Raw genomic sequence first — 72,089 nt, 5'->3', positions numbered from 1 at the left:
TATTTGATTGATGGTTTCCTTCAAATCTCTCCGTTTCCCTGCTAACACATTAATACATTTGCAAGAAGACATGAAAAGCCTCCGACTGCTTCTCCCATCACACCTTCTGATGCCTGGACCCACTCAGGCATGCCCTACGGATATTTTACTTTTGTTAGAGTCTCTTTGGGGAAGGTTCAGAACCTAGGAAGGATTCTGGGGAAGACCACTCAATATTATGGCAGAGAATTCTATAAATCCAGGTGATAATATTTGTCATCTGACCTGATGGAGTGCATAACATTAGGGATGATGGGAAAGCATTGAAGAAAAGTAGTATCTTTAATTTCCCACTAATTTCTTGTTTAGAATATTGGTAATGCTGAGACACATGTTCTTGGAAAGCATGCATGTCTTTTTTAAATTAAATAAAAGTGGGTTGGTGAATTAGAAGAGAAAAAGAAGACTTCTTGTTTGTTTTATGTAGCAGGGAGACATGGTAGAGAGGTACTCATATAATTCAAAAGCTCTTCATATTATTATTTATTGCTTTTTGTTTATTGCTAGCTGATATGTAACAATTGGCTATACTTGTAGACTTCCCTGTGGTATTTCAATACATGTATATATCATGTAATATTTAATTCTGGATAAACATATTTATCCCCTCAAACATTAATTATTTTCTTATGGTGAAAAACACTAAAAGCCATCTTTTTTCTGGAATTGTTTTTGACATATACAGTATATTGCCACCAACCATCACCACCTTATAATGCACTCTATTTTTCTACTACACCAGGACTTATTTTTATACCATTTTAAAGTTTACATTTATCAAGTGAGTGTGCATGTGTGCATATGTGTGTTTGTGTGTGTATGTATGTTTATGATGCATGTCTTATGGCTCATGTGTGAAGTTCAGAGGACAAACTACATGTGTTGGTCTCTCCTTGTATGGCATGAATCCTGGGGATTGAACCATCTCACTGGCCACAGAGACTTATTTCTTCTAACTGTATTTTATTTGATAACATAGAATGTGAAAGCACAGAACAAGGAAAGGATGAGAGAGCTTCGTCTTCTGATGTTTATTAGGAATTGGTTGTAGTTATTAATATTAATGTGAGTCTACAATCACTAGACTTGTGAAACAGCTGGGGTTTGAATTTCAGCTTCAGCCCAGTGTTTCTATGCCACAGCTGCAAACAGCAGGGGTGTGAGAGTTGATGTCTGAGAAGGAAGTGATGTTTTCACAAATGTGCTCTCTCATCTCTGTGATCAGCAACAGTCCTAGAATAGCCAGTATTGTATTCATGTCGTCCTGCCCCACAGATGTCAAGATAGGATAATGAATTCCTTAAAGACTATTCTAGGTTAACAGTGAACCTGTGTCCTCTGTCATGGGTTAGTGTCTTCTTTTGCTACTGGGACAGGCCTGCTCACTCCACATGACATCACTGACATTTTTAGTTGGATAATGTTCTGATAATTAGGTGATTTTCTTTGTATTATAGGACCTTTTAACCACATTCCTGGCTTCCTTCCTAATTTTGGCAGCCCAAAATGTGTCTAGACTTTTCCAAACAACTTCTGCATGGGAGAACGATAGAATCATCTTCAGATGTGAGCTTGAAGTGAGCTCAAAAGGTATTTATTAATTAGCCATTTATTGGTGTAACAAGTATTTGTTCCATAGCTACTCCATATATGCACATCTCAAATTAGAACTACATTACAAAATACTCCAGGATTGTTTTACAATTTTATTGGCTGAATTTCAAAAACGTGGTTAATTAAAACAACCATTAAAATAAATGCACATTTAGGATTAGAAATGGGATCTCAAAGGTCCTGGAGTTATAAAGGGTTGGAGAAAACATACTCCAAGTCTAGTGCCTGATCAAGGATTCTCAGATCCCTCAGCCCAATGTGTCAGTGGAGGTTCAGACAGAAGGTAGCTCTCCTGACACCTGCTCCTGGGCTGCATAGATATTAGGAATGAGCTACTGCTTCTCCTGGCACACTGAGTGCTGGTAGGCTCTGTGTCCATAGCAGAATGATTATGAACTTTGGTAATGAGCTAAGCCAGCTGAGACTAAGTGGGTGAACTCTTTGAAAGTATGTATAGATTCATTACCAGGCTGTTTTCAATCGACCAAGCCCTGGGATATGACACTTAAAGTCAGCAGGCCCAGGAAGAGCACTGCATCTCTTTAAACTGCTGCCTATGGTGGAAAAATAAAATATGAGAATGAAATTGTCTTTGGGGACTAATTACCAAGTCGAGATGCAGACAGAATTTCAGCTAGTAGCAGATCTCTGTATTATTTTCTTTTATGCTGCATGTGGTTCCTGTTCTATATTTTAGTGTTTCTATCTACTAATGACATTCTCTCTCCTGTTATTTCTAATATGTCTCCAGTGATATATTTTCAAGAAAGAATTCAATTACCTGGACAGACAGATGTGCTAAATGGCAATTTGGGGGTTATTATTTTTTCTCAAGTTGATTGCAAAGCTGACTCATGATTCTAGCACTGCTACTGTGAGCAGGGAGGGGAGACACCCTCTGTCAACCAGCTGTTAAAAATGAAAACTCATAATGAGAGAGAAGCCATGAAACGTCAAGAACTCTCTTTGTTCTTACCGATTGCCTCATTTAATTGGCACTGTTTTATTGAATTTTTAGTAGAATGAAATGAGATTTTAATGTAATCTCCTTGAGTTTAAACCTAATTCAATATTAATTTATTACGTATCTTTCTTCATTAATTTGTTTTGTATGAAGTTATGCAATGAAAAGTTTTCCATATTTTCAGTTATTTGTAGTCTTTTGAATTTTTTCCTGAAGAGTTTTGTTTCTTGTCATGGGAAAAGCAAAGAGCTAAGCCACTCAAGTATATATTTCTAGATGATGTAAGCTTGTGTTTTTCGAATTTCGTGAGCTTGAAGATTAAGTCTCAATTATTTTAGCCCTTTGGAATGATAGAGCAGTATCCATAGCGTCAAGATGCTGAGATGTTCCTTTCAACTGAAATAAGTGAATGGCTAGTGTCATCTAACAGCGCCATCTGAAATGGGCTTCCTTGCAAGTCCTATGCTTCACTTGCCTCGTCTACTATAGCTTTTTAAAGAATGTGATGTTTCTTACTGAAAAAATGCCAAGAAGACATTTGTCTCTTTACTGTAGTCTGACTGTTTTATTGTAAAATATATAGAGAATTAGTGTTAGACTTCTCAGATAACAGCATATGTGCACTGTTGCATTTTATGACAATGTAATAAGTACACTTGTACTGTTATGTGGAAAACCAGAAAGACATCTTGAGTTTCTCAGACAAAGAGCATAGGAAATGCCTATAATGAGATTTAGGAAGAGTCTTCTGGTGGAGCATATTTTAATAGTATGCACAGTACTTTTTGTGTCCACAACTTACAACACCTCTTATAACTAATTCATGCTCTTAACCAATATATGCTCATGTTTGAACTTCTGTAAGAACAGTAAAAATAACTTATAGTTTTGTATACAGATAAAATTACTGGTGATACTTTGTTGTGCAAACCTGGACCTCTGCATTCAGTAGATTCTTTGGCTTTAATTCAAGCAATTGTGAGTCAAAATACTTTTGAAAACTGTATGTGTACTGAGAATCTACAAATTTTTACTATCATTGTTTCTAAACAGCACAGTGTAACAGCAATGAACACAGCACCTGAAATATTTGGATGCTGAAAATATGGGTAAGATTTGAAACATATGAACAGGCTGTGCTTAGCTTAGTGATGCCATCATTTTATAGAAAAGGTTTGAATATCCATAGGTTTTGATACTCATGGGTGTCTTGGATCATCTCTCCTATGGATATTGAGAAATGACTGTACTCATGTAGACATTTTTGTTGTGTGTTTCATATAATATGGGAGAAAATCTATTTGTAAGATTTCGTGATGAATTATTTTACTCAGAAATATGTAACTTACTAGGAGACAGATCATTAGAAACATTCTTTTAATAAATGACTGCATGCATCTATTATTATGATATAATATGATATATTATGATAAATACACAAAATATATTTAACCAGTCTCCTATGTTACTTGCTTTAGTTTACATATTTTTACTCATTTGAATCATACCATGGGCATTTTGAATGTCACACAGTGGTAAATGTAAGTTTTACTCTGAGTTAGGTATGGTTAGGCAAAGAGATCTCAGCATGACTGCAAGTAGAAATTTAGTTGGATACTAGTTTTAGGAAGGACAGGCCATGCCAGATCCTATCAGCTAATCTCTCTATGCCTCTGCATTGCTACCCTGTTGAGGCTTACACAGCTTAGGGGGGTCAGTGGAAGCTGAGATCCAGAACGTGGGTAAGCCTGTTCTCCAGCTTTCAGTGCTGGTGATTTCCTGCAGTTAAGCTTGCAGGTGGCCTTAATCCACTGGCCCAAGCTAAAGTGTTTCTCTGGGAGCTGTAGATATGCACAGTGCCACAGAGCCATCAGCTCCACTTTGGGCTCCTACCTTCATGGAACAATGTAAGCAGCTGGAGACAGAGAAGAGAAATGGAAGAATCTAGCATTGTTTATTCTTTTGATAACTACTGGCTTACAGGAAGGAAGAGTTGGCTTGGGATGAAAACTATGTAGTTATTTTGAAAGTCTTCATAGCATTGAAGCCAAAGGAAACGACAGATGTTTACATAGACTCGATAAATGCTTGTCATTGACGGACTACACAAAGTGAATATTTTCACACAGATCCAAGTGTGGGTTTGCCGCTTTGGTAGTTGACGTGAGACAGCTGCAGGGTCCTGGTATTATATTTTCTGTACCTGGCAATCTTCAAACAGTGGTTGGAGCATTCTAAACTGCTTTTTTTCTGAACTGTTTGTACTTCACTAGGAACTGTGAGTTGGATTCATCTCCCAGTGAGTAAAACAATGGCTGATTTGAGGTGCAAATACAATAATAAAAAAGACATTTTGGGGGGAAGAGAACTAAATCTTACAAATCTGAGAAAAGTTAGAAAAAATGAATTATATAGATCTTGGTTGAACATAGATAAGGCAAACATCTTGTTGACTTCATTATTTTCATGGTAGTGAGGAATGGTATAAGAAATGCTATGATGTAGGACAATCCCACAGCAGACATCTTGTAGTGGAGTGATCGGTCCTTCTTTCTTTAAACAGAGCTGGGATCCATTAGCTATCAACTTTTGGACTTGAATAGTGGCCTTCTAGAGTGTTCGTGATACTGTAACTAGAAACCGTTCAAGGAGAAACTGATGAATGAATTTGGTGTTGCCATGGCATTTAAGTATGCAATCTGCTTTATTATTTCAAGACATAGTAGTTTGCAAGTATTGATCTACAGTGGATTAACAAACAAAAAACCTAAACCAACTTGTATTAACCAGGGATCTCTAAAGAAACAGAACTTATAGAATGAATAGATATTTATTAATATGGGTTAAATGGGGTCTGTTAGACTGGCTTACAGGATGTGGTCTGGGTACTCCAAAAATAATTGTCTTGTGTTGGAAAGGCTGAGAATCCCCTCGGTGTTCAATCTGCAGAACTGAATGTCCCAATACAGCTCTGGAATCCTGGAGGATTCCTGGAGACCTGCTGGCCTTCACTCTACTTTGGAATCCTGAAGAAGCTGGATTTAATACTGGCCTCAGAAGCAGAACAGACAAACTTTTCAGAGAAATGAGGGCAAGCAGGCAAGAAGCAGTTTCCCTCATCTATGTTCTTTCATCCGGGTTGCCACAGAAGTTACTATCCAAATTTAGTGGGTCTTCCTGCTTCAAATAATGTGATTAAGATAATCCTTCCCACGAGTGTCCAGCATCAGATCCCAGTTAATTCCAATGTAGTTAAGTCTACAAGATCAGTCTTCACACCAATACAATCAACCAAATCAAGTAAACGAAGCAAACAGTTCTCTCCTAAATGCAGATTTTCCCTCCAAGATAATTTAAGAAGTACTACATTATGTTCCTTAAATCTTAGTCCTCCAGGATCTTTCCAACTTGTACCATAAGGCTTCTATGAGAATAATTTTTAAACTTCACTCTGTGTGTGTGCGTGTGTGAGAGAGAGACAGAGACAGAGAGAGAGAGAGAGAGAGAGAGAGAGAGAGAGAGAGAGAGAGAGAGAGAGAGAGAGATGTAGTGTGTGTGTGTGTGGGGGTCAGAGGATTGAGGGAGTCTATGCTCTCCTATCTGGATATTGAACTCAGGTCTCCAGGTTTGTCAGTAAGGATGTTTACTCATGAACAATCTTGCCCACTCCTCTATGGTTCTTCACGAAGAGGTTAAGGAGCAGAGGAAGTAGAGAGGACAGATGGAGTGAACAGACACAGAGGGGCCTTGAAAGTCCTCCCTCCAGTAGCATGCAAAGCTACCCAGGTCTTTATGCCTCCCCTGAACCACTGTGATTCCCTCTCAGGTAGTGTGAGATCTTTCTGTATATCATCTGAGGACACTGAAACCAAGACTCCAAGACTAGACTATAACACACTGTTATATTCAGTTTCCCACTATGGATCTCAAATCTACCAGACATTGATAAGCATCCTAAAGCAGACATGAACATACGTGCCAGAAGGAATACAAAAGAGAATTTTGGTTCTCTGATCTATGTGCCAGAGTCTGAGACTTGACCTTTAGTGCATAGCTGCGGATAAAAAAAGCATGTTATCTGCAAAGATAAAATTATTGTTTCTGTCATTTATTTTAGTTAGATGAAGCAAAGTTTGTTATATGTTTAGCTTCTACAGAACAGCTACACACACACACACACACACACACACACACACATACACAAGCTGGAAAATACACAGATGAGGGTCAGAGTACAGAAGCTTCATAACCTGGATAAACGTGAAATGTTTGCCTTCTGCTGGGCAAGTTGTGATAACCATAAATAAAGAAGCCACAGTGAATGAGGCTAATTAATTAGGCTATTTAATGGCCAGTTGCCATGCTTAGCAATCTATTATTATAATTTGAAATATTTGGAATACATATTAGAAGAAATGATCCTATTTTCTGTCCATTTTACTTAAGTGATCTCCTTTTCTACTGATAAAGCATACATATCCATAACTCCTTGTTTCCTATTTTTACAGATGAATGTGTTATTGGAATGTTTCAGAACGTATTCATGGAATTTAAGAGTATTATCAACATACACTAAAGTTTGGGTTCTACAGAGGGTTATTACTTTAAATATTCATTTTTGGTATTTTTATTTATTTGCACATTTTATAAGAAAGTTTATAAAAGTAATAAAAAAACAAATCATGAAATACACTTGAACAGTCTTACGTCATATGGCACAGACTTCCAGATCTAATTTTGTTAAAGAAAACTTTTTATTTTATCTTCAGACCAGAATTTTCCTCTCTGAAGGATATCATCATTTAACTATGACTGAAAATAGAACTTTGTTCCTTTTTATCATGTTTACCAATTATATGGTTACTGGTAGCAAATAAAGTACACACAGAACCATTTTTTATCTTGTTTCCCCACTTTGCCGTCTGTGTAATTTTCACCAAGTCCTGTTGCTTCTTTTCTATGCTCAAATGTATTTCCACTTACTTATTCCCTCAACTACGTGTGCTGGAAATGGGGCAATAAATGGATTTCTGTCCCCTTTTCTCTTTCTAATCTCTTTCTGTGCATTTCAAATGAGTTTGTTGGAAATTCTTCCCCTGTGCTATTTTCCATCACAGCACATTAATTCCCACTAGGATTAAATTAACCTCAATGTATGACTTAGGAGCCACTATCTCTGGTTGGTTTTCTAGGGATAGTCGCTGCTTTACCACTTTTGGGATTTCTGGGATGTGTCTCATTATTGTTATTGTATTTCTATGCAGTTGTGAAGTGGTCCTGGAAAAGTATCCTACAGAGCAGTGCAGTCCCTGCCTTCAGTCTCACCAAACAGCTGATGTCAGGTTGAGAATCTGGTGGTGGGGATGAAGTTTAGGAATGATGTGGGTAGCCCACATCTAGAAGGGAAGATGAGGAACAGCCAACAGATTGGCTAAAGTAATACAGGATGTCAATGATCTAGGAAAAGATGAATGAAATAAAGGTCATCTCTCAAGCAACTGTGTGCTGGAGAAACACCAATAAAAAAGAGGCAATTGTCTGAGAATGGGGGCAGGGTTTGAAGGGGATTTAAAGACGAGACCTCAAGATTTTCTGAGATCATTGAACAAATATCAGCAATGTTTTTGTATGATAACCAAGGCCAGGGTAATTGTCAAGGAGAGAAAAACTCAAGTAGTTTAGGTAATTGCTGGGAATTTTCAGTTAGAATTCTGTGATGTTATTAGCAGCTAAAATGAGTGTGTCTTTGCCAGAAAGTAGGCAGATAATAGTTTAGCCTTATTAATGTTGGAAAAGATAATCAATACACCATAATCTATTTAATATAAATTTAATATTTTAATTATAACTATTATATTAATGAAACTATCAGTGTTTGCTTGCCTCTTATTTTACTTTAGTTTAAGTAAGTAGAGTCAAATGTAGTTGATATAGTAGCATAAATAATACATGCATATTTACATATGTGCACATAGTTACATCTACCCCATATTTAATGAGACATTTGTGAGAATCATCTGTACTGTAACATGCAGTTGAAGTTTAGTCATCCATGCCAATCACTGTATATTAAATCCTAAACTAATCATGAAGTCTATTGTTAATGGACTAATGGAGGTTGTATAGTTTTGTTTTTTAAGACTCTTACAGAGTGTTGTTACAAAACTTTTAATACAGCCTTTAGAAGCCAGTGACTTATGACTGTAGGAACTCAGGTTAGAGAATTTGCTGTTATATATTTTTTACATTCTAGCAGCAGTGGGCACTAGCAGACAGCAGCAAGTATTACATTACCTTCTAGTATCAAAAGTCTCAGGTGCTAGAGTGCTCATCCCCACAACAACAAAGATTACAAATTCAAGGCTTATACTGTAAGGACATCCTGTCCTTGGTAGGGTAGTGTTTCAGCTCTTGGCCCTAAGAGAGACTGGGAACTCTTCCTGTGACCAGTGGCCAGATATCTAGTGTATAAATGGACCACGTTTTCTTTACCCGTTCATCTGTTGGTAGACATTTAGTTTATTTCCATTTTTGGCTATTATGAATAGAGCATCAATAAACATGGTTGAGTAAGTGTCCTTGTGGTAGGATGAGGTGTCCTTTGGTTATATGCCCAAGAGTAGTATAGCTGGGTCTTGAGGTTGATCGATTCCTGGCTTCATGAGGAACTGCTGCACTGATTTCCATAGTGGTTGTATGAGTTTGTATTCCCACCATCAGTGAAAGAATAACCCCTTACTCCATATACTCACTAATTGTCTGTTTTATTGATTTTAGTCATTCTGAATAATGTAAGTTTAAATTTCAAAGTAGTTTTGATTTGCATTTCCCTGATGACTAAGGATGTTGAACCTTTTTGTAAATGTTTCCCAGGTATTTGAGTTTTCTCTATTGAGAATTTTCTGTTTATATCTCTACCCCATATGCAAATGGTTTATGTATTTCCTTTCTCTCTTTCCCCAGCTGTAAAGCAGCCCGTAATTAACATTGTAAGCAAGAGGAGAACTGTATGACGTCCAAGTGCTCCTGCATGTATTATTTGTGAAAAGTGCACTGATGCATTGCTTGGCTTTGTGTGGAGTCTTTCTCCCTGCTGCTGGCAGACTTTGTTTAGTTAGCTTCTCCATCCACCAGCCCTGGGTAAACAGCACTGCCAACTGGCCTGTCTTTCCTCCCATCAGTTCTATTCTGAGACAATTTTTTTCAAGGTCTTTCTTTTGTGGCCACTGCGAAGGTCTTTCTGGGGGAATCACAGAAAGTCTTGGTGACTATCCCTATTGTATTCTGCATCTTTGTAGACCACTTACTTGAGCATGCTTCTCTTTGAATGCACTCATTTATGGATTGCATTGGGCAGAAACATGTTTAAATGTTTCATTTGCTGTGTGTTCCTTCAACCAGATGAGTTTTTTATCTTTCTATTCACAATATAAAAATGAGCTTTAAGTAGCAGAATAATTGATTTAGTGGTCTTTTAGGCACTGGCCATTATTATGCTACCAGTTTGTAACCTGTATTAACTAATAAAACCAAAGGAATTTACATTGCTAGAATGAGTAGTGGTGAAAGAAATCAGCATGTTGATTTTATGCTTTATGTGAAGTGCTTATGCCATGTGTACAATATCCTACAAACAAGTTGCAAGTGTTCTCATTTTTATATGAAAAAACAATACTGAAGGAGGTTCACTGTGCATCTGTTACTGACCAATTTGTCTAAGACCAGTAAAAGACTGACTTCATACGAAACAAATTTCATAATTTTTTTACTTATAGATATGTAGCAAGGAACAACAAAATCCTGGAATTTATTGTGTGCCTGTCTCCCATGGCTCTAGAATGACCTCAGGTTATATACATCTAGGAGCTTAGTTTTCATTCTCCTGAACAGTTAGCTGAGCTGTTAGGAACCAGCAGAACTTGTGAAATTATAGTAAAATATGTTTGGTATTACAGGTGGTCTGGTCCATTGGATGGACCATCCTCATTTTGTATCTGTCCAAAGATGTTCATTCGTTAGCTAGAAGGTGGCTGCAGTCCTATCATTTGTGTCTGCCCATTAATTGGCAAACTTATTCTGTACTGTCAGTCAGTGTGCATGATTCTCGATTATTGGACCCATGTCAACCGTGGAAGAAGCCAAAGCATTTCCTCTGTATGGTTTATATGATCTTTCAGGTACCCTACCATTCATTAATGGGACTGCTGGTCCCTTGGGGGTCCCAACTAAGCTTCATCTTGATGGTACTATTTCCGTTTGATAACTGAGCTCTGCTGAACTTGCCAGTTTTATTGATGGGATTTGTAAGAGCCCAAATGAGAAGAGCCAGTTCATACTGCAGAGTCACATGTGGGTATCTGGCCTTAAGCTGCTTGGCTTTCACAGTGCTAAGCAGGGAACAGCCATTCAAAAGGAGGATATAACTTCTAGCTGCTCAAGACAACTAAAGTCCTGAACTGGAGAGTCTACTGTGATCAAGTAAGAGTTTTCTAATCCCAAGATTCAACCAGCCAGCTGGGAATTGTAGAGGCCTATAATGCCAGTGGGCAAGCAAGCTGTGAAGTTTTACATGCAGAGCCTGGGATATGACTTGCTGCTGTCCCAATGGGCACTGTCCAAAGTTGACAAGAAAGAATCACCAGGGTTCTCTGCACTCTGGAGACCTACTCAGTGACAAGATAGGGTGGCAGCTTGTTTCAGGGAAAAGTAAGGAGAGAAACCTGCTTTCATTCAAATTTTACACAGACAGCCATGCTACACTGGGATTTCTGTATCAGTACACTTTTGTAATAGTGTTAAAGATACTTTCTTACAATGATTGCTTTATAAACATTCTTCATGTGGAGGTGAATTACTGGTATTGTAGCTTACACCCTTATAGGTGAGCAGAAACACCAGAGTTAGTGTGGACTTGAAGGGTATGCAGTGAGTCTAGAGAATTTACGTTTGAGTGGCATGCTGAAGCCTTTATTATGGAGTCACCAGAATGTGTGAATTTGATTCACAGCTGATCTTGGGGTCTGTGTACCACTGCATGTGCACAACTGTACATTTATCCCCTTGGGGAAAAGCCCATAGGGTATCAAAGGAGCTTGTGTTCTAGAAGACGTTTATGTACGGGCTCGTTTTAGGTCAACTTGACACAGGCTAGAGTCATCACAGAGGAGGGAGCCTCAATTGAGAAAATGTTTCCATAAGATACAGATGTAGACATTTTCTTAATTAGTTATTGATAAGGGAGGGCACAGCCCATTGTGGGTGGGGCCACCCTTGGGTAGGTGGTCCTGGCTTTTCTAAGAAAGCAGACTGAGCAACCCATGAGGAGCAAGCCAGTAAGCAGCACCCTTCCATGTCCTCTGCATCAGCTCCTGCCTCCATGATCCTGCCCTGCTTGAGTTCCTGTCCTCACTGCTTCTAACGAGGAACTGTTGTATGGAACTGTGAGTGAAATACCCCCTTGCTTCCCCCAGTTGCATGGTGTTTTATCACAGCAATAGTAACCCTAATCCAAGGCAATTTACAATGACTGGTGTAGAAATTGCAGTTGTGTAATATACTTTTTAAAAAGAGCTAATCTATTCACTATTTTAAGAGGAAATCATTTAAAAGTTACCCATTTTGTATAAAAATGAAAATAAGATGTAAACTGAGTAGCCCCTCAAGCCTCTTAAGGATTCTTTCTCTTTTTAATTTCTTTTGTACAATTCTTATATGACATCGTACTATTGCCAGTTTTGGTAGCTTTGGAGATAGCTATGTTTATGTTTATATACTCTGTACCTGAGGTTACTGTTATTATTAATTGGCATTTGCATATATATGCATATATAATGAATTCTGCACTTTCTTATCCCCCCACACCAATTACATTCCCCCCCACTTCTCAATAAGCCCCCCCCAGGCATCTGGTTTTGAACCACTGAGTTTAATTATAATTGCTTGCATCCTTGTGCTCAGACTCTGGACCCCAAAACCGCCAAGAGACCAGATCCAACGCGAAAGCAAGGAGTCCTTTTAATTATGAGTTAACTCAGAACTTCTGTCTGTCCGATGCAGTGGGTGGGGTAGGATGGACCCTGAGCCACAGGGGGGCAGGCCATGCATGGGGTGGGTAGAACAAGGAGGTATCTGGGGCCCGCTAGTTGCATAGTAACAGTTTCAGGATCGGTGCACCTCCAGGCTGGGGGAATCTTTCCTGAGTTGATTGGTCAGCTGCAGCTGCAGAGATGCTGCTATGCCTAGAAGCCATCAGAGGGCCATTGCTACCTACTGCATTCCACTATTGTCAGTGACGGACATCCAGAGCCTACCAGCTAACTTCTGATTGATTCCTTACCACATGGAGGTTATTTGACAGTTTCTTCCCAGTGATTAAGGCAAGGCTGGGCAAGGTTGTGGGCTTAGGATGGAGGATATTTGACAGTTACTTCCTAGTAATAGGGCAAGGTCTGGCAAGGACTCAGCACATCTTGCTGAGTCTGGCACCTACACCTTGCTGGGTCTTTTTGGCTGTCAAAGTGTGTGTGGCAGGGGAGTTGGGTGAACGTCTGGTTCCTTCAGGATGAGCATGAGTGAAGGGTCATTTGTTGGCACAAAACAACTTACTAGTGACTACACGACTGAAGAAGCTGATACTCTCTCTCCCCCAGCATCCATTAGCTACTCACAGTCCATCAGTAGGGCTTGAGGGCTCAGGAGCAACTCCCTCATGCTTTGATGAAATGGTGGTGGGACCAATCATGTATAGATCTTGTGCAACTGCGGGGAATTTATACGCGACACTGGGATATCTTATCTCAGAGGCAACCCCATTCCAGCCTGAATGCTCTCCTCCTAGGATTATTTCTCAGCCTGAACACCTCCCCCAACTTTCCTGCAGCTTGTGTGGTTCTAATTTCCTAAAGTCAGTTTCCTGAACTCATCACTACAAATACTGTTCCTGCCTGTGCTGCTTTAACTGCTAACCACACCTGGCCAAACTAGATCTGTTTTTTTGATCATCCCAGCTCCCCAGCTCTGAGAACAAACAGCTCTGGACTGTAAAAGAAGCTATGTCTCTCACCTGTACTGAGAGCCCGTCTCTGGTTTGTTTAGAAGACAGGCCTGCCCCCCCCACCCCCAGTGCCTTGGAGGCCTTAGACTTTATTTTCTTCTTACAACAGGTCTGATGGCTCTGCCCTGCCAGAGGCAATGTTTAGCACTATTCTCTCCAAACACTGGCTCTTGCATTCATTCTGTTTCCTAGCTACAGCATTCCCCCGCCTTGGAAGCTGTGATACAGATGTCCCTCTTAGGGAAGAGTGCTATGTAGTCCTCTATTCTCTGAACTCAATCCCTGTGAGTCTGCATTAACTAGCTTATGAGAAAAAGAGAAACATTTAGGGGGCTGGAGAAATGGTTCAGAAGTTAAGAGTCCTGAGTTCAATTCCCAGCAACCACATGGAGGCTCACAACCATCTATTAATGAGGTCTGGTGCCCTCTTCTGGCATGCAGGCATACATGCAGGCAGAACACTGTATAGATAATACATAAAATCTTAAACAAAAAGGAGAAACATTAAGAGCAGTTTCACTCACCCATTTAGTACACTTTCTCCTGGGCCTATGGCCTCCCAGCTTGACTTTTGTTGTTATGGTTAGAAAACTGGTGTCTAGGTATATTATATGATATAAAGTTTCATTTCAAGGTAGTAATTAGGATATAAAGCCTGTCATTTCTTAAAGAGAAAACATTTGTCTAATAGGTTTGAATAAATCTAAAAGTTCCAAATTACCTGCAAACTCTACTGATTCTTGCAAAGGGAAGAGAAAAGATTCAATGTGGATGACTTGGGGACGGGGCACAGAGAGAGGCTGGGGGTACCTGAAGAGTAAAAAAACTTCGACAATTAAGAAGAAGAAAAATAGATATCTCTCTTTCTCTATCTCCCCTTTCCCTCACTCCCTCCCCCTTCCCTTTATCTCCATGTGTAAATGTTCTATTCTATTCTGTCTTGTCTTTCTTCACATCTTAATCGAGCAATGCTGGCATATAATACATCGTTAATTGATTCATATTCCGTACAAGTACTAATTCATTTGCCCTTATCCCACCCACATCAGGGTTCAGTAGTACTAACAATGGAAAGGATAATAAGTGAATCTAAATTTAATCCCTTTTTGTTTAAACTAATCTCTTTCTAATTAATGGCTGCTCATAGCATTATTGCTAATGAATCAGGAGACCTCCACATCTGTGCAGGAAGCTCTCTGTTAAATTGTTAATTCAAATTCAAAGGGGTCCAACTCTCCATTGTTCCCTCGGTGACCTTTTGACTAATGAAAAGGGAAAGGGTATCTGAAATACAAAAGAGGGAATGGACCCTCTCCTGTTGTACACAGCTCTTAACTCTGGGTTGCATCCTGGCTTTCTCTACATGTTTTACATAACGTACATTTGTGAGGGCTGTGTTCTTTGGAACAGACAATGGACTGCATTGTGATATGACAGTGATCAAGGCAGAATAAAGAATTGAGAGGAGAGAGTTTAAAAACTGCATTCCAGTCTCCTATCACACCTTACCTAGCTCAGATTACATAAGGCCCAGGCTGGCTCTGAGTATGAGCACTTTGGGAAATGCCCACCGGGTGGTTTCTCCTTGATAATTGACCTACAGTCCAATATATACAAAGGACAAGAGAACCACTGCAATCCAGTACGGATTACCATATTGGGAAGTGATGAGGAGCAAGGGGCATTCCATCCCTCTAGAATCTGGATCCCATCTTCCTCTGTTAAGTCCCAAGAGTATGGGCCATATTTTATCTGACTGGTATATCCGTAGTTGCTATGATTGTGTCCTTGCAGTTTTGAGGCACACAAGTAGCATTTTTAATGCATGAGGTTTCAATAAATTGTAGGAAGGTTTAATCAGAACAAGTTACTACTGTGGTGAGTAGGTAGCCCATACAAGGCAGCTGCTGGAGGTTGGTACTGCCAAGCCTACAGAGCCCAGAGGAGCTGAAGACCATCACAGACAGCAAAACCACTTCCTCTTAGGATGGGGTTTACTTCAATGTAGTTTTTCCATAACATTTGAAGGCTTTCAGGTAGAATTTTTTTACACATTGTTCTTTCCTTGGCTTAATGGTTTAAGCAATTTTGAACTTCTTAATTGTCAAACACGTAGTAAATTAGTCCTGTGGGAAAGGTCTTTGCACTCTGCCCCTCCCTAGTCAGAGTGTCTGCTTTTGACCTTCACATATGGTGAGGCTGGTGTGTACAGAGAAGCTAATACCCCAGATTCTCTGACCAGAGCTAGTCAGGGGATGGCCCTCACCTGTTCTGTGGAAAGAGTGGGAGTCAGGGATGTCACAATACTCACTAACACCTTTATGACCCTAGGAAAATGTCCTCTATAGACTGAATGGAGACATCCCTCAAATTCATGTGCTTAAATCCTAATCTCAAGATAATGGAATCAGGAAGCAGAGTTCCCATGAGTGTAAGTAGTATCCTTCTGAATGAGACCCCAGTGAGCTCCTTCACCAAGCCAGATATGAGGGGCAATATGAAAAAGAGCCTCCTATAATACAGTAAGGAATCACTTTAGCCCATTGGTTTTGGATTTCCTGGCTTTCCTAAACATACTAATTAATTTTCTGATGCTGTGATAAAATACTGCATCCAAAGACAACTTAAGAAAGAAATAATTTATTCGGGCTTAAAGCTTAGAGGCAATGTCCATACTAGCAGGATAAGCCAGTGCAAAAAGCTGAGAGATCGCATCCTCAACAGTAAACACAAAGCAGAGAGTAAAATGGAAATAGGGCAAGGCTTATAAACTCTCAAAGCCTACCTGCTAGTGATGTGCTTCCCCCAGTCAAGGCTGGGCTACCCCCAAGTAGCACCACCAAATGGGGATGAAGTGTTCAAATGCATGAGCCTCTGGGGAACATTCCCATTCAAATTATCCACAATGTCAAGTGTGAGCAATAAATTTCCATTGTTTATAAGTCATCCGATTTATAACACTGTGGTATAGAAGCTCAGATGAATTAAGACAATATTAGTTGTATAAAGCATATTCCAATGCTCTCTGTCCTGCATTGCCCCAAGAAACAAAGTTGCATGTAAGTTTGAAGTCAGAACACATGTAACTTAGGCTGGGGGGCATGAAGCACTCACCCTGCATAGCTTGCAACAACAACAGTAACAACGTCTATCAGCCTTAGGCTTCTCAGTTATTTTTTGGGTAATCTGGTGGAGCTCCTTCTCTCTGGACAGCAATTTCCTCTATGGTAAAATAGAGATATTAGGAGATTTTATAGGACTCCGATATGTGAAGTGGGTAAAACAATTGATGTCTAGAAACAGAGACAGAACCATCTCTGAATGTGCTTATGGGAAATCTCAATGCTTTCCCCACCCGCATGTTCTTGGTATCTGCTCCACCTAGCCTAGAAAACTCTCTGCACATCCAGTCTACCCCTGTCTTTGTATGACCGACTCTTTTAATCAGTTTTCCCCTTAAGTATGCCCTCTTAGAAAAATGCTTTCACGCCACTAACAATATCTGCATGTACTTGCTCATCAATACTTCTCACCATCCTAATCGTCTTGATGTGTATTAGCGCTTGTAACTATTACCACTCCACTCCTAGTAGAAATATAAGATGCTTCAAGTATCTTAATTCTTATCTGGCAGTTTCAGTCCCATATCCCCAAGTCCAAAACCTATACAAGGGCACAGGAAGTACTTCACAGTTGCCCTTTTGAATGAATAAAGCAGCCTAACTGATATTTTCCTTAATAATGCTTTGGATTTTTGTGCCTTTCTAACAGTAGTGTTTATGTGATGTGTCAAGGAACTTTTGTCTTGGTTGTTATAGAAACAAAAGCAAAGACAAAACCCCATAAAGTTGCTAGCTTTTCTTCAGACAGGAACTTGCTATGTAGCCTGGATTGCCCTTGCTTCTAATTGCTGGGATTATACCTGTGCTGCCATGCCTAGCTTCCGTGTAAATGTTTTAACAGGAAGGAAGGAGCAGGAGGGTTAAGAACAGAGATGAGTGCTGATGGTGGGAGATTTAAGCTGCCTGTTGAAAAGAGAAGAATAACCCTTTATCCCTGTGTTGGGAAGGCCCAAGATCTGGCCATTTTTGTGGTTATGAGATTCTGTTTTAAGGAATATTTTCCGTGTGGTTTAGATATTTCCCCAGTGAGATCAGTGGGCAGTTTGTCTATGGGGACATCATGAGTGGATAAGACACAGACAGGCATATCCTGTGCACTGTTGAAAAGGAAGGGGGATATTCTTTGTGGGTAACATTATGGGCAAATGGTGTGAAACCCTGTCATATCTGTTTCTCATGAGGGTCCCTATTTCTATTTTACTATGATTATTCATTATTTTTCTCCATTTACTGAAAAACCTCAGAAATGTGCATGATTTGGAGTGCTTCATGCAAGTCTCAGTCTGTGAGATGCCCCCGATGTCTGAATGCAACAGATACACCCAGGATGATACTGAGAAGGGAACAAAAGAAAACTCCATGTGTACTTAGCAGTTATCAGTGCAGTAAATTTCCCTAACAGAAAAAGAAAAGACAAAGTTAGTTTAATTTGATCCAGTCTCTTTTTAGTTCCTTTTCTTATTTTCCCTAAAAAAGAGAGAGAGAGAATGAGACTTAGCCAAACAATGATTTAAGTCCAGTCAAGTATTTCTTTGGGTGCCAAGTTAAGAGGCTGGGATGGTTTTCTTCTCTTTTACTGAGGTGACTTTTCAGCTCAGGCTCATGGATTAGAATAGAAGAGTAATCAGTTACAAAGAGAAAAAGTACATTTGGTGTCTGTCCTGGGAAAGTAATTGAAAGCATGAGTGTTGTGTGGTTCCTCTGAAACATCAAAAGTGCGCAAAATCACAGAAAGGGGAATGCCATCTGTTTGTTGTTAGGCTCTTGTTTTATTTTCTTGCTTATACTTTTAGTGTATCCAATAAACTTAGATTTTTATAAAGAAAATTAATTATTATTTATGCTAGGTTCACATCCATGATAAATGTGCTCATTTCCCCCATTCCATTAGCGGTAGAATGTTGTTAGATAATAGATTAGAACTATTTGGCAATTAATCACAGTCACCCACTCTGAGACATTGCTCATTGGCCAAAATAATCAGTAAAACAGTACTCAGGAAAGAAAGAATCCATCTTTTGTAAATCTAATAGTATGTTGGCAGCATTGCCACATTTGGGAACAATAGCTTTTGTTCTTGAGGGTCCATAACGTCTAGCAGTACAGGCATAGAGAAGATAATCCAGGACTCTAAAAATTGAACCTCAGACACAGGGAGATGTAGAGATGTGCCCAAAGTGACACTATCATAGTGACAGAATTGGGTTTCAAACCCAGCTTTTCAAACTCTTGGTGTAATGACAGTTCATGTGTACCCTGAGAGTTTTGTGAGGCCAACATCTTTTCCTGCTAGAAGGAATACAACTCACATGGACTCAAGAGGAGCAGATTCCACAAATGACCAGGGTAGATTATGTTCTAGGCTGAGATAGGCACCCAGCAACATAATTTTATTATACAAATAAATACCCTAGAGCAGTGGGCCTCAATCTGTGGATCATGAGCCCTTTTGTTAGCTTATCACTTTACCAGTGGAAATAAGTTTTTTTTCTATTTTGAAGTGATGTCAGGCATTAAACTGCTAATTCCTCATTATCTATAAGGGATTATAGAGACACAGCATCAATGGAGTATTTACTATTTGTCGCCCTGTTATTATCTTAGGTATCAGGGATGTGAAAGAAGTTGTATTCATCAACTTGTTACATTAAGCATAGCAGTCTGATAGTAATGGCAAGATTTTGCCTTTAAGCAATGCTTTTCCATTTTCTTACTTGTTTCTACTACTTTGGCCATTTTTTTCTGACTTTGTTTGAAAATATCTTCCCTGTATTTGCTTCTTAACTATTGGGGCTCTTTAAATCTTGTCCTAAATGCACTGCTCTGATCTTTCCCAGGATTGCTTTTTCATCTAATGCTGCTTATCCCATCATCCATAGCGGCAGATATTATTGCCCAGAGCCCATGGATAGACTTTGGGCTGTGGCTGACCTGAGACTTTCTAAAATTATATGCAAATTTGGTTTATGGTAGCTTGGGCTAGTCTCTTAAACTTCAAAGCTTATTGATATTGATGACTCCCATGTCCCTGCCTCTTTTTCTGATCATTGACTCTAGATCATGCTACTATTGAGCTATATTTTTGGCCTTGGAGGTCAAATATGACTTCGTCCAGAGCATGCTTGCTTGGAGTTCCTCCAGTGCAATACTTACTTCATCACAGCCTCTGAGCCCTTCCCAATACCATGATGAACTAAGAATTGTGTGGTGCAATGAACCTTCAAATTGGTTTTTGCCCAAATTTCTAGGTCTGGGCTTAGTTCTCTTTGGTATGAATACAATTGAACAAGCTTTTAACAAAAAGTAAATATTATACAGTGTAACAAACTTTAGAAAGGAAATAAATATTGTCAGCAAAAGATCATCTCTTATATGTAAAATAACAATAGAAACATATTAAAAGGGGAATATGTTTGTTATGTTATTTAGGTATTATTTGGTCCCATGTTTGGAGGCCATAGAAATCCTTCTTCATTTCCAACAGTGTTATTTTTCCTCACTATGGTAAACAATGAACTACAATGAAAGCCCTGTGTATTCTGTAAAGATATATCTATATATACATACATATATATATATTAGCATTGAAGCTCATATAGTCTGCGTTGTAACTTTTTACTTGTACTAATACATGAAAAGGAATGAAGACAATGGCTAGTCAAAAAGGCTTGTCTGTGTTCCAATGAAACTTCATTATTGAAACCTGGCAGAAAATTCTGTCTATGAAATGAAGTTCACTGATCCATAGGTGTACTTCTTAGGGTTTCCTAAAGTAACAGGATTGTTAAAATTCTGGGTTTGATTCTTAGCACCCACATAGAATCTTACAACTATTTGCAGTTCCAGGGAATCTGCCCCTTTCCTCCAGCCTGCAGAAGCACCAGGCATGTGTCTGATGAACATACATAAATGTAGGAAAAACACTCATAAGTTAGTAAATAAGTAAATAAATCTAGTAAGTACTTAAAAATTTTTAAAGATGGTACTAGCAGTTTGAAAAACTGGACTCTACTTTTCAGAAATTCTTCAGATCTCTCCTTTCATAGTTCATGTACTAATATGATATGGATTGCAGTATTTGGAAACTTCTAAAGACTACTATATTCATGAGAAATAATTTAGTGACTGTGTCATCTATATTATGTCTATATCAATTACTCCATCTACCTATCTGGCATATATTGGACATCTAAAAATTGATCCAAAGAACTGCTAGGTAATGATTACAAATTTAGGTTAGTAGTCACAGAGAATTATGTAGTTTTCTTGGAGCAGCATAAACATGAAAGCTATACAATGAAAAAAATTCCTTTGGTGATGAAATGTTCAAAGATTGAGACACCAATATATAAGCCACCATTGACATGGGAGAGAAGAACAAAGCTTGAATCGTCCCATGCTGATTATCTGGGAGCATCTATGCTTACCCACTGAAGATAAGACAAAAACTCAATTAAAAAACAAAACCAAACAGAAAACAGTGGAGAGCCAAGGCCAGAAGAGATGAGGTATCAGGCAGAATACTCAGATCTCACTTCTACATCAGCCTCTCTCTGACTTCAGTCACATGCATGGCTATCCAAGAGCAAAAATGGCCATAGCTAACAGTTAAGCATCTACTTCAGGAGCAACACAAAACAAAAAGTTAAGAAAATTGGAGTCTAAAATATTACACAGAATAGACAGATCAAAGAGGACAGAGTCTGGACCCCTAAGAAGTCATTGGTGGCTTGTAGAAGAACGTGTAGAGTTTAAAGCCACTTCAGGGTAATAAAAAATGAAATGTCCCACTATCTTAAAGGGTTGAGACTTCTAATAGAATAAGCATTTGATTAATGAAACAACATGTACTATAAAGAAGGGATCATAAAAAGCTGGTTTTTAACAGCTTTCCAGCTTGAAGTCTTTTATCACCTTGTAAATCACCCCAAGAGAGAAATAACTGTGGTGAGACAAGGCAGCATTAAGTACCAGCTTTCTCACCTTGGACCTGGACTCATTTTTCCCTACATACTGTCTTTGCCAGTATTGTACTGTGGAAAGAAAGGCAAGAGCACCATGCTGGTCTTGCTGTTGGTAAAGGTCTCAGAATGAATATGACTCCTCCAAAGGCATGTTCTCCTCTTCTATCTCTGTTTTGCAGTCAAGCATGCTTCATTAGCAGGTTACTAGAGTCTATCAACCCTACATTAACCAAGCAGAGACCCAAATTATGAGGCTTAAATGAAACCTTAGTGTCATCCAGGTTGGTTCAATACAAGTCAAGGGCACATGATTTTTGTTTTCAGAGCCAGGTAGAAGAGCACCTAAAGAGGGCCATGAGGAATATAGGTCAGGGCCCATGAGTTCATTTGGAAATCTCAGTTGGATGTGATATATTTCAAGTCTGCTTGTGTGTCATTGGCCAAAAGAAGTCATAAGGATAAGCTAGAAATAGGTGGTGGTGGTTGAGAAGAAGTGCATTTACCCACAGGTAATTCAAAAGAGGATGAGGAATGCTGACCTGATTGGAAATGATCGCATTAATCAGTCATGGAGTGCATTGGTAGACTGACATACAGGTTCCTCATTAGAGAGCCTACTGAACATTTCTGAAGTCAGAATGGGATGCTCTGCTTTCAGATGACACTTGATGTACTTTACTCAACTCTCAAAAAAGAACCCCAATTTTCAAAAGTTTGACTCCAAATTGTAGTCTGGTCCACAGCCAAATTCTTTGTGAAACAATTGTTAACTCTTGAGGCATTTTTTGAGACACTCTGCTAGGGTTATCATATTACCTAATTTTGTTCTTGAAACAACATGTGAACTTATTTTATGTCAAACAAAGGAACTGACACTATATATATCAGCAGGCTTGGAAATAAATCTATTGCTGAGATTTTACCCCACAACTCTCTGACTCTAAATTTCTTTTGTATGTTGGAGGAATATCTTAGAAGTTAAATGCCCTATGAAACTGATAATAAAATATATGTACAAAATTTGTTTCTAAGTTGATATCTTTTGCACCAGAAATTCTATTTATAGAGATTTCTTATAGGGAAAATATCTTCTATATGTAAAAAGTGGATGTTCATGGACATATTGTTTGCAATCACAAAATACTAGAAATAATATAAAAGATCAAACATGGTATTTATATGTAATTTAATGTATTAATAAGTAACCACAAAATGATTATTTGGACACCTTATGTCATTGAAAGTATGCATATGGCAAAGTAAAGATAATGAAACAGTATTCATAGTATGACAACAGAACATAAGAGAGAATACATAAATAGTATTACACAATAAATTAATGCTAGGTGATGTATTTTAATGAGTCATCCCTAAGGATAACACTGAATTAATATATGCATGTAATGTCTATGTATAGGATAATCACACATGTCACAGTAACAATTTTGTCAGTTATGAATTGTGAATACGATGGAGAGCAGTCCCATGAGACTGTAATTGAATTAGAAAATTCCTATGTTCTATGGACCCAATAGTAGTTGAAACATCACAACCCGGTCCTCATATTTTTGTGGTAAAGCTGTTGTAGAAAGAACCTGCCCTTGTGTAAATTGTAGTCCAATGTAGACAATTGTATGGAGCTCACAATAGTTGGTAGTAATGAAAACTGAATATATACTGGTAATACTGAAATCATAACTTTAGAGTATACACCGTCAACTTATTCAAAAAGAAAGTAAAAAGGGATAGTTAGATGACTCAATGGGTAAGTGCTCTTGCTCCCAAATCTGATGACCTGAAGTGGGTTCCCAAAAGCAACACAGCAGATGGAGAAAACCAACTCCTGTGCATTTCTTCTTCATAGACTAGAAATATTATATTTTAAATTTTATTATTTACATTACTTTTCAAGGAAGTATATGTTAGTTATAGCAAATTTTGGAAATAGATTTATTATTAGTATTATTTGAGTCAGGATTTCTCTATGTACCTTTGTAGACCCGACTGGCCTCGAACTCACAGAGATTTACCTGCCTCTACCTCCCTAGTGCTGGGATTAAAGGCATGTGCCACCATCACCCAGTGGAAATAGAAAATTTTAATGGCATCTGTAATCTCATCTTCTAGGAATAATGATTTTTTAAAATTTGTATTCTTAGCCAACAAAAATAGAATTGCACACACTCCTCCTATATACATGTCTATAAACATCCATCCATACATATATACACATATTTATATACATGTACCAGTTGGGGTTCTCAAAGGAAACAAAATTGAAGGAGTGAATATGTTTTACAAAAGAGGATTTATTAGGGTGGCTTACATGAAAGCAGTTGGGTAACCCGACGACAACTGTACTGTGGAGAGGCAGAGAGTCTGGTTTCTGCTCAGTCAGTGAGGATAGATAGGCTCATTAGTCCCAGTGTGGTCCTTCAGAGCCTTTAGTCTTCAGTCCACACAGTAATGGCAAGGATAAAGTGACCTCATGGCAGTAGGGATGGCAGCAGCAGCAACAACGAGAAAGATTCCCTCAGCATCAAGAAAGAAGGGGACAGGCAAGCCATACTGTTTTTACCTGGGACCTCTATATATCTGAGCTGCAGTGGATTGATTGTGTTACTCTGTAGGGAGAATCTTCTCAGTTAATCCTTACTAGAAAGGCTCTCACACTCAAGAGTCCACTTAAGAGATGTGCCTTTCAGTTGATTTCAGGTCCAAAGAACTGAAAAGGTTATCCATCACAATATGAATTTGCACATTTTACATGGTCATTTACGGTGAATGTGTAAATTTACCAAGACATCTACAACTCAGATTAAGTTTACGTAAGGCAGCAGGACAATAATTGCAACTTTAGGATGTTACACTACTTGGCTTAGAACTTTAATTTCTGGTTACAAATGAGAAAGAGTCTTCTGAGGAAAGATGCCTGTGGCTTTAAGACAAGCACTGGTTTTGAGATTACATGACTAGTGTTCTAATAAAAATACAAACCAAGCAAACAGGGCCACCATAAAATCCTAAACACATGCCTCGTTTAAAGTGTTAGTGAGAAGTGGGAATGCCATTCTCACGGGTGCTTTCTTTTCCAAGTAGAACAGAGAAGAAACAAAGACTAAAGCTATTCCCAAATCTATGCTTAGTTTTTAAATCTGTCAATGGTAATATTTGTCCAGCTGGAATAAAAGCCCCAGGTTCTGTAATAAGACATGTGAGCTAGCCTTTACTAAGGATATGCTATTTATAGCTATTGTGTTTCATCTCCAAAACATACTTTGATGTTATTTTTCAACAACTAATTTCTACATTTAGTATTGAAAGAATTTGTTCAATAAGATGCCAGGAAACATTGGGTTGTTCTACATTTAGTTTTTGTTCTTCTTTGAAAGGGTCTTTTGTAACTAAATATTGTTCATTGGTCTTTTTATGTTTAAATCTGTGACCTCTTGGATGGTTCTATTCAATCAATTTTAATCATCATAATTTCTTATTAATTTCTTATATCTGATAACAGTTTGAGCATATTTTTACCCCAGGACTCCAATTACATTCAGTGAACAATATAAGGCATCATTAGAATGAGAAACAAATTTAACTAAGAGAGTTAAGTGATAGCTGACCTACCAGATGCTTTGAACATTGTTTTTAGTCCAACAATAAAACCTTTACCAAACTGCAATATTAAGAAACAAAGCACTAGGGGTGTATAACTACAGAGAGAAATTGGCTTGTGAGCAACTCTTGAGCAAATATAGCCAACATCTTTTTAGGACTTTGAGAATTTGGAAAAAACGGTCTTCCGGTATTACAGATCTCTACAGACAAATGGATATTGACTGAATTTGAGAAAGATTTTTGATTGGAGTTCAGACAATCATAGTTTATAGTCATCAGAAAAATAGCTATCAAATCTGAACAGGTAATGTAATTTTCTTGTTCTTCTCAATAAAGTTGGAATCATAAAATTTGAGGATGGGAATCATCCATAATTACAGTCAAGGTACAAGAAATATTTTGTTGAAAGTCAGAGTTGTTCATTCAATGACTTTTGACTCTTAGTGCCTTCTGATATTCATTAGGGAGTCGCTTGAAGGAGAAAATTTGAACTTTTTTGGAAGGATCGCTGCTCTCCAATATTCATCCTTATTGAACATGCCTTTATTTTGAGAACTGCCATTAACTTTCTTGGAAAATGAAAGTGGGCATCTTCAGAGTTAATGACCCATGTGGAGTTAAGAGTATCATGTGCTAGTCTCACACAGGTGAACCCTCTGAAAGTACATGGGAAAGGTGAAGAAAAAATTAAGAAATTGTGAACATCACTTTTAAGGAACAGTGAGTATATCTGTTGATTTTTCTCTAAAGCAAAATGAATGTTATTAGTAACTGCATTCACACCACAGAAATAGCCTAAAGGAATGTAGCTTTGCTTGCCGGTGGACAATGGCCCTTCATTAATCCATATGGTTTTGATTCTAAGCTATTCTGTATCATATAATCAATGTGCAATATCACTAAGCACCTCACTTTTTCAACTTAGAAGGAGAACGAAAGTCATGGTTTTAGGCCACCTCACGTTTCTCCTCATTTTTCTTGTCCTTGATAATGAAAAAGTATGCAACTTCCTCAAACCTGTCTAAAGTGAGTAGCTGAAATCGTTGAATCATTTCAACTATCTGATTTCATCCGCTCAGTGGGGCACGCATGAGTGATGGGGATGTGGCTCATACATAATGGCCTCTCTTCCCCCCCTGTTATGTAAACATTCCAAAAAGGGAAACAACATTAAAAATTGAACCCAGGAAAGACATATCATTATGAATTATGATTTAGCAGCAAAGTTACTACCAGAGAAAGAGAACCTGCCTCTCTTAGCCTGATGGTACTTGCGATAAAACACAGGAGGATGTGGCACCACTCTCCTTGATAAATGGAGCACTAGAAAAGCCATGAATGTGAAATTATCTAGCACATGATAAATCTGCTGTAATAAATAAAAATCCAATAGTCAGGAGAAGTGGGGACTGTGGGAAGTAAACTTTGTCTTAAACTCTGACTCTAACTTTGGACTGGTTTCCTAATAGCTGGGTATGGGATAGTTAGGCTCTTTAGGTCATGGATAACACCACAGAAATTCCTGTCTGGGAGGAAAATCAGGGAATGTAAAGTTCACCTTTGAAAACATCCAAAAGGATTTGTCAGAATGAATGTCCAGTTAGTTGAAAATTCTGTGACTTTCAAATTAGCAGGAGTGACGTGGCCTTCTGTCCAGTCTTCTGAGAGTTAGTACAAGGTAAGTCTTTTAAACAAGCATTCCCTTCGTCTCTGCAGAACCTCCTTTGTACTTGGTCAGAATAAATGTCATGCTTTATAGTACTTTTCAAAATCCTACCAGGCATCCTCAGAAGAACCAAATATGCTCCCTCTTGATTAAGCTTGTCAACAAAGAGATACAAACATCCACAAGAGTAGCAAGTACTTATGTATTTTTAATTACAAGTGTGGCATTTAAAAATTCATTTTGATTAAGTCTAATACTTCTTGAACAAACTTGAGGATCTAGAAGTTTGTTCATGTTAATAATAGCTACTAGTTGTGGATAATATAACTCTCTTGTTAAGGATTAAGGAAGTATTAAATCAGTAGATATTTCCTCTTGTTCTAAAATGGTTTCTAACACCTTGGCAGGTTGTTGAACCCATAAATCAATACCAAGTTGCTTTCTGTGCCTAGCTTTGACTTCCCAGATGTGAGGTCAGAATAAAATGACTAGCCTTGCTGCTAAGCCACATCTCAAAAGAGAACATGGTTATACTCGTTTTGTGGTATACTCCTATAATCCTAGCACTTCTTGGAACTGAGGCAGAAGTGACTTAAAGGTCGACCAAACAACTTAGTGAGATCCTGCCCCCAAACAAAAATAAAACCAAAAAGTAGGATTTGGGGATATGACTTAGGGGCTCAATGTCTGCCTAACACATACAGCACCGTGGGTTCAATTTTCTGCTAAGCACCACCCAGGACAAAAGAAAGTAAGAGAAAAGAAAAATAAGAGGACTATATTTTTCATAAATTGACAGATTCCACATACCCTCCTCTTAGAGTCTTACATACTCTTCATTGTCTACTGACTTCGCTTTTCAGTGATAAAGCACTGCAGAAATTAATGCATGCAGGCATTCAGCCCTCTACCATTTTCTTCACTTTTTCTGAGTCTAGGACTATACATTCTGAGTTCCTTGTCTCTGCTGTACCTTGGTGACATGGTAAAAATTCCAGAGGTTCTTTTCTTTCATTTGATTTCTAAATATCAGTGCTGTCAGGAAATGATAGAAGCCTCCATGAAGCAAGGGAATGTAAAACCTCTATGATGAGAGAAACTAGAGTGTGCTAGTATTAAAATGATGCCTTCAAGAAAGCAAAGCCCTGCTGCTTGCTTTCCAGATATGTGCTGTCTACTTTGTGAGATCTGGAGAGTATCATGAGGAGGCATTGAAGAGGAGACACCTACAGAGAGTTTGAGAATACAGATAAGGAGTGTTATGAAGTTTTAGTTCCTCATGTTCTTTGGTGACACAGAAATGCAGGATCAGATCCTGAATCCACATCAGTGTGCAAGAGACCCACTAACTGGAAAGCATATACATAGACAGAAATATTTGCCAGTGGTGACATTCATTTATGGACAAGGCATGCAGTATCCCAACAAGGTGGCAAGTATATCATCATCACGGAACGGACAGAGGGCATTTATGTTTTCTCTAGTGGTTTGGTTTCCAGGAACTTAGACACAATATCTAGAGGAGGGGAAAAGTATACAAATTGCTTGATCATACTTTTCCTCACTTCATCAATAGCATCAGATGTTCAAAGAATTTTGAAATGAGGAACAAACCTTCCCCACATTAGCTTATGAGCTATAGTACATGTTTTGACTTTACATGAAGAGCTCATTTCCTTGGCATGTATTGATACACAGATCTGATTGCTCATTGGGGAGGCTGCATGGTACATTGGAAATAGTTTCTTTATGGGTAAAATGAGGGATTTCGATACATGATCTTCAAAGACATAGCTCTGACAATGTGATTCCATTAGTATCTACTGTCCTGTTTCCAAATTAGAGGTCTGTGACTCCAGGTTAGACATGACATGAAAAGCACCTGTGTAGGAGCTTGATGGTTAGGTGGCCAATGAATATTACCTTGTCTCACATTCCCCAGGCAATAGCATTATCTGGCAAACAACCTTTGAAATTTATAGGATCCATTAGCTCTTAACCGATTATTTTCTTGTTTCCTTAAATTTCCAAGTGCAGGTCTTATTCTCCATAAACTGTGTAGTAGGTCTGTTTGTGGGTTTGTTTTTAAAGCTTTCTCATCTGTGTTGTTTTAGTTGAGATTTAAAAAAGCTCTTCTACTGTAAAGGAACAGAAGTAGCAGTTGAAAGATAGTGGGAAAGCTGTCTTTTCCTCCATAATGGCACATGAAGAGAGGTTGATAATATACTTGAAAAGGCACTTGGATTATCTGAACTTCCATATGACAATTAAGAGACACCACTTATGTAAGCCTTTCCCCTCCTACATCTAATATTATGAGTGAACTCAGCACTCTCACGTATCTCTTTAGAGACATTGGAGGAAGCTAGGGTGAATTTACAGATTAGTTTGCATTGCTCAATCCAGTAAATCCATATGATTAAACACAATATTGTGTTGATAGTTTTATCTTCTGTATTCAGTCAATGGGCATGCATTCTACACATCCAAGCGTGCAGTTCAGATTTCCTAGTATCATCAGAGCACATGTGTATGCTTCCATTAGAGGTGTGCACACTTTTATCATGACTTCTTTTGGGATAGTACTTGTTACTAACTTGGACTACTAACCATCCCGATGAGGGAATAACTAATACTCAGTGCTGGGAAGACTACACTTTGCCCCCTTTTTGATGGGGATGGACTGCTCAATAATCCCATCATTCTGGCTTCCAGGTACCTTTGCTGGCTTGTTGTTTCCTATTGATGGTCTGAGTTTTCTGGTTTTTTTCTTGGCATTTTCTCCTAAGCCCATTGACTTGAATTTGCATCCAGTGAACCCAGCTTCACTATTGTTTGTATTGACTACCTCACTTCGCATAGGAATTTACCTTACAGAAGTCTCCTGCTATTATTGTTCATCCTTGATCTGTGCCCTAGTTAATGAGGCATCTTTGATTTTGATATAGAAGATTTAGAATGCTACAGTGTCAGAGGAACAGTTCTTACACAGTGTCTAGCGTCCAAGGGAACCTGTTAGCAATCTAAGAAATCTAATTTTAGAATAATATTAAAAAATAATCTACTGGACTCATGGTTAGAACAGAAGTCAGTTATGCTCACTCATTAAAACATTTTAGAGAGTGTTGTGATGCAGAAACTTATTTCTTTGAATAGATGAAGTAACAAAATTAATTGACAGCTTTGAGTTTGATGATTATTGAGGCACTGAAATATTGATGATCCTAAAAACTATAAGAGCTTTACTGCAACATGAATATGTCAGTCACATATTGCAGCAAAATCCTAATCTCTGCTAATGATTCTGTGGTTTAGCACATATTTTATTATATCATAATAGGGTTATACATTTCAGTTGTAGATTATGGAAAATGGAGATGGATTTTTCTCTTTAAGTTCATGGTCTCTCCATGAGTATTACTAGGGAGCAAAGGCCCTGAGACATAAAATAAATTGCCCAAATCACACTGTTTTCCACCAAAGAGGATTCAATGTTGGTTCCTGTTGCTTCATTTCCCCTTTGTTTGCTTTACTGCTTCTGTTTACTGATTTATAAGACAAGACAGACTTTATTGATGATTCTGTTTTATGATTCTACCATATTTAACCTGCTCTGTCGTATACTTGAGTCTATCAATTCTATGCAATTCACTTTCTCTTAGGTACTTTAGTTTTGCTTAAATATTAGTGCTGGGCAGGTGCAATGCAACTTTCTTAATTTTTTCACTGTTTTCAAATAAGATAACATATTCTTATTTAGAAAGAAGCAAATAGAATCACAGCAAAAAAAAGGAGGAAGAAAAATTATTTTAGACAATGTGGGTCTGGGTTCCTGTACTGAATCCTAAATTCAATTAATAATATGAAACTTACAAAGCCAGATTGACTACATTAACAAAGATTTGAAAGAAACACATTGTCTTATCAAAATGAATCTTTGGGAGAAAAGAGAAGAGTGGGTTATTTAGTTGCACAGTGGTTCTATTTAGATGTCTAGTTGTTGTTTGTTTTTTTTCATTCAAAAATGAGAGATGCACTCTCACCCTGAACTCTTGGTGAGGGTCTAGGCCCTGCCCTGGATGAAATGACAGACTGGACACCCCCACGGGGGGCCTCACTCTCCCTGGGGAAATGAGGGGATATTGGGGGGGCTTGGTGGGAGGGCACAGGAGGAGGGGAGGGAAATGGAGAGGGACCTGGAATTGACATGTGAAGCAACCTTGTTTCTAATTTAAATTTAAATTAAAAAAATATATAAAATAAAGAGAAGAGATTATGGAGATCATAACTATATCCTGTAATCGTGGATACTTGTTCATTTCTGTTTATCCTTGCCACCTTACCAATGCTTTCAGAGTGGAATCACAGATAATATCATTGAAATGTGGATCTTATGCTTTTTAGTTTTCCCCAGATATAATTTAATCTTTTTAGCTAGACTGCATGAATTTAGGGTTAGGTTACTGATATAAAATGTTTTATTTCTTTACTTCTTTCATCATAGCTTTTAGAACAGCTATGTTGTGTAGGCAACTTAGAGGAGAGACCCTTAACTTTCGTTTCAGACCAGAGAGTGAATTTTACCTTCACATCTGGTTGTCACCAGCATTAACCTAGCCAGCTACACCTTAGTTTTGTTGCCAAGTATTACGGACTCTTGTAGCATATTTTTAGTGAAATGACACTGTGCTGAAGGTATTCCCGTGGGGTTTAGAAAGACAACTATTACTATTGTTATGACTCAATAAGTATTTGTTTTATTTGGTGCTTTTACAGCTAGCATCCAGGATGCTTCTCTTGTATTTTATTAGAGCAGTTTTAGAAAATTGGAGCCGAATAAGGTGGAAGCTTGTGGAGTAGAACAGCATTGAGCTCCTCCATACATTTTAGTGACTGTTTATTGTGGAGGTGTCACATCTATTTGTCTTCTTCCCTTTGCAAAGAATTGATCCCATCCAGCACAGACTGTGTTTTCACTTCAGTATTTTTTACGGCCCTGTTTACTAAGCCAGTGAAATTTTTTATATTGCTTTCAATGAGCTAAGGAGAGAAGCCATTTGAAAATTGTGCTGGGGTTTCAGGAAACTAATACATAACCCCCCATGCACATACATACATACACACACACACACACACACACACACACACACACACACACACACTATCTGCCATGCAGAATATATCGAGAGAGGACTCAGAGGTCTTATATGAACAGAGACCAAAATTTTAAAATGTATCTCATATATTTTCAAAGGTCTAATCAAGTGGAAGAAGATGACTTTAGCTTTGTAATCTAAAACATTCATCAAAATTATTCTGATTGCCAAAACAAACAAAACAAAACGTGACACTGGAGGCAGTTTCCTTATACTTGCAGACATGCCTGTCTAGAGAAGCAATTCTCACAATGGATAAAAAGACATTCCTTCTCTTGCTCACTGATCTGAAGAAGGAGAGAAGTTGCTATCCTGACTGCTATGTCTTTCCCAAGCTCCATTTCTCCTTCTCAGAGTAAAGAATAAATAAAAGGCAGAAAAGGGATGTGTGCTCCTCTAGTTGAGAGCTCCTTAAAGTATGGTTCCCAGATAAGAAGTGACCATGTCAGTTTTAGCTGGGGACTTTTCTAAAGTCTTATCCAGACCTTCTGACTATACTGGTGGACCAATCATCTGGATTTAGCAAGACTTCTAGTTGATTTGACACGACTCAATTATGGAGATTAATGTTCTGATTCTTGGTCTTTCATTCTGACTGCACATTTCTATGTCTTAAGGAAACTTAAAAAAGACAGGGTTGGTCCCATAGGCAGGACAGCTTTGTGAATCAGAATCCATTTGGGAACACGTAAGTCTTGATAGCTCTAGAGATGATGTGAGTGTCCAGGTATGGCCTGGATATACTGTATTTCTTGTCTTATGGTAAGGTTTGAAGTGCTCTTGCTCCCTCACGGCTCCTGTGTTAAAGGCTTGGCCCATGCTTGATGGTATGGTTTCCAGGAGGTATTGGAACCTTTTCTAAATGTGACATAAGGGAAGGAATATATGCCACTGGGTCTGTGCCCTTGAGTGGGACATTGAGATTTTTACCTCCCTGCTCATCTTCTCTCTTTTTCTCCCTCTATCCATCCCCTACTCCCTTACACCCCCTCTTGGCCATAGTGACTTGAAGAGACCCTCCACTATGTGTGTCATGTCTTCATGTTCTGCCTTGCGACGTGACCAAAAGCAAGGGAACCGAATGACCATGGAATGGAATTTCTGAAGAGGAAAGAAGTGAGAAAACATAGACTTTTCCTCTTTTAAATTTTTTACAGGATATTTTATCATAACAATGGAAAACCAACTGATACACTTGTGGAAATAGGAATAGGTATAAAATAGCATAAAGAACATAAAGATAGTTTAACTGAAAGCTCTCATTTTCCTCCCTGTGTGGTTTCCTCTACCTCAGCAACTTGCATCATGTGAAGTAGCTAGAGATGTCATCTTGACCCCCTAGTGGGATCTGGAAACTAAGGGCTTTGTGGGATAATATGTTCCTCACACATAGGAAACTCAAACACCATTGCTGGCATCTCTAAGTCTGTCACTTTCAATGTAAACAGCATAGCTTTAAGACTGAAAACTCAAAGTAGCCAGAGATGACCTAACATAATTTAGAGGGATTCTTTCTCACATCTTTGAAAATAACCCAAATTTGGACTGTGTTGTCACTTGTTATTCCGCTTCAGAGGGCCAGTAACAAATTCATATGAGAAACAGACACTTTTTAACTTTGTAGGGTAGCTATGGATGCGAAAGAACAAAAGTTCTTGTTGGAAATAGTTTCTCTTGGAAGCACACCAAAAATTCTCTAAAGTAATACTGAAGACTTTATGGTGGGATTTCTTGCACATTGTTCTATGCATGTTAAATTCATGGGTACTTTCTGCCCTACAAAAATATGTGAATTCATTCAATACATTACTCCTTGTAGAATGATTAGGAAGTGAGGTCATATGAGTCTATACCTCCCAACATTCTGTTAGGCACAGGAAATATGCCTATATCAATATGCATGGGCCACCTCTAGAAAAGGATGGTTAATAGAAATATGTATGTTACAAATATGAGCCTCTATGTAATTCAAATTTTTCCATTTGTCACATCAAAAAAGTAAGAAAGCACATGTGAAATTAATTTCAATAGTATATTTTATTTTACCAGTGCATTGAAGACATTTTTGCTTCAATGCGTGACATTATAAAAATTTCTACTAAATTCTCAAAAGATGGTGCCTGTTTTATACTTTACAGCACTTCCCAATTCAGACTGGTCATATCTTGAGCACTTGATGGCTTTTGTAGCTTACTTGTTTTTTCTTTTTGTGCTGCTGGTACTCCAATCAAGGGAGTGAATAATGGACAAGTTCCCTATTGTGTAGTAATGGAAAGTTCTAGAACCTAGTTCAGCTGTTTTGTTTACCACTTATCATTCTTTTATTTCTTACCTCTTATCTTTCTCTTTGAGTTGTTGCTTTGTTTTATTTGGAACAAATAACATTTTAATACATGGATGTCTTTTTGTAAAAACAATCGAAATCTTTGCATCCCCCCCAGCAAGACAAGTTGGAGATTGCTTAGAAATGCTAATGTAAAAGACATTTGGGCTAATATATGAATGTGATTTTGCTGGCCGCAGCCCAGGAGTTCTAGAGATAGCATTTAGAACGGCAACCAGTCGTACATATAAGACATATCATAAGTAGACATATTTTGAGCTCAGACTAACATAATTTCCCTTTGGTACATGGAACTTAAAATAGTAGGCAATTAATATTTAGAAACCCTAGAATCCAAATTGCTAGTGGCATCATCCTTATGTTGAATGTGTAGGTCTTTGTGCTTTCCTACTTTACTATATTTGAACTATATTTTCTATGTACCTAACACTGTTTTACTCTCCTATGTCTTCACTATCTGCATGTTGAATAGGTGCCAATAAGAGCACACTGAATGTTTTCATGGCAACCTGTTCCCATATTTATGTTACATTCCATTTGGGAAGATAAACTGCCCCAGGAAGGGATACAGATATTATTGTGTCACTTGATATATTATAGCAATAATGGTTCAATAATTTCTTTTTTGATCGACTAATATTGACCTTTGAGAAGAAATAAGCAAATAAATATACTGACATCATAAGGAATGAACTGCATAGCCAGCAGCAAAGAAATAGAATGCTCTGTTTAAATCTTCATATACCTTTTGAACATTGATATCAATCTTTTGTTTTTAAATAATTTATTAAAACTTCACCATACAGAATTTGCAAGTAAAAGATCCTAACACACTCTATTATATCTTTGAGTTTCTGACTTCCAGCCATATTAATGTAGACTTTTGATGTTTCCACACTTCCATAAAACATCTCCTTAGGGCTGCATAATACATTATTCCATTTGTTCAAAGACCATATTAGATTTTTGATACAGTCAAAACCTTGTTCAACTACTTGACCTTACATTTGGTTTTCTTTCAGATTCATTATCAACATCTCAAAAGTGAAGAAAAGCATTCCTTGACACTATCAAAACATAGTTAATGCTAAAATAAGCTTACGTTTGGGAAAGAGATGTTTTAAAAAATAAGCTCTTAATGAAAAATATGAGTAGATGGGATTTTTTAGCCAAACATAACACTGGGTTCTTTAGTGCATTGCATTATAAAAGGGTATGAGAGAATGTGATGGCAGAGTAAGTGTTGAAAGCATATTGATAGCAATTAAGATGAAGCCAAGATTTAATTTTCTAGACAACCCTGAAGAAAAAATAGCTTCAGATTTGTGTTTCCCACTACTCCGGGGATCACGAACCCTATGGCAAATGGCTTGATTCTTGAGAAATGGAAAAGATTTTACTGTTTCTAAAATTTCAAAGAGTAGGCCACTAATGGATAAGTCAGCTGACACAACAGCTAGACAAGCTCTGTAGTGGCAAAAATTAGTGGGAAGAATGAAGGAAAGAAAAGAGAAAAGAGCAAAATAGAGGGAAAAAAGACAATAAGGAAGAAGAAAAGGGAAGAAATGAGGATACATACACAGAGATGGATTCAAGGTCAGAGGAAAGGAAAGGAAATTGTGGAGAGATCATGCTCATGGAGGGAAATGACTCAGCAATTGGATAAAGTGCTAGGAAATGGACTCTTGTTGAGTTGGCCCTTGACCTTCAGTCAATCATGTTTCTCTCAATACACTTTGAAAGGATGAACTATTTGGCCTGTATCCAGAGCTGCTTCTTGGCTGATCATTGTTTAGCTCTTAGAAATACTTCACTCAAGGAAGTTCAGGATAATCTCCTCAACACTGATTACTGCCCAAGCAGTCATCTCTATGATTAGCAATATTAATTGGAGGTCTAAATCAAAGAAAACCAGAAGTTATCTTTACCTATATTTTAATGGTTTCTCATTCTGATTAAAAAAAAACTGATGGCAGTACAATGTTAAATGAATATTGATAGCTGTAGCCTACTTTGTAAGGTGAGAGGTCACCTTTAACTGTCTTTAGGATCAGACCTAAAGATGGTTGTTTTTCTGATGTCAGTGCTGTGGTGATATCTGAGTAATGGTTCATTGCAAAGTTCCTGCAAATTATTCTGGCAATAGACATTGGAGTAGCAGGTTGACTTTCTCCTCCTCATGCTGCTGGGTCCAATTTTCCTTTCAGATTTCTTTGGCCGACTTTGGAATCCCTTAAGTAAACTCTGACACTTGCTGTCCTCGGGAGAGGTTGGTATCTTCAAGATATCTGACTTATATGTTTGAAAATTTTAATTTCCTGACTCTGCTGCTTTGGTTGAATAAGATGAAGGTGATTGAATTTGGGGGATATATACAGTGATAATTTTGGCACTCACGTATTTATTGTATGGACATCAGGTGGATTCTAACCATAAGTAGTTTCTGTCCTACTTGAATATCTTTTAATAAACTCTACCCATATTCATTGCACAGTTAGAAAAGGGATTTTGGGCTTAACTCCATGAAGAATATAAGTCTAAGTGAGTTGTTCACCAGCAGACAATGGCACAGCAATAGAGCTGTGGTTTAGTATGGAATTTCTGACTCAGTTTTGGTTTTTGTAAAGCAGGTTACCATCTGTCATTTACTTCATTAACTTACATGTTTTTCAAGCATATTCTGGAGGCTATGGAAAAGATTAGATAATTTTAAAATAATGACTAGTAGACTAGTGGTGAGCCTTCAGTATATAATTTAATAATTGTTTTTCACCCCCTGGGATATGACTTGCATCTTATAAGGCTATTTTAACTCCACTTGGTTGCAATTCCAGATTTCCTTATCTAGTTTCTGAGCCTACTGATTGTAAGTGAGAAGTTATGTATTGATATAGAGAGGCCTGTTATAGAGAAGGGTGGTGATAATTATGAGACCTTAGAGATGAAAGCCCAAAACAACAAAATTATAAAGTGATATATGTGTGTGACTTGGAACAGGGGCCAAAACAGCCTACAGGCACCATCTAGTTTAGGAGTAAAAAAAGGTTATTTACTCAACAGCCTTGAGGATGAATTGTCACAATATCCATTGATCAACAGTCTGACTTATTCTTGTAGTGTGGTCTGCAGAATAATGAGCTCTGTCTGCTCGTCATGCTTTTCACCTGTGGTTTTAGGACGATATTTACACAAATACAAATCAAGGTTAATGTTTGTCCTTTTGTTTTGCTTTTGAGATAGGATCCTGTCTCAGGTTCCAGACTATTTTGTGTCACCATACCTGGCAAAAAGTTCAGGTTTAATTCTTTCTCCATATTTAAGACACATCTTTCAGTGACTTCATTTCCAGTGAGAGATATGCTGTCTTCCTTATCTTTGTTCTTCTGTGGATAATATTATTTCCACAGTCATTGGCTCCTCTTTTGTTTTCCATTTTATCATTTTTTGTCCTCTGTAAAAGGAGTTCTTTTTATTATATTTTTTATTTAAATTAGAAACAATCTTATTTTATGTATCAATCCCAGTTCCCTCTTCCTCCCATCCTCCCATGCCCCCCACTGACTACCTTAAATGCCATCCTAGAGCCTTCATCCAGTAGCTGATGGAAGCAGAAACAGTGATCCACAGCTAAGCACTGAGCCAAACTCCTAGAATACAGTTTATCATTTGCTTTATGCAGCTTAGTTATGCAAGTTAGTTTCTTGGTCTAGTTTCATGATGAACTTTTGCTTTGGGCTTGTTGAACTTTTGTGAACTATCAGTGTGATAGTTTTCTGCTCAGAGCTTGACTACATGCATGTTAGATCACCCAAAGTTGTCTCTGTGTTAAATTGTATATCATTTCTACTGTCCTCATTCAAACTTAGCAGCGTTTTCTTTTGTAATGTTTTAGTTGCTGTTACTTTCATATTGTATGTTTTTATGATGTTGCATAATGAATCAAGAGCCTGATACAGCAAGCTATAACCTAACCCATTGTATATGTTTTAACACCAAGAAAAAGTCAAATACTAATTTTAAGGTTTCAATCTGAGCTTTTCTTTTGATAATATTTCCTCTACTTAACTTTTAAAGTATACTTAGTTCTTCACCATTGTTGTTTAGGTCATTTATGTTTTATATTTATTGTATTTATACACACACACACATGCATACTCACACCTTCCTTTAAAGATGTGTTAAATGGAAACAGAGCTACATTTGCCAGGATTTAGTTACTCTTTAATACATAGACAAGACCCTCACAAGTTTTTATATAATATTCTGTGAAGAATATTTTACTTTTTTGTAGAAAAAGAGATTAGTCTCATCCCTGTGTAAGTACATAGTATTAGCCCTTCTAATTTGTGTGGGGATTACTTGCTCTTATCTCAGGTTATTTCCTTACACAATTACACAGATCAATATTTTGCTGAAAACTAGAAAAATTCAATGCCTACTCAGACCACAGGATGCCTACATATTTGACTGAACAGTGTCTTGGGTATGCCTGCCAGAGTGTTTCTAGGTGAAATCAATAGTTGGGCCGGTGAACTAAACAGAGCAGATTGTCCTCTCACGTGAGTGGACTGAAGGACCAAATCCAACACAGAGACACACTAACAGGGAACTCTCCCCACTTGACTGCTAGGGATGAAGCTAGATGTCCTCTGCCTTTAGACTTGAGTGCTTCTTCTGGTATGTTTAGGATTTTGACCTTCAGATGACATACTATGTTTGATTGGGCCTCTAGGTTGCTGAATGTAGATCTGGAAACGTCTAATACCACATAGTTACATGAATTAATTATTTATTAGTCTGTCTTCCCCACCCCCTCCCTGTCTCTCTCCTCATCTGGTATATTATTATGACACAGGCACAGATAAATTACTTTTCAATTGCACCTCCTAGTTCTCTAGATACCTTGGTTTCCCCACCTTTGGTCCCATGTCTGCAAATCATGGAGTCTGTTAAAATCTACCTGGGTTCCACCTCAATTCATCAGACTCAGAATTTTCTTTTAGCTGTGAGGTAGGCAATTGTAAGGCTCATTTCACCTGTTTATTATCTCTTACAGGTTATTATTATTTCTTGATTTTCTCCATGGTCTAAAACTTGTTTTGTGTAATTTTTCTGAGATTTTGGTTGCTTTAGGTAGGAGAACAGACCTTTTTCATCTTGGCAAGAATTGGAAAACTCACATTCCTTTCCTGACTTATAATTAGAGGTCTGATAATAACAAAAATATTTCATTAAAATGCAGAACTTAGAGAGACAAGACCACTTAATATAGTTTATAAACTATCTTCATTCTAGTCAAGAGGAAAAAATAAGTATACAGAATGGTATAATCAAAACTATCTTGAAAGCTTTGCTCTATGCAGAAAACATATTCTGAGAGGAATTAGAGGAAGAAATTGACATTGGCAACAACACAGTTATAGTACTTAGGAAATTAATATAGGATTCATTCTGCTTAACAAACAGAACTTACTGGGATGGCTATTGAGGGCAAGAAAGCATTACTATAAAACACACCACTTGGGTGACTGCACCTCTGTAGGTATGTGTGCAGCATTCTTCTAGGCAAAAAGCTCTGGATCCATTCTCTTTGAGGTATGTACGTGGACATGGTGTTTGGAGTGTTTGTTATTTCTTACTATAATGTTGAAGCTTTACAGATAGAGGGATGGTTTAACAGTTAAAGAAATGCAGAAGACTTAGGCGTGGTTCTCAGTACCCACAGCATGGCTCAAAACTGGAACTCCAGTTCCAGAGCATCTTATGCCCTCTTTTAGGCACTGCATTTGATGCACATAAGTGCGCAAAACATGCAGCAAAACATACCTATGCATAAAATAAAAATAAGCCACTTAAAAAAATAAGGCTTTATTAGTCTCTGCTTTTGATTTGCACCCAGTAACCTCTACAGATTTCAGCTGTGCCCTTTCTCTCAATGCTTTATCCTGCATTAGTAGTGAGAATATATGTAAAGTGAAAGCCAGAAACTGACATATGGTGATTTCTTGAATTCATCAGTGGATACACTAGTATTTGAATTCAGATGGAAGAAGAGAAGACAATTGTTATGCTTTGAAGTGATTTTTAGGTGCTATTGAGATATATTTTCATAGATTCTTTGCTCTATATGCAGCTAGGTTTACCTGATTCTATAAAACTCAACTAAATAATGATAATTCTATCAATTCACATGTTACAAAATACATAATGCAACCTTATATTTGGACATGCCCCCAATCTACTTGAATGAAGATCAAGAAGTGTACTATAACTATTAACATAGAAACAAAGTCAAATAAATGTGAGCTACTCGTGAAGATTATTTAATTATTGCTATCTGGTATAGACATGTTGAATTTGTAATTCTGTGAGTATAGGGAATGTGTATTTATTCTTTATTTTAGTTCAGAAACTATCAGTAAATACATGTACAATGAGCAAACACTTTTGTGACTTATGGACACATCAAAGCAGCATGTTAACACTGGTATTATTTGTGGAAAGAAACACTAAATACAATTTCTAAATACTGCTAAGGAGAAATACTCACAACATAATTTTGAGGGTCCAATGAGAAAGGAAAACACATGATACCTTGTTACAAACTAATATGTCATTTTAAGGTGATGGCAGTAGAACATTAGCCAAGTCCCTTGTTCTACATCACCACAGAGAACTACACCTGCTAACTCATCCCCATTTAGAAACTATAAGAATGATACATTCAATTTTAACTGCAAAGAACAAAAGAACCTCCAAATTGTATAATACTACACAGATTTTGAAACTGCCTATTATTGGGCAACCTAATATTTCATTCAAAGAACAGTAGGTTGATCCATATAAAAATTGTTGTTGTTTTTTATATAGATTTGTTGCTCTATTGATATAATTAGATGTGCTATACTTAATACTATGACTATGCAAAGTATTCAGAGGTCTTAGACTTTTGAAAGCAAAAAAATAATAATAATCTAATTGTGATTCATGTGGAGAAGAATCAAAGTTCTATTTCACTGCAGATTGACTATTGCCATAGATAGCTGAGCATCTTGAAGCAGTCACATTCCTTTCATTCTGGCATTTTGTATTCTATCAACCTAAGCACAAAAATATAAAGCCTTATACTTAAAGATACTGTAACTGAGAGAATTAGCTTGGTCATAAGAAATTAGGCTCCTTGAAATATTCCACGTGAAAGGTCTTTGCTACGGGGAGCTGAACAATTTTCTCAAGACACATCATTTTTCATTGTGTGCTTTGCTTGTACAGAACATTTTCTTATTATGGACTAACAGACCACAAAATTTTGATTTAAAAATCTCTAAAAGCCAGAATATGACTCTTTGCAAAACTGTCAAGATACTGTTTTAGGCTTTCTGTCTCCTTCCATTTTTTCCCCATTTCTTTTAAGGATTTAAATACAATCAGGATTATAAAAATCACATTAAGATTGAAAGACTGTAGGCTAAGTTTCACCTGGGGTGCTTGTTAAAAATGCAATTTCTGGTGTTTCATACCAGACCCACTCGATGGACTGCAGACAAGCTCTTAGTTTCTGAATTTTAAAAATGCTTTCCAGATGTGTCTTGCAAATACTGAACTTAAAAAACACAAAACACTGCCCTCAAGTTTTAACTGCTATCAAGTGAAACTTTTAATGGATATAGCTATAATTTCTGAATTACTATTGATTAAGGGAATCTGCATTTAATATACAATTGCTAAGGTACATGGCTGCATGGGTTAAAATATACAGATGTCTTGCCTTGCAGAAAAAAGAAATTTGAACCTCTGAGTTGTGTTGGAAGTTCAGCTGTGAAATGTGATGGCTTTTAGCTGAATTTAAATGCCAGGGAAAACTGGGTTGTCTATGTTCTCCACTTCTCTCTGACACCATTTCACTGTCTAGAAGCTAATCTTTATGCAGGAATGGCTTATCGCTGCTCCCTGGATTTCTACAAAAACCACTGGCTACAAAGTCACGAGCTGCAGCTTTTCCTGGCTTTCTCATCTGAGCAGTCAGTGACATAGAGCTGTGTCAGGCAGAGCTTGCCATTGATTTAATTTGATCTTTGCAGGGAGGATTAAAAATATTGTGCTTGCCCCAGTTAGAATGTTGCTGCTAAATTTCTATATGTCAGAGGCTTTTTTCATTTTCTCAGTGCCAGTGCTGGCTGGGATGGTAAGTGACAGCCTTGCAGTATTTGCATCATCTTCCTTAGCTTGCACATTTTTCAACCATGTCAGTGAAATCATTTAGGAAAAAAAAACAACACAAAACAACAAACATAACAGCCTCACGGAGAATATAAGAAGAGCTCCTGATCCAAACCCTAACAGACTGCAGATAGAGCTTAAAAATGCCCATGATCAGGCACAAAACCTTCTCCTCTGCAGCACTTTGCCCTAGCGTGGTTTCCCATGTTATATACTGATGCCACATATTTTCCCCCCCAAATGGAGGTCTTAGGAATTTTACAACAAAAATTCTAAACAGGGTCTCTCCTAGCATAAGGACTATGTTGAGGAGGGTTTAGTAATGATTGCATCTAGCTTGTGAAAGCACTTTGGATTGATCAAGGTACTTGCATTCACATCATCTCATTTAATTCTTCCATGGATTTCATTTGTTGTGCAAGGAAGGTGCAATCATTGTTAAATTATAAACAGAAAAAGAGGCTTAGAAGGAGGAAAAATACAATGGAATCTTGAAATTTGCAGGCAAATTGATGGAACTAGTAGAAACCATTCTAAGTGAGGTAACCCAGTCACAGAAAGACAAACATGGTATATACTCGCTCATATATGGATATTAGACATAGAGAAAAGGATTACCAGCCTGTAATCCATGCCTCCAGAGAAGCCAGGAAAGAAGGAGGACCACAAGAGAGACATACATGGTCCCCCAGTAAAGCAGAAAGGGACATGAGCACCTGAACAAATGGGGAGCATGGGAAGGGGGAGGGAGGGAGGAGAAAGAGGAGCGGGGAGCAGAACATGAGGGATCAGGAAGACTGAATGGGAAGAGGAACAGAAGAGAACAAGAAAAGAGAGACATCAATAGAGGGAGCCACTAAAGGTTTAAAGAGAAATCTGGCATAGGGAATTGCACAGAGATCCACAAGGATGACCCCAACTAGGACCCTAAGCAATAATGGAGAGGCTACCTTAAATGCTTGTCCCCTATAATGAGAATGATGACTACCTTAAATGCCATCCTAGAGCCTTCATCCAGTGGCTGATGGAAGCAGAAGCAGACACCCATAGCTAAGCACTGAGCCAAACTCCTGGAATTCCAGTTTCAGAGAGGGAGGAGTGATGAACAAAGGGGTCAAGGCCACAGAAACAGTTGACCTGAGCAAGTGGGAGCTCATGGACCCCAGTCTGACAGCTGCGGAACCAATATAGGACCAAACAAAGCCCCCTGAATGTAGCTGTCAGCTAGGAGCACTGGGCAGTCTATGGGTCCTCCGGCAGTGGAACCAGGATATATCCTTAATGCAAGAAAGGACTTTGGGGGCTGGAAAGATGGCTCAGCCGTTAAAGGCTAGGCTCACAACCAAAAATATAAGAAAGGACTTTGGGAGTCCATTTCCCATGGAGGGATACTCTCTTAGCCTAGATATACAGGGGATGGCCTAGGCCCTGCCTCAAATGACTTAACAGATTTTGATGATCTTTCATGGAAGGCCTTGCCCTCCATAGGGAGTGGATGGGAGATGGAATGGGGGACAGTGAGGGTCATGGGAGGATGGTAGGGAGATAGTTTCTAATTTAAATAAAATCTATAAAAAAAAGAAGGAAATAATTCGAGGACCCCAAATTCCTCGGTATAAGATAAAAAGGAAACCATTACTTTGGAGAGAAAAGTGCTATAAATACTACATTGGCCTTCTGGGAGAAAATGTGATTGTTTGGCATCTATTTTGTTGTCTTGTGTCAGTGTTGGGTTTTTTTTTTTTTTTAGTTACATGTAGCTCAGGAGGAAGGTACCGCTTTTCCCCATCCAAGTGACCATTTGATAATATTCTTCAAGAATTTTAGATGTGTTGGAGTAGAGGAGATTCTGAATTCTAACACCCTTTCACAATTTGATGAGCATTCATGATTTAGCATTTTAATAATCATTATATTTGAAGATGAATAATGATAGGTTCATAGAGTTTTTAAAATCCTGCCTGCTATTCTGATTGGCTGATCTTCCTCTGCGACAGCTCTGACCAATGAAACTTGCCAGTGGATCTCAGAACTGCCTCTGTCCACACGTAAATAGACATCAGTGGAGCGTTGCTCAGTGAGGACTTACTAAGGCTAAAATTCTAACACTTCATGCTTGTGACAAAGATGGTAATTAGAGTTGATAAAGTGAAAACATGCATTTATTCTCACAACTAAGAATTTGGTGAGAACAGGAGATGATGCAAACCAAACTCTTGCTCTGAAGCCAGATTTTTTTGTCCTCAATATGAATTGTATTGTCTTGATTCTTTAATCCGGAAAATTCCATTTCAAGGAATTTTTTTTTACCTAGAAGACAGAATTCCACTTCATAGTCCTTATTGTAGGAGAATCTCTTTCCTCATTCAGTCCCTACACTGAAATAATACTATAACAGAGATCTAAATGTAGACAATAAATGTATGTGTGTGGCTATTGCTGATAAGGAAAGACAATATATTTCAATGAATGTTACAAAGAAGCACTCATATTACCCTCTGCTATCACAGGATTCACATGGATGTTGACTCTATAGTCTCTTCCCCAGTTGCATTGTTGTGTTCAATATGATGCTTCCAAGTTCATTACTGGAGAAGTTTAGTAAACATTGAAGCAAAATACTTTGTTAATTTTGTGGGTGGGTGTTGCTTATTGCTTTAGACATTTCATTCTTGGAAACAAGTTATTATTTTGTCCTGTTACTCTCCATGCAACAGTTATTTTTTAAATTTCTCTTATCATTTGAGAAAGTGGACTGAATCAATAGTCTTATAGATTAGTTGGCATTCTTTTGAAGCTCCCAGCCTAACTGTTTTGCAGTTTCAGTTTTACAGTTTTGTGGTAAAGCAACAAATGGGAACACAACAGGAGATGTCAGGTTAAAAGTAATTTTGTCTGTCCTACAACTTGGGATGCTGGCTTTGTGGCATACTTTTGTCAGCACTAATTTGATTCAGAGTAGTGCTTTCTTTGAAGTTGCTTTGGATCTGATGATACTAAAGAATAACAACTTGAGATCATTAATATTTTCAGTCTTGTAGTTGCTGATATTCAGTCCCAGCATGGGAGAGAGCATTGAGTCTTAATCACAGTTTCACAAATTCATCTCAGGTATGATAGCCTGTTTGCCATGTTTAAAATAGGACTTGTTATTGGTCAAGTTCTATGGCTGGGCTTCTTGAATTCTTATCCAAAGAGGTCTTCTCTAATGAATATCCCCACTAAATGTTAGCTAATGTGTTTGTTCATATGGACTTCCCCCTGTGTATATCACCTGTGTAAATATTTGTTGAGGGTGATATATACTTGCATAAGTGGGGGATTGGATTAGGAAAGCTCATGAGTATAGCTTGTCATGTTAGATTGCCTGGGGTGAAGGGTAGAGCATTGACACATGATGACTAAGGTTACATGTGCATGCTTAAGAGAAGCAATAATAGAGTGGGAAGAGAGGGCTAGGTTATCACACAATTTGCATAAATTGTACGGAAGTGGGAGTGGGTGGTGATAAAAGGTGCAAAGGATGTGCTATTGGGTGGAAACCAACCAACTTAGAAAATGAGTCATCTCTTAACTACAGGGAAGTGTGCTAAAATGATGGGATGACTTTTCCTGCATTGTTGATATCTTAGGCTCCAAAAGGAGAGACAGAGGTCACAGTGGGATCAATATTTCTATTATACATGTGAAAATCCCAGAGGGTCTATATGGCTTAATTCATATACAACTAAAGATTGATTGTGGTGATATCTTTCTTGCACAAATAAAGCCTGTCTTCGTGTCAGAGAACAGAGTTTGCCACTAGCTAACCATAGAGGTCTGGAGATCTGTACAGACAGGAAGTGGAGAGGCTGGGCAGAAACAAGACATAAGTAAGGAGAAGCACGAAATTGCTCTCTTCTCTGCTGAAACGCTTAGAAGGAAAGGTGTGCTGTGGCTTGCTCCTTCTCTCTGATCTCTCAGCATTTCCCTCTATATCTGACTCCAGCTCTTTATTATCTAGACCAATTAAGAACTCCTTTTTCACATTGGTACTCAAACGGCCAGAACATTAAAGGCAGGGCAGGGTCTAATCACCCCACAAGGGTCTCAGTCTGACCCTGAGAAAGCTGCCAGCTGCCAGCCATGAGCTTACTCAGACAAGCAGGACATGTTTGACTCCCTGCTACTCCCCTCCATCCAGCATCGGTGGTTTATACAACCCCTAAAACCTTTTGATTTGAATATGGTGGTTTCACCCAGCTTTTATTTAGACAAATGGATACACTTCTAGACCTTGAGACTTCTCAGCACTGCCAAACAGTGTTTTATTCACCAACCAATAAGAGAAACATATATACAGAAGGACATCCCCCATCAGTAGACAATGGTAATATGGGGGTTGTGTCTCAAATTTAATTTTAAGCTCCTTTATATGTTCTTCTTTATTTTACATATGCTCTTCTTTATCTTATGCCTCCTTTAAAATAAATTAGACAATAGTGTATCTTAAATTTAGAATGAATGACAATTACATTATCACGACAACTGCTATCATTGATATTGAAATTAAATGACTGGGTGATTGCTTTTAATGATTACCAAAAACTATTGCCTTGTTACTTACAAGTCCTAGTGATTATCAATCTATACTCGGAGGATTCAATTTTATAGATAGCTTGTTTCTGTTCAACAGGACATGGAAAGAGTGTCAGGCAAAGAAAGAAAAAATGAAGGGAACAAAAGATTCAAGGAGGTCAGTTCAGTTCATGTGTCTTCATACTTCCTCTGAATTAGAAGTTTTGGTTTCACTATGGTTACATGACACTTTGCATTTTAATTCAGCTCTGAACTCGACACACTACCATCACTGGCCTTAACTAGACTGATATAAAGGTGTTAGAGCTCTCAGGAGGTGAAGGCAGGTAGATCTCTGTGAGTTAAAGACCAGCATGGTCTACAGAGCAAGTTCCAGGACAGGCTCCAAAGCTACACAGAGAAACCCTGTCTTGAAAAACCAAGAAAAGGAAAAGAAAAAGGAAAACAAAAGATGCTAGAGCTCAGCTACTTTGCTTGGCTTCTACTTTTAGGAGAGGAAGACAATCCCCATTGTCAACCTCTGGCCTCAACATGCAAGCACACACACACACACACACACACACACACAGACATATATACATACACACATATATACACACAAAGACTCATGCACACACACATGCACACGCACACACACAGACACACACACACACATGCATGCACACATGCACCTACACATTCACATGTGTACACACACACACACTGAAATATTTTGTTCTGATTTAACAGCAACTTATCTTCAGTGTTATCACTCAGTGAGTGTTTGGCCTGCTTAAGAAAATAACGATTAGAGGTGTAACTAAGTTTGATTATTTTTAAATTGAAATATTAGGAAAGTGGTACCCTGCATTAATAAGTTTATATTCAATTTGACCTCATTGTTCTTCAGTTGGCATGAAAATGATTCTGGGATCTATTTGTCCTAGTAGGAATAAAACAGCTACTCTCATCAGGTGATTCCTAGTGCTAGTTCAAGGGCAGCAATGAACATCTCCTTCCTCTAAAATAGTGTCTCTGCACAGTAACTCTCAAGGCTCCAAGTTTATTGGCATAATTTAATGGAAAAATTTATGCTCCAAAGCATTCATTTTTCTTCCCAAGCTTTGTGGTTTCCAATTTCTCAACTACTGGATGGTGTTTAGTTTACATGGGAAGAAATAATATCCTCAACTTTTTGATTTCCTTACTAAGATAGTGGGTAGAAAAGTGTGCCAAAGTTAGCATAAACCCAGGATATGATCTCATCCATGTTTGTGTCCTAGGGGGTGTTTAAATGTGGTTGCTCCTACGTTTATGTTCAAGCAATAAGCTTGAGTAACAGTTGTCTCTTTTTGAGTCATTGGCTTAAAAGGTGATTAAGTCCACACTACAATCAGTCACTCTTCCTCATCTATCTTCCTCCTCCTTCAATTTCCTTCTCAGGTGTCAGGCCTACATTTCAGTTTGAATCCCTTCCAGTCTTCTTTCTTAGTAATTTCTCCCTATTGTGTTTTGTTTTCCCTTGCTGTCCATGGGCTATAACCTAGGACTTAAACATGCCAGTTAGCATCTACCACTGAGCCATAGCCCCAGGCTCTGGTTTTACTTTTTATTTTGAGGTAGGGTCTGAGTAAATTGTCTAGGCTTCCTGTGACCTTGCTTTGGAGTGCAGGTAGGTCCTTAACTCCTTACCTTCCTGCCTCAACCTCAGGAATAGTTATGACAAATGTGGTTTTTCTCATTTGTGTGTCTGATTGCAATTGCTCTTAACATTTACTTCTGTTTGACCCAAACTTCAGAAGACAGAATTTTAAGTAGACAAAAAGTAGGAAAAGCCAAAATCCATTTCCAATGTGCTAGCCATAGTTACTTTTGTGCTTAAAAGGGTGAATAAAGACTGAAGTCAGTATGACAAATGGCTAGGGTCCCACACAGGCACTTCTATGAAGTACATGTACTCTAGCTCAAACTTAAAAACTGCACTGTACACTCAAAGGTGGCTTCTGTCCTTCTGTTGACACATAGAATGTTACAGACCCTTTATTGAAAAGAGTAAAGTCAAAATACCAAACTTAAAGTGTCTTCATTAAAAAAATAAAGGTCATGTGTTCAAGCATTTCCTTCCACAGCAACTGTAGGCAGGCAAAATCCAGTTTGAAGTTTTGTGCTAGTGACTTTTAATAACCCCAAAGTTCTTACCCTTTGTCATTTAGTCTCTTAGGCCAACCCTCTTAAAACATGGCTTACACCTAAAGTTTGCATTGCTCCTGATGTGCTATTATAGATAGTACAATATTTCTAAAGTGACTAACCCCTGGCACAAGTGACAATGCTCATTTACATAAGAGAGCTTTCAGCAGAGCATTAATGTCATTTAACATCTCAAGACAGTCTCCCCCAGTCATCTTTCTCCTTCTGCCTCTTTCGCGGAGTGCAACGCCTAGAAAGAGAGCCCAGAAGAGGGCACCATAGTTTGAATGGTGTTATTTTTATTAAGCGTGTATTATTAAGTCAAAACTTCCAAACTTTCATGAAATGATTCTAGTGGATTTAGATGAACATCTTGCTATTTCATGGATGTGAAAATTGATGGATGCCTGCAGGTTGGCAAAGTGATTATGAAGTTCACCTCTAGGGGCCGCTGTAGGCTACATTTTGGTTTCTTGAAGCTGGTCTCAAAAGTCTACAACTGTAATTTTTAAGGCCCCGGTTCCTCAAGGCATTCCTAGAGAAGCTGGGAAGCCCTGGTCCATAAACGTAAGTTTCTCTATTTGGGGTCACTCTAGTAGAAATGGTTGGATGTAGGTGCATTAAGCCTATCCTTTAAGTGGGAGTTAATCCCTACGATGTCAAAACTTCTCTGCCTCCTGGGCTCTCTGGGGACCAACAGTAGCACTCAGACCTGGGATGGCTGGATATCTAAGCTTATCTGGTTCAGAGCTGTGGCTCCTTAAGTTAATATCATCATTCTCTTTCTGCTAATGTCATTCAGACCTCGTGGTGCTGGGCCAGGTAGTCTTCAGCATGCTGTATACTATGAGAAGTAGCACAGTGCTGTATTTTGGTAGGTAATACAGGCTATTGCATTTACAGATTTATAGGCTAATAAAGTACAAGATGGACTCTGATTTGGTGCAGAAGTCTGCTCAGTGTGGTGCCTCTCTGCTGCATGGCCTGATATAACCTGGTATTGGAAATGTTCTTATACTTCAAGATTCATTCTAAGGAGAAATTGAAGCCTACAATTAGTAGGAGTTACCACAGATGCTTTGTATTCAACCTAAGAAGTATTAGCATTCTGGTTGTGGCAAAGATTCGATTTCCTTTCTGAGAAACCAAACACTTTAAAAGCAGTAAACACTTCAGGGCTTACATGCAGCCCTTTGTCAAGTTACCTTTGCCTCAAGTGGACAGTGCTCAGAATGGCCTGATCTCCTCCAGGGGCCAATTTTGCCCATAATACAGGCTGCAGTTTCATCCAGTTTCCAAACACGTTGATTGTAGATAGCTACATTTATTATAACTGTTGAAAGGAAAGAATACTAAAGATTTTTTTTTTCTGGGAGGAGGCCATTTCATCTGCCTCAGATCTGTGGGCAATGAAGTACAGCATAACTTACCACTTCCTCTAGTCCTTAGAAAAGAGATATTAAAAATAACAATGATTTCTAGGAGATGACCAGCAATAGATACAGTTTTGGTGACTTTAAAAACATTGCACATGTAGTAATCTCCTTTTTACCGTTTTCTCCCTGAGTACAAAGAGGACCTGGAAGTATTTCACATTTCTACTAAGACACACATGCCCCACGCCCCCTCTCTCCATTTCTGAGACAGTATGTTGTTACGGAGAACGGAGTGTGAAGAACGTGGGAAGAACACTTTTATTTATTTTGTCTGTTGGTGCTGGCTTCAGTAAGATGTGAAGTTTTTTTCTCAGATTTTTGCGTGCACAAGAAGCATCTGGGATATATTAACAAGAATATTTCTAGACTTGACTCCCAGAGATGGGATCCTTCTGGAAATGCCCATGATGAAGATGCCATGGCTCTTGGATATTTAATGAACACTGTCCGCCAGTCTGGCTGCATTCAGAAAGGTGGGCTGTTGCTAGAACAGCTTTCCTTTTCCTACTTGCTGCCCTATCGGTGCCTTGGAACTTCTTATTTCTAGGCTTCTTTCTCCTGATGTTAAATCCTTCTGCTGTTGAACCTTTAAAGGCAGATGGAAGAGAAGAGAAGCAGATTCACTGAATACTTTCATGTCAGAGAATAAGACTCTTGACAACTCTGGAAGGGGTCCAGACATGAAATTTTCTTCTCTTGTTTAGCTAAAGAATATAGAGTTGCTGGTGGCAATGCTTTCTGAGGTGGAAAGGAAAACAAATGTCCTTTTTCTATCATCCTTCCACACACCAATCTCCTTCCTGGGCTTCCTGTGGACTGTACACAGTTCAAGGCCACATTAGCCTGGAACATAAGCTTGGTTGGGGACATGGAGCAAAGCGGGGGGGGGGGTGCAGATTAAATCTGAAGACAATCAAGGATAAATTTATTTTGGCCTAGTGGAGAATCAGGACTAGTGTACAGTCCAAGATGACTACATGGGTAGGTAAAACAAATCTTGAGAAATGGGAAGACAGCTCCACTCAGAGAAGAGAGGTTCCACACTGCTCTAACGATAAGGGAAAGAAAGAGCTACCAGGGTTCTTTCTACAGGTACACCAGAGAAAGGGGACTTAGGCGCAGGACTGCCCCTCATCTCAGTGATAAGATTGACATTTATGAGAGGAAATACCGCAAGTCACATATCAGACCCACACCGATCTCTCAGTAGATCTGAGCCTGGCGCACACTGCTCTCTCCTGCCCTTGTTTCAGACTAAAGTCTATTTGGAATGTCTCATCTCTCTGTGTGTCAGTGTGATTAAAATGCTACAGAAAACTGTGATTGGATCCTGTGGGGGAAGTTAAAAAAACAAAGCATTAAATCAGCTGTCTAGTTAGGAATGAAAAACCCGAGCAGATGTGCCTTGGTGAATGTTTATTTTCTATGGAAAAATAAATTCAGTTCATGCTTCAGGCTCCCTTCTGGACTATAAGGCAGTGGATTTGGAGTCAGGTGCTGACTAAAGATGTGGAGTTGTTGCTTTCAATTTATGAAGCTCTTTTAGGGCCAGTGTGTAAGAAAATCTGTGGTGTTTGCCTAAAACCAACTAAGTGAGGATTATGAGAGCCACAGTCTGCATGAGGCTCCATAAATTCATATCATGGTGAGTTCTCCAAAGGGATCAGGCCACCCCTGCAGAGATGACTTCATAGGCCCTACTCAGCAGTTCATCCAGGTGCCCTGCTAAGAAGACAGGCTGCATGTTGCAGAAGCCTGGCCACACACCTTCCCAGAAACACCCAGAATGTTTGTTGTGGCAATTATCACAGATCCACAGAACATTTCTGGAGTGAGCTAGTGTTATTGTTACTTTTTTACATACCAAGGTCTTGTGTTTCAGACAGATACTAAGATACTATTTTTTTTTAAAAGAGAGATATGCATAGTACCAAGAAGAATGGGACAGGATCTCCTGAGAAGATTGGGAACATGGGAGGAGGGGAGGGGGAGCATGCAGAAAGAGAGAGGGAGAAGAGTAGGGGAGAGGAGGACATGCCAGAGCAGTAAAGTTGAGTCTGGGAAAGAATAGAGTAGAGCAGGATGAGAGATACCATAATAGATGGAGTCATTATAGGTTTGTGGAGAGATCTGGCACTAGTGAGATTTCCAGAGATCTACAAGGATGACACCAGCTGGCAAATTAAGCAATAGTGGAGAGGGTACCAGATACTATCTTCTGATTTTGTTTCTTGACTGAGGATATTAGCAAGATATTTGAGCTGACAGTAGTATATCCATCCTCTGTGTGTGTTGTCTGTTTTGTTTTACTTTTTTGTTATTGTTTCCCAGCCTTTTATTTAAAAAAGATCTACATGCTGCTTGCCCATTTATTCCATCATTTTGCACTTGAAAAAGTCATGATTCCCTTATTAGGAAACTTTTGCGAAGCCCTTGGCTATGATTTATCATATGTTACATGGCCAGATAGAGATTCTTAGGAAGCAAGGTCCATTTGTTTCTTGTAAGGTCATTCCTCCACTGTCCTTTACAAAATGAGTACATGACCACTTGTGCATGGTCCAGGTTGAAGCATTCTTTGGAATGATTTAAAGGAGATAGAAGGCATGATTGGCATACAAGGAATAGCTCACAAGCCCCAGACAGGCAATCTACAGGTTGTTAGAAAGTCTATAGCAGCCGTTACATACAAATCACTTTTAATATTTAGTTCATAAAGATGAGCATTCCCTAAAATACTTAGAATTATCTTATATTTACATTCTGTGGTAGTTTAAAAATGCTTGGATGTGTTATGTATACATGTTTTCATCCTTTCCTTCAGTTTCTTAGAGACATTAACCAGTTCTGAAAACAAGGAATTGATCAAGTGCACATAGAGAGGCAAGGACATGGTCTCTGTGTGTATGTATCTCTATCTCTGTCTCTTTCCCATACACACACACACACACACACACACACACACTCTCTCTCTCTCTCTCTCTCTCTCACACACACACACACACACACTCATGACTATAGATTCAAAATAATCATTTAAATTTTTAGAGCAATCATATCCATACTAGTTAGCACTGGATAATATTTAGTTGAAATAATAGGCACTTTGGTAGGAAAAACAGAGTTATGAAGTCAAGAAATTTATTTTTGTATCTGAGAAGATATTTTGAGGCAGATAACTTTCGATTACTTTGTATTTGTGTGATGCGGGTAAAGGCAGATGTTAGATCATAAACATTTACTATGACCATATGATTTGTACAATATCATTATTTTCTAAGTATATAATATCAACCATGTAAAATATATTTTCTGATCTCTCTGGATATCTTCTTACCTCAAACATTAATTAAAACCACTTGCTCTAATCTCATGTGTATATGCGCTTACATTTATTGTTGAGAATGAGACATTGAACAAGACAGCGTGTTTCACCGCACATAGTTTTCAGGTATTGTGAATCTCCTGGCATTAAGCAATAATGGTAGGATAGAAATATTTAATTAAATGAGAGGAGACACATGTGAACAAAAATTCCAACGATAAAACCATGGCTTACATAAAACCTTGGGAAAATTCCCTGAAAGAAACCACCTACACTGAACCTTCTTCAAGACTGGTTAGTGCTTCAGTGATCATGGAGGTCTAGAGCCTGATTACAGTTCATCTTGGACTAGCGTTAGTCCCCTCAGTAGACATTACCTTGCCTACCTATGTGGCTGTGTCCTTGTGCTTTATCAAGTCAAATCTTTGGGAATGTACTAGCTCATCAGGTCACTAACCTCCATCAATTCAAAGACTGAGAATATTGTCAGATATAGCATCTGGGGCCCAAGCAACGATTTCCTAGCTTTGATGTAATCACCTGCTTGATGCTTCTCCCAATGTATTTGGAAACTGCCATAACTCCACAGAATAGTGACCTCCATATGTAGGATGTGGTGTGTATATTTCCCTTCCCTCTCTCTCTCCCTCCCTCCCTCTCTGCCTCCCTATCTCCTTACCTCCTTCCGTCCCTTCCTCACTCTCTCCCTCCTTCCCATAACACACACACACACATACACACACACACACACACACACAGAGTAAACAAAATTTAAAAAGAGAAAATATTATATAAATGTATAAATGCTCAGGTCTGATCTTGTATGAGCTACTACTTATTGTGGAGTAAGAAGCACGCATTACAGAGTTACAGTTTTGCTTTTAGTTTTCAATATATGATGCTGTTCAAGATTTAAGAAACTCTAGTGAATACATTCCCTTGTCTGTGTTTGGAAGAGAAAAAGGTAGAAATGTGTATGCCATCAGCTTGATGAACCTGTGAGTTTTCTGGCTGTATGATGGAGTTCACAGAGTACCTCCTGAAAGGATGGAAATAACTCGACACAGGAACATGGCCTTTCAACAGCAGACACAGCTTTACGCCACACGTTATTACTTCTTGTAAAAGCTGCCATTCCCCTTTCTCATCTCTAGATCATCAGATGACAGCTCTGGCAGGAACAAATAGCAGGTGGGATGACATGTATTTGTGGACCGGAGGTGATAGGTTGGCTCTAACATATTGCTTTGTCTCTTTTTCCAGACTTGCCTTCCCTTTTTAGGCTCAACACCTCTTCTTAACATAATGATTAGATTCAAGACCTGCAATTCAGTCAAGATGCAGTCACAGGTCACTGTTCTCCTATTATCACAGCTGGGCAGCAATCCTCGTTTTCTTCTTCAAGAACAGCGAGTGTATTCATCTCAGTCGTGCCATCCTGGGCAATGTCAAACACCCCTCACATTCTTTCTCGAGAAGCTGGTCTGTTAGGCTTCTTTGTTTTATATTATTTCAGAGTCCATGAGGCATGTGTCAAATGTCTCCTTTTAATTTTTCTATGTTTGCCTGAGAGGTCAGTTCCAACTGGATATGATCCCAGCAGCTGAAAATGGAATATGGAGGTTTCAGAACCATGGGCACAGAGAATGGAAATTTGAAGGGCAACATAATTGCCCAGTTTTCACCTATCTATAGGCAAAAGTAGGTAATGTTCCTCACACAGCTGTGCCTTAAGCAACAGAGAAAGACTCTCTTTATCATATGCATGTCTCTTAAGACTGATGACTATAATTGTTGGAGATTTGGAGCATAGTAAACTAGGCCAACTTTTGGAAAAATCTGCCTTACTGATTAATGGGCAAAAGGAAGAGAAATGGGTTCATTGTTTCTACATCCATGTAATCCCAGATCTTGGGACATGAAAGAAGATGTATCAGGTACTAGGGGCCACACCTTTAGATACATAGAATTTCAAAGACAGACTGGGTTGCATGAAAACCTTTTAGATACATAGAAATTTCAAGGCCAGACTGGGTTACATGGAAGCCTATCTCAAACAAAACAAACATAAATAAATTTTTAATAAGGAAATGAAAATAACTCTGTAAAAGCACTGTGACCTCTGAATGGGCTTGGAAATCTTAGGGTTGTAGCCATTAGTATAAGATGATGTTTTATTAGCATTTGGTTCCCCTTTGAGAAACACCCATGCTAAAATAATCATAATGATAGGAAACTTCCAGTAAAGAAATCTGAGACAATATATGCACTAAATAGGGTTCTTTGAAATTTTTTGAATAATTTTCTTTTTTAATAAAAAAACAATTAATTATACAATGACTGTAGCAAAAATAGTTTACTTATCTCTTTAATACCATATTTTTAATGTCTGAGAAATTTATACATTGTGTTTTGATCATATTAACCCTTTATTCCTATACTCATCTCAGATTCATTTATTGCTCCTCGCCCCTCCCAAATTTGTGTTTCTATTTGCTTGTATTCCACTGAGTCTAATTGTGATACCTATATTCTCATGGATATGAGGTCATCCTTTGGAGCATGGAAGGCTACACCCTTAAAGAAGCTACCAACTATCAATAGGTCCTTAGCTAGGGCTAGGGACTCATGAGCCTTTCTTCCCATTCTGCTAGACTGTTTTGGGGTTTGTTCAGGTCTTGAGCAGGCAACCACAACTGCAGTAGCTCATCATTTTATGCATTTTTAATGAGTGAGCACAATGTGACTGCTTCCCATTTATTATTCAACAGGCACCAGCAAAGTTTCAGGCTCTTCTCCAGTTTCAGAATTGATTTTGCTTTGACACAGCTACATAGAATAAAGAAACCCTTTTGAATATCCTTAGATATTCAAATTTTCATTGCCATAGTGACTTCCTAGCCCTGAATGGTAGCTCCTCTTAATGGTTTGATGCTGTGGTGGTTCCAGAGACAGAATGACTTGGACTTTTGTCACGAATAATGTTGGTACACCTGAGCAGCTATTTCTCAACCTTTGTTTCTAGTAGATTGGGTTGTACTGTTCTTCCTGATAACTTGAACAATCTTGCCCATAGACACTGGAGTGCTGCTTTGCTTTGAAGCATGAGATTATTGTATGTTGGCTACATTACAAATAAATTTAACCTCAGTCATCCACATTCATTCTGTGTTACCTCATATTCCCCACCCCCTTCTATCTGATTTTAAAAATTACTTTAATTGGAACGACTCCCACAATTTATGTACTTAGCATTGCCATGGATACTAAGTCATTGACAAGGCTCTAAGCATGGACCAAGTGGGGGCATAGCTCGGGGTAGAGTCCCTGCCTAGCATGTTAAGGCCCTAAACTAAATCCATAGTATGTGCACACTGAGTGGTGGTAGTGGTGGTGAGAATATAATACAGCTTCTATTTCATTCTTTTGCTTTGCTAAATACACTTCTTTCAGCAGTTCAGTAATATATGTGACACCTCCATTCTAGTTTCTACGGAGGCTATATAACTTAACAGGACCACACAGAGAGTAGGGAGCTTAACTTGTCCTTTAGTCATCACTCTGTATTGTACTGACTAACATATACATGGAGACAATCATATCACAGGAGACACCCATGTAAGATTTTTAAAAAATTGGTGGGGGGGCTGGGAGGGCTGGGTGGAGGAGAGAGAGAGGGATCTGGGATTGACATGTGACGCAAGCTTGCTGCTAATTTAAATAAAAAAATCTTTATGTAACTACCAAAACACATATTAGGCTGAGTATATCTGTCCTAAAAGATATTGTAGTCAGAGTATTTAATAATTGATTCATTTTTGTCAATAAAAACTCAGTTCTGATTATTTTCTCATTGAAATATAATGTGCACAAACCAACACAAAGTGGCAACTCAATGGAATGCAACTAACCACCTCCTAGATGAAAAGACACAGAACATTTGTAGCTCTAGTGTGCTCCTTTGGAGTCTGTAGTGCCCCTTGCAAGGTTGTTGCTATTTTGACATTGTCAGTCTTCAATTAGTTTTTCATGATCTGAACACCAAACTAGTATAACTAGAGTGTGTGCTATGTGAACCATTTGGTATGAAACTGCAGCTAGTGCTTTTCTGCTCTACTCTCTGAGGACGCCACCCTTATTATCAACCCCATGTTGATAAGTTTAGGTATTAATCTACATCATAAATGTGTTTACTATCGTTGGTTCATAAGCACATTTAGGTACATTTTGAAAGCACAGTCACATCAGATCCTGACATTTTGGCCTACATGAGACATACCCTTGTGCTGGTTTGAGATATGTCTCACTTGCTTCACATCTCACTGACCCAAATGTCAACAAATCCACCATTGCCTGCCATGATGAAACCTAGTGCTTAACATGAGAAATACATATGTTTCCCTTTCAAAAGTATTTCTTTAAAAATCTAGTCAATCCATAACTCCCATAGGGAAACTCAAGGAATAATGTGTATGGACATTCCAAACATAACCTCATAGCTCCATTATCGCCCTTCACATTCTTGTTGAGCTCCCGGTTGCTTCTGAACTTCTTTGATGTCCTGAATCAGCATATTTATCTCCTTGGGATCTGTGATCCATACACTTCTGTGTTATACCTTTTGATTTCACTTTCTGATTGTGACACCTCCCCACAACCTCACAACACATCGTACCAAATACATACTGTAACGGATGTTCTTCCCGCCAGCCTGGTCCCAGTGCTGCATCAAACCAAAATAACAGACAGAGACTCTATTCATTACAATGCTTTCGGCCAATGTCCAGGGCTTCTCATTGGCTAGTTTTGTCTTAAGTATTAACCCATGAATGCTAATATATATTTCTATAAGGACTTATCTTTCCGAGGACAGCATCCTGATGCATCTTCAGTTCCCCGGGGTTAACATGGCGACTTCCCACATTTGACTACATTTCCCAGAATCGTCCTCAATTCCTACTTCCACCTATCTTGGTTCCTTATTGGCCAACAGTGCTTTATTCATTAACCAGTAAGAGAGCCATATACACAGAAGGACTTCCCCCATCAACATACCACATACACACACCACACTACATATGCCATATCATACATACCACATACAAACACACACACACACACACACACACACACACACACACACACACACACACCTTAAGTCCCAATGCTTCCAACCCCTTTAACATCCTCAAACTTTTCTACAGTATGGCTATCATAGCGTAATGGCCACTATTACTTGAAAGGCTTCAACCAAATTAAAAACAAATCATTACATAACATAAGCTAAATTTGACTGTTCTGAATAAAGATTCTATGAATATTTTTGAAAATGTTTTCTACTCGACTCAAAATATTGACTTTTTGTGTATGTATCAAGGAGAAAAGCTGGCAAGCTATAAAGTTATGTATTATATTTTAGCTTTCTTCATATGTTGTCCACAGTTTTTCAAGATGTTTAAATCAATAATGCCCCTGCCAGGCATATTTTAGAACTTATATGGTAAAATTTCCACTAGGCTTTGCATTAACAATACTTTTAATTTAAGGCATTCCATTCTAGTGATTGAAGACTGGGAACTAACTGAATATTTAAACTGAATATACCTGACAGATGATTAATTTCCAGAATATATAAATAACTCCAAAAAACAAAGAGTAAAAATTACTCATTTGATAACTGGATGCAGGAATTAAACAAACATTCTCAACATAAGAAAAAAATGGCCAAAAATATCTCAAAAATTCTTTGTCCTTATAAGGGTATGGAAAGAGAAAAAAAGAGAGAGAGAATTTAGAGGGAGGATAGTGGTGGAGATGATGATGTAGTTATAATTTCAAAACCAAAAAATAATTTTAAAAAGTCAATCAATTTCAGAGGCTGGTAAGATGGCTAGGAAGGTAACAACTCTTGCCATATAAGCCTGATGAATTATATTCAATCCCGGGAATTATAGTAAAGGTGGAAGGAGAGAGCTGACCCCAAGAGCTATTCTTTAACCTTCACACGTGTCCGTGGCACATGGAAGACCACACATATACATCATATACGCATAATAATAATGATAAATAAAAGAAAGAAGAGTAAGGAGAAAAAGATTTTTACTTCTCAAAGAGAAAATATATAATTTCCATAAAATTAATGAAGTCTAGTAATTTAGGCTGAGAATAAATTGTTATGAACCTTATCTTGACTGCTTTTAGTTTTGAAGCAAACTTAAATGGGATTTTAGTCTGACATGTGTGATCATTCCTCTGAAAACGCAGTAATAAAATAGAAAAAGTGAGATTCACTAAGCAATTTGAGAGGTGCAGTTGCTACTAATAAAGTACATTAATTGAGATTAAGATAAAATGAATTTGACCCCTTAATCATACTAATTGAACCTTCTGGCAATTATTTAGCTCAAGTGTCAGTTGAGATTCTTCGTCCGATGAAAAGGATTGAGTTATCTCTTTATGTTTTCCAGGCATGAATTCCCTTTTAGGTGTGTGTATTGTGAATACTATTTCTAAGTATTCTGCTAGCTTTTTCAGTTACTTAATGCCTTGTATAAATATTTATTCTTAATTTTAATAAGTAAGTTTTATCAAATGTGTTTTATGTTTAGTGCATTTTATTCTTGTATAAGAAATTTTGCTCACTTGACTGTCATGGATATTTTATTTTCATGTTTTTTCTAAAACTTTCCATAATTTCTTGGTCTATTAAAACTTTAATATTCCCCAATTTTTAATAGACCTGCTAAGTTAAAGGAAACACATAGCAGTTTTCTTTAAGTATTTAGGCTCAAACAATGTAATAAGGATTTATGTTCTTAAAGCATGAGGTGTTTTGAAAAATAATGAAAATTCAGCAAAAAATATTTCATTTCAAACTTAAGTAAGCATGGTACCTTAATAATGGGATTTTTGTTTCTGCGTTGCACCATGTCTTAATGCTTGAAACTGAACCATACACCAACATTTCTATGCCCATTCCTATGTTAATTTTTGCACACCACTTGCTTTTTATTATAGACACCATTGAACACTGTACTTCTTGGAAAGAGAGGTGATATTGATTCTGACTACTGACAAAATGGTGACCTAAGTTCTCAGCTTGAAGCTGAAGTTCTAATTACACTACTCCAAATAACAGCAGGAGTAATAGGAGCAACATTTGGTTGATATTCCCCTTAAAGCCCCCATTCTTCACTTTAACATTTAAAAGGGCTAAAGACCCTTTGCTTTTAAAAACCACTAATTTACATTAAGAAGAAACAAACCCCCTCCGCACCAGCTTTGGTGTATGGTGAGTATAGTTACTATGGAGGCCAAAATTTCATATTTAACAAGTATTTACAAACATTTGCTGTATGTTGCATACCTCTCTAATACTTTAGAGCTCTACATTGAATACAGACCTAAAACATTGAAATTTAAGGGTTAGTATTTGAGTTTCAGCTAAAAACAAAGAAGCAGTCCAAAGCCCTGAGAATATTGACCTTCAGCTGCTGCCGTGAGCTCAGTCCTTTAACTGAAGCATTCACTTTTCCATAGGAATAATCAAGGCTTGAGGTGAAACAACTTAAAACAGATAACACGGTGAATTTTCATTTCCATCTCCTTATTCAGAAGAAAGTACCAAACACCCTGAAAGTTTGCCATGATTGGTCTTCTTCACAAGTGATTGTTTTCATAGACTGTAGAGGCTGCAATTATGATGTCAGCACTGGGCCCGTAATTCACCTTCATGTTTAAGCTAAATGTGCAAAGAGCAGAACAAAAGCATTGAGTTTACTTCATCTAGCACACTGACATCTAAATGCTACAAGTTTCCAAGCTTTTACATTTCTTATGATTTGATTTTAATAAAACTTTGCAGGTGTGTGTGGAAATCTGAATAAAAGAAAGACACGTCTACGTTAAAGTAATTGAAGTCATGGTTTATTAGCTGTCCAGATAAAGCTATTTTCGTCTTTAAATGAATGAAGTGTTCTCTCTCTCTCTCCCTCCCTCCCTCCCTCCCTTCCTCTCTCCATTCCCTCTCCTCCCTTTGCTTCTCCTTCCTTCCTTTCTCCTTCTCACCTCCTCTCTTTTGATTTCTCCTCATCTCCTCTCTCCTTTCTCTCTAATTTAAAAACAAAATATCTCCATCTTTGTAGGATATTGTATCCCCTATAGCATTGGTTATCATAATTACATCTTATCAGCTTTATTGTTGTGATGAAACTCCAAGGTAAACAATGTGAGGCAGGAACGATATATTTTAATATCAAGGTCTCAGATGTTTCAGAGCAGAGAGCCTCATCATATATGGATTCTGGGCATGTGGTTAGGCTGAACATCATGATGTCAAGAATGTGATAGAGGCTACTAGATCCATACTGGACATAAAAAAGAGAGTGAAAAATAATGGGGACAGGAGAAGATGTAACTCTCAAAGACACATTCTCTGTCATTCACACAGGCCTCACTTTCTGGAATTTCCAGAACCTTTTAAATTAGTGCTACTAGCTTGGGAGCTGAGTGTTCACCACATGACCTTTGAAGGGATAATTCCTGTGAGAATCGTAACAGCCCCCTCTATTTCCAGATTATTTGGGACATTTGAAATATCAATGTATTTCTAATGTTTAATTTTGTCATTCAGCCTGCTTTTAATTTTGTACAAGTACTAGGGTTCCTGGCATGAGCCACAACAACCTATCTCTAAATTAAAATTTTATTTGATTATTCACACCCAAGTTTAACTGACATCTTGACACAGGTGGAAAAATACATTTATGTTTAAGGACTCCCACTTGAACTTTTACTTTAAAAATTAATTTTACTATTACACCCTTCCCATCATTTTGACTTAAATTTGATTCAAATTACTCTCAGTTAATACACACCTTTTCTTCATTAAGTTGCAGGTAAGATTGTGGCATTTTTCCTTTTTTGTTTTTCTGTATAATTAATTTGTTTTGCTCTCTGATGCAAATCTAAGCTGTATGTTATTCATGTGTTAAAGGCACTGTAGTAAATCATCACTCCTATTTCATCATTTGAGGCAGATGCTCCATATCATTGAAATTTATAAGCTAAGTCAATGCCATGTTTGGATACTAAGCAAAAAAAGATGAAGAGGCCTTCCTGCCAAATTGAAAAGTACAAATGACCATTAATGACATTTTCTTTTACTTTTGCTGGTTCTTAGTTTGATGACTTGAAGAGAATGAAAACCCACTTTAGCCTTCTTTATATAAATTATTTTGTTTCTAAGTTGACTCCTCTTAAATTGCACTATAAGTTGAATATAATGTTGTGTGTCTACACTGAAGAGTATTTCAGTCAGGGTGCTTAGGAGCTGTGGATATGAAAACATTGATGAGACGACCTTCTAATGTGTACCCTCTTTTACTTATAATCTAACCTTTTAAAAATGTTGCGTATTATTGCGTAATGCCAAATTAAGATTCTAGGGTATAGATGGATATAGGAATATGTGCTATGCACCTAGGTGGAAGCCTGAGGACAGCTTGTAGGACTTGATATTCTTGCACTGTGTGGGTTTTCTGATTCACTCTTCACTATTCAGGTTTACAGGCAAGCTTCTTCACCTACAGAGTCATCCATTTCACCCATCCTTACCCACTTTTATGACAGAATTTTCTACAAAGGATAATTGAAATTGTTTGGACCAAGAGATTTGACAGAGAGAATTTAGCTTCATAACTATTCAAAATGCTAGTCAGAGATCCATATAAAAAACCATTTTATAGATTGTGATCTTTTGCAAAATAGAAACAAAATTATCCATTCCATGAAACAGAAAAGATTTATGCACCATGTATGTTATACATGGAATTGTTTTTTCATTGTTCTTAATCTTATTTCCATAAATAATTATATAAATGCTTTCTAATATGATAAGCTTAAATTCACATTTAATGTAGATTTTCAACCCTATTTAGGTATACCTTCACTCAAACTAGAAATGAAATGCAGAGGTATAATATATTCAGTTTGCTAAGGCAAAGGACACTGTAAATAGAACAAAATGGCAGCCTACAAAATTGGAAAAGACCTTCAGCCAACCCCACATCTGACAGAAGGTTGATTTCCCAAAATATGTAAAGAACTCAACAAGAAACTAGATATCAACAAACAAAATAATCCAATTAAAAAATGGGATACAGCTCTAAATAGAAAATTCTCAACAGACAAATCTCAAATGACCGAGAAACACTTGACATGTTCAACATCCTTAGCTATCAGGAAAATGCAAATTAAAATGGTACTGAGATTCCATATTATACCTGTCACAATGGCCAAGATCAAAAGCACAAGTGCCAGCTCATGCTGGTGAGGATATGGAATAAGGAAACACTACTCCATTGTTGGTGGGAGTGTAATCTTGTACAGCCACTTTGAAAATTAACTTTCCACTCAGAAAGTTGGAAATGGATTTACCTCAAGATCCAGCTATACCACTCTTGGACATATACCCAAAGAATGCTCAGTCATACCGCAAGCACATTTGCTCAACTATGTTCATAGCAGCTTTGTTTGTAATAGCTAGAACTTGGAAACAGCCTAGATATCCCTCAGCTAAGGAATGGATAAGGGAAATATGGTACATTTATACAATAGTGTTATTACTCAGCTGTTAAAGACAATGGCATCAAGAAATTTGAAGGCAAATAGACAGAACTAGAAAAAATCATCCTGAGTGAAGTAACCCAGACCCAGAAAGACAAACATGGTATATATTCACTCATAAGTGGATATTAGCTGTAAAATAAAGGATAACTATGCTGTATAATCCACAGATGCAGAAAGACAAGTTAATAAGGAGGGCCCATGGGTAGATGCACAGATCTACCTGGAAAGGGGAAATAGAAGAGATTTCATGAGTGGCTGGTGAGGATGGGAACAATCTATGGGGCCTCTGGTAGTGGATCAGTATTTATCCCTAGTGTAGGAATGGACTTTGGGAGCCATCCACATAGAAGAGGGTCTAGGCCCTGCCCCGAATGATATGACTGACTTTGAAGATCCCCCATGGAAGGCCTCATCCTCCCTGGGGATCAGAAAGGGGATGGGATAGGGGCTTGGTTAGGGAAAGGGGAGGAAGGAAGGGAGAAGGAACTGGGATTGACATGGAAAACAAGCTTGTTATTTAATTTAAATTAAAAAAGTGAATGGGAGTAGCACATGGTCACAAAGACTGTATGTTTGCACACAACTGTGCTTGGAGTGTTCCTACCATCAGCTACCAATGTTGCACCACATACAGGACAACTATGCTTCCTCAAGAAGAAAGGCCATATGGTTTTTGTTTACATTTTGTTTGTCACATAATTAGTGGCAATTCAGAATTATAATTTTTAAGTTAGACATTTATATTAATGTTATTTGACATTTATATTCATCAGAACATTTAAATTACTGTGGCATCAGAGTAACTTCTGAGGTTTATATGCTAACACTAAATATTCTGTAAATATTATTTGTAAACTCAGTTAAAAATTTCAAAAATAAACAAAGAAAATATTGGTAATTAATTTATCCATGAATCAACAATCAATTTTCTCATCAATAAACCTTGGAAATTTAAAAATAACATGCGTGACTTTTAAAATATATTTTCTTTAATTGCTAAAAGATCTTTTCCTGATTGCATGTTTGTGTCCTTGTTGTTTTCAATCAGACTTTCAAAAGTTTTAGATTTAGTAAAATAAAATGGATGTGATTATAATGACAACAGTCTCATGTCCCCAGTTTCGACTATTAACATCTGGCATTATTATAATTCTTTTCTGTTAATAATTAATGAAACAAAGTTTGACATCTCATTATTAACTGAAGTCTACACTTTCTCCAGTCCAAAAGAGAGAGGTAGAAGAAAAGAGAAAAAAAGAGAAGAAAACTAAAAACTGACTTCCTTTATTCTATTCCAGATTCTGCTCAGGAAGCCACATTCAATTTAGTTTTCTTGTCATGAGCTCTTCTGGGCTATGACAGTTTCTCATACTTTCTTTGTTTTTGTGACCTTGGCAGTTTGAGGGCATTGCCAAGGGATATTATAGTACAGTTTTCTATTGGCATCTGTCTGATGATATTCTCATCAGGAAACTGGGCTGATGTATTTTGAAGGAATGCTCGCACAATATAGCACCACTTTCATCGTGTGATACCAAGGCTAGATACTGTCAAAATAATTCAACATTACTTACTGATCCTAACTTTAACCACTTAGTTTAAATAGGTGAATCAGGACTTTGAACTTTAATTAAGATTGTCTTAAAATATAAAAATAAAAACAAAGAAACCAAAAATACTACAATGAATCTCTTTACTTTATGTACTAACCTAAAATTAATTAATAAATTAATAGAAATAAATAGAAAATAAAATGTTTAAATTATAAAAGAGAAGAAATTAAGCAAGTACCCAGAGAACTCTCAGAGACCCCCCCACATTTGAAGGTGCTTAAGAAAACAGCCTGGCATGGTGGCACATGTCTGTAAGAATTCTACTTGGGAGGTAGAGGCCGTTCATGTTCAGGAGTGGCTATCTGAGACTCTGACTCATAAACATAAACCCTCATAATATAAATTGATGGATGTGAATCGTATCTATGAATAACAGGAGAAATATTCTCAAGAAGCAATTAACATCAAATGCTAACTACAAACCACAGATGGAGATAATTCATCAAAGCATAATGAGTAAAGAAAGGGTCTTGGTAACAACAGAATTGAAACCTTTCAGAGAATCCAATACATGCAAACAAGACTCACTAGTCACAGGAAAGTGAAGGGAATAAGGAATGAAAGTTGAAATTATTTTGTTAAATTTCAGTTTTTCACTGACCAACACTTTCCACTATTTATCCATGGAAAGGAATACCAGACAAAGTTTCTCCTGAGCTGGGGCCTTGGCCTGTGAGGTGAGTGTAGGTATGAGAACAATCAGATTGCAAAGATGGTGTGAAAAATCAGGAAGTGCCAAGAAAAGCTTTTGTATTGCTTAAAAATCACTCATAAATCTGTACTGCAACACTACAAGTTGAATTATACACTGTCAAAAAATCCACTTGGGAATACGAAAGACAGAACAGCAACTACAGATCATAGCAGTCAGAATAATAGACAAAACAGTTCGACCTAGAAGAGCAAATAAAAATGGGTCACAAATAAAGACCAGAAAGATAAAAATACCAATTAATTTTGTAAAGAGAGAAGTAGAATATCAAATTATATTATAAATGAAGACTATATGGAAAAGGACCCACGGATGTGAATTCAAAACACAAAAATGAAAACAAGCTTAATAAGCACTGGAGAAGAGAAAAACAGTAAGTAAAAGACAAGAGCAAATGAAGCGAATAGTCGAATGGTGGGTAGAAACAAGGTCCAGAATTCATGAAACAGATGCGCTGAGGAAGGAAATCAAAACCACGAGACAGACTCAGTACTTAACTCGCATCCAAAACCGTTTCCAGAAATAAGAAATGCTGATCCTATACGCTGAAAAAATTTGTAAGTTCTAGGAAAAAATGACCCAGACGGTTCATATTTTCAACAATTAGACATTAGTAACACAAGCAAAGTTTTCAGAATTTCCAAGAAGAAAAAAATAAATCACGTGTAAATTTTAAAAATGGGCAGAAATTTGATTTTTCCTTTTTCCCACATGTGTACGTATGTAGTCTACATGGAGATGTGTATTCACATGTGTATGGGTGTACATGTGTGTTGGGTAGTACATGTGCAAGCAATGTGTCCGTGCTTGTGGATGGAGGTTGACGTAGGGGCTCTTCCTTGATTGTTCTTGCTTCTACCTTATTCAGTGAGGCAGAATCTCTCCGTCAAATCCTGAATTTTCTAACTTAGTAATAGGTCTTTCTTGTTGGACTTTCTCTGGGGACTGCCAACTCCATAATAATTACATGGAGATTTCTTACTCATTATGAAAGCTTGGCCTTTACTTAGGCTTGTTCCTAACTAGTTCTTATAATTTAAATTAACCCATTTATATTAATCTATGTTCTGTTACCTGGTTCATTACTTTTCCTCCATAATGTATGTCTGCCTTCCTCTGTGTCTCACTGGTGAATGCTACACACCTAGATTCATCATGGGTGCCTCTCTCTCTACCTGGAACCTCTCCTGCTGAACCTCTCCTGCCTAGCTATTGGCTGTTCAGTCTTTTATTAAAACTATCACAGTGACACATCTTCACACAGTATACAAATATTCCGTAAAAACTAACCTGGTAGCTTTCCTGGTCATATTCCTCTGGAGGTTCTATCTCCGTACTTCAAGGCAGGAGCTACAGGCAAGCTATCATTGTCTACTCAGCTCTTAATAGGCCCTGGCAATTGAAATCTGGTCCTTTCACTTGTGTGTCAAACACTTTAACTGATTGTCCGACTTTTCAGTTCATTCATACGTAAACATATTTAAAACAATATGGAAAGAACACAGTCAAAAGAACAGCACATGTTTCAGCACCATGAAAATCAAGATAATGTATCTTGGGTAACTGTTCCTCAGATGACAGGGCCCGTTTCTGAATACACCATATTTATGGGATGTTATACCCTTCCTGTCCTTCCAGAGCTGTTTATTTGATGATCTACTTCATCTAACAGAAAATCACACAGAAACCATTGGAAAATGACTGAACAGTTCACATATGTAATTGAAGATCTAACAGTTAACAGGACACAGTCATGGGTGGATGAATTATATTTATACATTTTGTTGCATGTATTCTGAAAAAGAAGAGGGAATAAACCCATGTCAAAATAGATAATGTGAGTAGCAATCTATTAACAGGTGTTAATGAACCTACCTTGCTTATAAATGCAAAATATTCTTACACAAAAATCAAATGCCACCCAATGATTTAAAGCAACCGAAATGAATGGCTAGAATTCTGTCAGTTAAAATGGAGCAACAGAACAGAAAAACAAGGAACTTAATCTTATATGCCATGCTGCAGATTTAAGCTATATTTCATAAGGTAAGGAACACTCAGTACTGTTAATTGTCACAGTCTTCAGTGAACATTTAATAGTCAAGAGAATTACACATCAAATAGCATAACAAATACAGTAGAAAATAAACAGTAAAAGCTGCAAAAAAGGATCAGATATAACATATTCATATAATTATTAAAAGCATCCCACTCTCAGTAAGAGGCAGATATATAGACAAAATATAAATTAAAAGAAAATATATACTTGAAATACATCCTGACAATGAGAGAAAAACACATGTGGATTGTTCACAAAACCCTGACCATATGCTAAAGCCAGAAAAAATAACTTCCATAAAATAAAAATGCTTCAAATAAGCTTTTATGATGCTAATGATATATCCCTAGAATTAGAAATAAAGTTTTATTTTTTAAGGTCTGTTTATCTGGTGATTGGATGGGTTACCACAGGAAAAGTGCACTCACATATAAAGAACGTAAAACAATCATAAATCATGTCACAGTCTACAGTCATCAGAGGCACATCATCACTCTAAACCACCATTAATATGAAAAATTAAAATCTGAACTCTCAGCTCACAAATCAGAAATGAAAGAACAAATGGCAACATCAAAATAAAATTAAAATATGTCATATGAAAAAATTTTAAAGAAAAAAAGGTAAAGTGACATGCAAATATTAGGAAGAAATCTTCAAAAATCAAGAAATTTGAGTTTTTTAAATATGTGTAAAAATAAAAAAGTGATAGATCAATACTTATAGGCATTAATGCAAATGTTTGAACTATTTAGCAAACATATTTTTGTGAAGATATATTTTTGGAAATATGGTACCACATATCCTAACATGACATTTATAAAATACACAGTCACCAGGTTTTTTGTACAATAGTAGAACAGAAGACTTAGTGTCCAAGGCTTGCATGGTGTTTTCCACAAATGCACTGAATATCCAGTGCACGGGCAATTCACCAGAAGTCCAGAAATCAGTTGAAACCGCTGAGAAAGTAGATATAATGTCTCCGCAGAGGGCCTTCTTCTTTGAGTGTACAATGTGATTGAAAAGAAAACATGGGCTATCAATGGGCTGCTGTCTGCTCTGTTTGTCATATAGTGCTGATGAAACTTTAAAGTTGCTATACACTAGAATGCTTATAGAGAACAAACATGTGAATAAACACATGGATACTCATAGATGTGCCTCTTATTCCTGAGGCTGCCTGAAGAGTATCTTCTGTTTTCTCTGTGTTAGAGCATCAGTGGACCTGAATCATGCCTGGAGGCTACTATAAAATAAATGTCTGAACTAGCCTATGAGCCCTTGCCATAGCTACTCTGTTCTCAGTGAACACAAAAATCCCAGACCCACCTTGTCCATAGGGAGGGAAAAGGTTTGCCTGTTTCCAATATTCCATCTTCCCTGAAACTCACAGAGTAACTGATTTTTGTCTCATCTGTTTTGGAATGCTAACAAGATCAAATCTATTCGGTCTCAAGCACTGCTAAGAACTAATTGGATAGTTTGAGCTATCAAGAATGTATGGAGAGGACCCCTAAAGCTCTCACTGTGTTATTCTTTGAAGGTTGTCTTCACTGCACCAATCATGGAGGATAAGTAAAGGTAGTGATTTTCCCTAGTCTGTAATATCAGTACAGAAATAAAGAAAATGAAAATGGAAACATGATCCAAAGGAAAGAACAGGAAAAGCTGTCACTAATGATTGGAGATATATGAGTTGCCTGGAAGTGAACTAAAAACAAGTGAGCATGAAAATGCTCAGTGAACTCACAACTATTCATGGAGTGATAATTCCAAGGGTTAGTTGTAAATATCACAAAAGAACCAAATGTAAATCCCAATGATGAGGGATTTAATTACTGAAGTGAGTCTCTTGGTAGCCACAAAGACAACATCTCTAGTAGTTTTATACAAACAGAAAGGAACTGAAGTGTGTTAATACGAACAACCAGTGGAGCATGAAAGAACACAGTAAGAGAAAGAAAAAAAAACATAAGATAACACGCAGCAATGGAAACAAGCTAATTAAGGTCTTCCTTATTAGTAAGTTTTAAAAATGTAAATGGATTAAACATCTCCAGCAAAAAATACATAGTAGCTGAATACATAAGAAAGAAAGATCTGATTGTGTTGTATACAAGAAAGAGTCACAGTTAAGTTTAAGGATAAAGATAAACTGCAATTGAAAGGTTAAGAAAAGACATTGTGCATAAATGGTAAGCAAAAGTGAACAGGCATGGGTATACTTAGCTAAGCAAGTTCCTAATTCAGTAACTAGCACAAGAGACAAAGTAGGATGTTGCATAATAATAAAAAGGCCAGTCTTTCATGAGGGCATAGGATTATAAGTGTATATGTATTAATAATACAGTAACAACATATATAAACAACACCTATAACAACATATATAAACATTGACAGAATGGAAAGGAGGCATAAACGGCATTGCCAGAAGAGCAGAAATAGGTGGAACACAGTTGTAATCTCAGAGGCAGGAGGATCATGTGTTCAAGGCCAGCCTTGGCTACATAGTTTGAGGCCCACCTGGGCTATGTGAAACTCTGTGGTAAAAAAAAAGAAAATATCAAAGCAACAGAAACGTAAAAGATGTAGGAGACATCAATTCCCTTCTCTGGAAATAGATAGACTAGCCAGACAGAAAATCCACAAGGAAACAGTGGCATTGTGAAACACTAGACTAAATATGTCATAAAGATACAAACAGAACATTCTACACTACAGCCACAGAGTTTGCTTTCTTCTCAAATGCACAAACTATCTTCCAGGATAGGTAACATGTAAAGGGACAAGTCAATAAATTTAAGA

At 37.7% G+C, this 72,089-nt stretch overlaps 1 long non-coding RNA gene across 1 annotated transcript; it reads left to right on the top strand.

The window, feature by feature from the left end:
- Positions 1–12,008: 12,008 nt before the first annotated feature.
- On the top strand, positions 12,009–57,426 carry LOC110340303. Its single transcript, XR_002382087.1, has 4 exons — positions 12,009–12,057; positions 33,199–33,312; positions 36,748–36,809; positions 55,532–57,426. It is a non-coding gene; the product is annotated as an uncharacterized LOC110340303 (long non-coding RNA).
- Positions 57,427–72,089: the final 14,663 nt, after the last annotated feature.

Source organism: Mesocricetus auratus, unplaced genomic scaffold (assembly GCF_017639785.1).
Source record: "Mesocricetus auratus isolate SY011 unplaced genomic scaffold, BCM_Maur_2.0 Super-Scaffold_100026, whole genome shotgun sequence".
Lineage (NCBI taxonomy): Eukaryota > Metazoa > Chordata > Mammalia > Rodentia > Cricetidae > Mesocricetus > Mesocricetus auratus.
The sequence above is the reverse complement of the archived record's forward strand: the minus strand, read 5'-3'. Positions and strand labels throughout refer to the sequence as shown.